Source organism: Ochotona princeps, chromosome 22 (assembly GCF_030435755.1).
Source record: "Ochotona princeps isolate mOchPri1 chromosome 22, mOchPri1.hap1, whole genome shotgun sequence".
NCBI lineage: Eukaryota > Metazoa > Chordata > Mammalia > Lagomorpha > Ochotonidae > Ochotona > Ochotona princeps.
In genome coordinates, this window is record NC_080853.1 from 40,120,085 (window position 1) to 40,192,173 (window position 72,089).

General features: G+C 43.7%; 1 protein-coding gene, 1 long non-coding RNA gene and 2 pseudogenes across 2 annotated transcripts; 1 reads left to right on the top strand and 3 right to left on the bottom strand.

Annotated features, from left to right (window-relative positions):
- Positions 1–6,705: 6,705 nt before the first annotated feature.
- LOC131483055 (mitochondrial import receptor subunit TOM40 homolog) lies at positions 6,706–7,729 on the bottom strand (annotated as a pseudogene).
- A 31,400-nt stretch (positions 7,730–39,129) lies between these two features.
- LOC131483004 (uncharacterized) lies at positions 39,130–46,499 on the bottom strand. Its single transcript, XR_009247480.1, has 3 exons — positions 46,306–46,499; positions 41,845–41,964; positions 39,130–39,189 (listed from the first exon to the last, which is right to left on the bottom strand). It is a non-coding gene; the product is annotated as an uncharacterized LOC131483004 (long non-coding RNA).
- A 10,798-nt stretch (positions 46,500–57,297) lies between these two features.
- Positions 57,298–70,041, bottom strand: LOC131483056 (ubl carboxyl-terminal hydrolase 18-like). The gene is given in 9 exon segments (XM_058679917.1): positions 57,298–57,351; positions 58,766–58,897; positions 64,252–64,328; positions 64,331–64,415; positions 64,794–64,883; positions 65,531–65,707; positions 65,980–66,086; positions 67,366–67,468; positions 69,931–70,041. Coding segments are annotated over 9 exon segments (936 nt in total).
- LOC101530717 (heterogeneous nuclear ribonucleoprotein A1-like) lies at positions 59,503–60,773 on the top strand (annotated as a pseudogene).
- Positions 70,042–72,089: the final 2,048 nt, after the last annotated feature.

The following is a 72,089-nucleotide window of genomic DNA, read 5'->3' on the forward strand; positions in this document are numbered from 1 at the left end:
TAGGCTTATAAGACAGAATATGCAGAAGGGCCTTCCTCTAAATTCCATGCTCACCTGTGTCTGCTATCACTGGTATTACCACTGAGAACTCCAAAAATGTCCAGGAAGGTGTGTAGTCACAGGCTTCTTCAGGTCTGTGACGCGGGGCTGCTGCCTGTTAAAACGGCGGCTGTTCACTGAGAAGGCTCTGAGGAAGTCTGCTTTTATAGTGTTCACCTTGCCTTGAGCCACACCCACCCAATCAGCGGAGCCTCTGATGTCAGCAGAAATCAGAGCGTATGATGGGGTTAGAGAGAAAGGTTTGAACAGGTGTTGGATTTAGAAGGTACAGTAAACACGAGTTGGGCTCACTGACTGACACATGTAGACTAGGTTTGTTGGGAACTATGGGGTTGTAGAGACACTGCAGATGTTTCCAGAGGAACTTTTCACTGAGATCTGGAAAGGGGACATCCGGAAAAGCAGCAGACAAGGATCCAACCAGTGCAGCCTTTGGCACTGTATTGGAAATCTGAGTGGATTGCCAGAATCCTGGTTTCAGCCTGACCTAGGCCCTAACGCTTCAGGTCATTTGAGAAGTGACCCCACATGGAAGATTCCTGTCTGTCTGTCTGTCTGTCTGTGAATTCCTTTCTGTGTGCCACTCGGCCTTGCAAATTGATGAAATCATTCTTTCCTAATGAAGAAATGATAAGGATTGATACTGTCCCTGCCATATTGCTAAGAGCTTCCTAGGTCATCTAGTTCTACACTGCATCCAGTTCTCAACCAGATTGCCCGGGTTGGTGTGATAGCCAATCGCTGTGTTTATTAATCCATAACATTAATTGCAGATTTAGTGACACCTTTTGATCATATCTATGCTTTTCTGGTTTTGGCTGGTTTTTCAGACACCAGTTTCACTGTCTTTCGTTGCACCAACGTCATGCCTCTCCCGTCTCCCAGGCTGTATATTACATTGAGAGATCAATTGGAGTGATTGCTTTAACATGCATCACATCAAATAAATCCCGGTTATATTCCCACTGACAAAAGTGCTGACCAGCCAATTTCAAATCACTATCCTTTCTTTTCCCTTCTCTGCATGACTCTGTGACTGAAATCAATTGATAAAGCTTGAACGCAATTTGATTTGATGTTTTTCTGCAACTTATTTTCAATGACCATTGCATTGAAAACAGAGTTAACAGTGTCTGAGTAAGAGTAAGACAAATAGATACAGGGAAGTTCAATTCCTCCCATGCTTTCACAGCCAGAGTTGGGGTAGGCTGAGACTTGGAGACCATTAACTGCTCTGATATCCAAAAAGACTGGGCAGAACCCTAGCTATTTGATTGTGAGTCACTGCATGCTGCTCAGTAGGAAGTTCAGCTGGAAGCTGAGCGGGATTAAATCCAGCTTTCCTGGGTTTTTTTTTTTTTCCTTTTTCTTTAATGAATTGGTTGATTCTTTAAAACATTTTTTGATCTACACAGAGAAAGAGAAAACTGCAATCATGTGTTGTCTACTAGTTGATCCCTAGGGGGCCACGATAGACAGGGTGAGAAGAGAACTGGCTTAAGGGAGGGGCCATTTGTTAACACCCTTCCAGAAGATGTCATTGAAAGCAATTGGATTAAACTGAATTTCTTATGCTGAACTTCATAAGAAATGACTTTAAGAAGACAATTTTCCCTTAGACTTGACAGGCACAGTAGATGATGTGCTTCAGTTTAAAGGACATTTTGAAAATTCCTTTCTTTCAATTACAAATGTGTGTATATCCATGACTATAAGAATCCTAACCTAGGCGATGCTGATGATGCATCTGGAGATACTTGATATGAAAGAGACACAGCCACATATTTCTGTGTTTTAGTTCCATGAATCTGTAGCTCAAGGATTTCAAGAGATGGGTTGCTTGATTTCTATGGCTGATGAGTGATGAATGGTGGGTCCAGTGAGGTGAGGAATCCTATCACCAGACAGGACAGAATTTCCAGAGCAGCAGGTCAAGGATAGCCTCTGCACAAAACCAGCTTGAATGAATCCCTGGTGTCTCACCCTGACAGCTGAATTGTGTCTAGTCAGTTTCTCCTCCACCTACCAGGATTGCATCCTTTTCATGCAAAGAAGAGAGACTGTGGGGATAAAGCCATTCTCCCACGGGCCTTGGAAGGTCACCCACACTCTTGCCCAAGACATATCATATCAAAAACAAGAAGAGAGTCTTAGCTCAAGAGATATGGGAACACAAATGGGACTTGGAGTGACAGAGATGGCAAAAATATAAGTGAAACATAGCTTCTACTTTTTTCACAGTTTCTCATTTCTTCTTTGAAAGAGTTAGAGACCTGTGATCACACACACACACACACACACACACACACACACACACACACACAGATTTTGTAGGTGAAGTGAGTGAGATCTGCTTGATATTACTGAGTACACTCCTAAGAAGCAATGTGGGGTCTGTCACTCTAGAGCTCGCTTTCCTGTGTTAGAAGGCTCTTAATCCTGAAGGCTGCCCTCTCTTTTCTGAGCCCACAACTTCACCTGTGGCCACCTCACCCAGCAGGGACTGTCTGGAAGGTGCTCAGTGGGAGCAGGTGGCTCACGGGCTGCAGAGGTGCAAAGAAAGGAGGACCAGGCTAGCGTGTTCAGGTCCTCTAAGCTGAACCCACTCAAAGTAATGAGAACACAGGTGCCTGAGATTCACATGCTCTTGACTGACCTCTTCAGTGGAGCGGGGCAGGATCATGGAGAGGGAAGTGGAGAGTGGGATCAGAGACAGGAGCCAGAGGCACAGGAGCTGGCATGGCGCCTCAGCTGACTAGTCCTCTGCCTTCTGATTCATGAACAATCCTCTCCACTTCCAATCCTGTGTTCTGCTGATGGCCTGGGAAAGAAGTGGACAATGGTTGAAAGTGTGGGGCACTGGTACGTACCCATGTGGAACATTCAGTATTGGAACCATTTGTGGAGTGAGCATGTGGATGGAAGATCACACTCTTTCTGTGCTTAATTTTGTCAATCAGATATTTTATTGAAAAGCAGTAAATTAAATCAATGATTAAAATAGAAATAGAACTGCGGAGGTCAGCACAAGAACTGTGATTGTTTGATATAGAGAATCAATGACAAAGAAATCTGGTAGCAAACCCCTAACACTCCAGGTTGAAGAATTTGTGAGGTCTAGCTTTCAGTATGTCGATGTGTCTCCTCCTCACGTATCAGCCTTTAGGTAGGACTTGATACAGGTGAGTACTGACTGAAAGCTAGTATCTTTTCTTTCTTCACTCACGGCATGCCCATCATAAATTCTGTATCTGGGCTTGGTGTTATGGCTCAGTGTCTAAATCCTTGCTTTGCCACACCAGGAGCCCATATGGGTATCTGTTTGTGGCCATGACGCAGCCAATGGAAGATCTTTTCTCCTTGTCTCTCCTTTCCTCTAAAATCTGCCTTTCTGATGGTTTGTTACTGAGTGAGATAATACATCATGAAATAAATATTGGATACATTCTCTCTCTCACTCTCTCTGTGTGCATTGATGTATACATGTATATAGGAATATATGCATGCACACTCACATATATATGTGTATATATGTGCATATATATGAAGCATACATTAGTTTGAAGGTGTGCATTTGAAGTATTTGTTAAGATAAAATGCAATATTCTAGAAAGAAGCTTAGCAGTTGCCTGTCTCAAGCAGGGAGTTTGGGATTTAAGACACAAGGTAAGATTCGAGGAACAGGATATGTCAGACTTCTCTATCAGTGGGTTGGGGCAGGGTTGGATTGGGCACTTCAGGAGGGACGAGAGAAGGTGCAAGTGCTACTCATCTGCCTTCCCTGGAAGGTTTCAGAAGCTAGGATGTAAGAGAATGTTCTGAGCAGTGGCAGACATTAAGACACACACACACACACCACACACAAACACTCAAAACACACACACACACACACTCTACTCTCACTCATGCAGGTTTTCTACAATGTCCCTTCCCTCTTGGAACGGTATGTCACTCTGATTTTTCAAGTTTAGAATTCTCCATCTCTCCTATATATCTGACTTTGCAATAAAAAGAAATAAATTTTAAGAAAAACAACAAATTTGCATACAGAAGTTTAAGACTAGAGTGGATGATAAATGTTGAGGTGGTTAAAGACTCATCTCTGTAGCCAGATAGGCCTAAACATAACACAAAATCAATGTTTCTTTCTAAATCACATGTCCACGACTTGGGCTCTAATTCTCTCTCTCTCTCTCTCTCTCTCTCTCTCTGTCTTTTTTCGTTTTAATTTGCCAATCTAAACAGTCACTTCCTGGACTCCTTTACTTTAACACACTAAAGGGACACTTGAAATCCATGATAAATAGCTAGCCTCTCTGCTTCAAACCCACAAAGCTAGCTTTCTCCAAACCTTGATTGAGTTTGATCTAAGACTATTGGCTGTGCTTGATGTTCAATTGAACGCTCAGCCTATAAAACAATCAGCTATTGGGTTTAGGTGCTACTTTGAGTTGAGACTCCTTATTCAAGAAAGAAAATACACATTTTTTGTTTCGTATTTGAGCAAATCTCATTTTCCCAGGTTGTGTTCCTGCCAACAGGTAGACGGTGGTTTCTGAGATTCTTCTCGACAGCAACGGGCAGCACAATGAATCTACTATCTGCCCTTACAATTAACTTTAAGAGATCATCTGTGGGCCTCGCACTCTGTGCAAGAATATCCACAGATGACAATGATGGTGGCTTGATAAATTACTTCAATGTGTCGCTCATGGATTGTTCCATTTCTCTGGTTGAATCTATTTCCAACATTTTCTCGTGTATTTTGTGCAAACTGAAGCTTTCAAAAGATACAAAGTAGGACCTTTGAATATGGGTTTTAAGCGATTTCAACATATTTAGCCTAATTTTGTTGGCCTAAGAAATATTAGCAGTTCCTCTGTGACTATGGGGAATTGATTGCATAATTCCTGGGCAGAATCAGAATTCCCAGATACCCACGTCTCTCCTATGAAGAGCAAAATCCTTTCCGGTGAGCTAGAAACCACTCCTGTGTATCATCATTGCATTATATGAAATGTGCAGAAAAAATGAAATATTCATTGATGTTTGTTTAGGTGCTATGTTTATGGCAGAGATGAGTTAAGTTTACATATTCAACACAATGGAAATGTTTTTAGGAATGGCTTCTACGTTTAGTTGAACCACTGATTCCAGAAGATTCTGGTATGCACAGAAGGCGTTTGGTGTTTTGTGTACTTCAGAAAAATTGAGAACAGACATCATAAGATGTTGAAAATCTAGAAATGTATAGAGTAGAAGGATGAATAGCGTCAGGGATCACATCACACAAACTAACGTATTCAAAGGTTCTAATCGTGGGTGCAGTGCCACCCTTCTGTTTTCCAATTCATTTATTTTTGTATTGAGTTTTAAAGATGTAGTGCATTTCATTGGAATGTCAGATTGACAGAGAAAAGCAGACACAGAAGGAAAGATCTTCCCACTGCTGGTTACCTCCCCCAGGAACCACAAGGGCTAGAGCTAAGCTAATTTGAGGCAAGGAGCCAGTAGTCTCTTCAGGTTCAACCATGCAGATGCAGGGTCCCAAGGTTTTGGACAGCCCTCAGTGGCTTTCCCTAACCACGGGAAGGGCGATGGAAGCGGAGTGCCAAAGCCGGGATACAAACTGGTGTCCACATGGAATCTCGGCACATGCAAAGCAAGGACTTGAACCACTGGGCTATCACACTGGGCCCATAACTCATTGAGTTTCAAGATTTCTTTGTTTATTTATATTTGTTACAGCGTTATCTCTACAGAGAGGAGGAGAAACAGAGAGGAAGATCTTTTGTCCTATGATTCACTCCCCAAGTGACCAGAACAGCTGGATCTGGGCCGATCCAAAGCCAGAAGCAAGGAGATTCTTCGCGATCTCCCTCACGCATGCAGGGTCCCAAGCATTGCACTGTCCTCAACTGCTTTCCCAGGCACCAGTCAGGCAGCAGGATGGGAAGCAGGGCCGCCAGAATTAGACCTGGCACCCATATGGGATCCCGGCACATTCCAGGCAAGGCCATTAGCCTCTAGGCCACCACGCTGAAATCACCATTTATTCACATTCATTGCAAAGGCTAGTCGCAGAGTGAAGGAGAGACAGACGAAAAGCTCCTCCATTATCTGTGTAACACGTAGGCACGCAGCCGTCCTCACCTCCCTTCTGGGAATAAGTAGGTAGCAGCACAGAACTACATCCCATGCAACCCAAAATCTGCACCACATGGGACCAAGGTGCCTGCAGGCAGAGGTTCAGCCAGCTGACCCAATACAAGTGGGAATGCCACTTGTTTTCTCAAATGACACCAGTAGGAACTGACCACTAAGCTTAAAATAGGCTTATAAGACAGAATGTGCAGAAGGGCCTTCCTCTAAATTCCATGCTCACCTGTGTCTGCTATCACTGGTATTACCACTGAGAACTCCAAAAGTGTCCAGGAAGATGAGTAGTCACAGCGGTTGCCTCCAGAATCCCCTCTGGGATCCCAGGCCCACTGGACATACTGCCCCATGGTCAGACCACCGACACAGCTCTCATTTACACAGTCCCCTCTTAAGCAGCCAGCCTGGGCCAAGGGCCCCTCCTGGCCAGGGCCTCTGACCCCAGGAGGGTGGGAAGATAGTGGGCAGATGTGGGGTCCTGGGCGCTCAGTCAGCGGTGAGGCCAAAACCGCACTGCAACTTCTTCTTGTGGTGTTTCAGGAAGGCGCTGAGGGCCAGCATCAGGGGCAGTGGCGGGAGCTTCTTCTGCGTGGCACCCACAATCCAGTTGCTGTCCACAGAGCCTTGGAAGAGCAGGCCTTGGGCAGGTCCAGCTGGTATCTGAAGGAGACACTGGTTTCCTGCAGCCGTGTGCTGGCCTCAAACTCCACGCCCACCTGCAGCAGCTCACTACCTTTGTGGTATTATGTTGCGTGCATGCCTGTCTGGCCCAGTGTGACTGTTGTCAACCATTTAGTCAGTGTGTATTTGCCGGTCAGGGAAATGATGGTGCCCTCCTCCCCAAGCTGCTGGTGGTAAACCAGTTCTCCACTCAGGGCCAAGCTCGGCGTGATGCTCTGCAGGTAGTGGGCCACGGGGATTCCTGAGCCCACCAACACATCAGGGTTACCCAAGGTCACGGCTGCAGTGGAGTCAGACCCCCAGTAGTCCCTGTCTAATTGCCAATTCAGAAACTTGGGCTGCTGGATGGCCAATTCACAAACTTGGGTCTGAATGGCTAACTTGGACCTGAGTCTGGGGCCCAGCTGATGGATGACCTGAGCGTTGAGGCTGCCACTGTTGTCCATGTCCCCCACCAGCATGGGGAATGCCTCCGTGGGGCTCAGCTGCTTCGTCCCCACATACCTGACCCTAAAGTGGTAGTTGGACTCCCTAATTGTGCTGAGAGCAACTGTGTGATTGACCTGGAAGTGCTTACTCTAACCTTTGTTGACTGTGAGCTTGACCCCTTCCATCTGAATTGGAAACAGCTCCTTGCACTTCCGGTGATACTCCACTGACATGCGGGGTTTAGGCAGGCAGCTGAAGGACCCGTCGTCCTCAGCCCCCGGGTAGCGAGCTAGCAGTCAACACATTGCCCATGGTGACCTGAGAGCGGTGAGAGCAGACATCAGGGCTCACCTGTCGGCCCCGTGCACACTGGCGGCTCAGCGCTCACCCCGTGCGCCATATTATACAGAGTCTTTAGAAGTTTAACAAAATACCATATGTCAATTTTCGGGACATGTACATTGGGCTAAATGTAAAGAGTAGCTTTATGAGTGGAGGCAGGAAGTTCATTAATTTCCTCTTCATGTTCGTTAGTTGTACATCCACCCACACACCGATTTAACCATCCAGTGTATTCTCTATCTTCTTTGGAAATGTGCAGTTTTGAAAACAAAATCTATAATCAGGGTTTTAACTTTAAATCACAACCTAGGGTCCTGGCACAATAGCCTAGCAGCTAATGTCCTTGCCTTGAATGCGCCAGGATCTCATATTGGCATTGGTTCTTTTAATTTTTCTTTACATTTTATTATTATTATTATTATCATTTTATGATACAGTTCCATATTCCCTTATCCCCTCCCTAATTCCCGCCCCCCCCATCTGGTTCCTCTATATCATTACTAACAAACAGTGCTTCCTATAGAGTCATATGTCCATCATTGCAGGCATGGACAATGGCAGAGAGTCCAGATTCCTATTGTCCATGTGTAGCTGAAGAAATGAAAATCAAGAACCTTCTTGAAGAAAATAATGCCACTGCATGGTCTATGAGTCATTGAATGATTTAATCAGAAGAAAGTGTTTTGAAGAGATGAAAACAACAGAAAACAACAAAACCCATGCGATAGAGTTTCTGCTGATCTTTGTTGGTGAAGTGTTTCTCCTCTAGACAATAAACAGGTGGATTTTGGTTTTTAATCCAGTCTACTAATCTATGACGTTTGGTTGAGCTTAAGCCATTTACATTCAGAGTTTAATATGTATGTGTGTCACTTTGGTCCTGTCATTTTAGGAATGGGTTGTTCATTGGTTTTATCTTCTGTTGTCATTTTACTGGGATGTTCTTCACATTTGCCTTTGATTTTGGTTGGTGCTATTCCTCTTCTATGTCAAGAGAACATCTTGAAGTATCATTTGTTTTTTTTTGTTTTTTTTTAATTATTTATTATTTAACTTCAGTAATTACATTGTATTATGTGACACAGTTACATAGATACTTGGGTTCTCCCCACCCCTCCCCAAGCCCTCCCACCATGGTGGATTCCTCCACCTTGTTGCATAACCACAGCTCAAGTTCAGTTGAGATTTCCCCATTGCAAGCGCATACCAAACATAGAGTCCAGCATCTTATTGTCCCGTCAAGTTCAACGGCTTCTAAGGTATACCCTCTCTGGTCTGAAGACAGAGCCAGCAGAGTATCTTCCCAGTCAATTGAAAGCTCCAACATACCATCAGCAAAAATTTACATCATTATGGAATTAATTGACATAGTAATGAGTAACCAATATGTTAAAAGTAAATGCGAGTTCCCAGCCACCTTCTGTGACCACCTCACCTATACTTCAATTTTAGTTTATACACAACATATAACATTCAAAACATAACATGTTATACATAACATCATATCATCTTAAATTAAGGCAAACATGTGGTATTTAACCTTTTGGGATTGGCTCATTTCCCTTAGCATTATGGTTTCCAGTTTGGCCCATTTGGCCACAAAGAACTGCATTTTGTTTTTTTTAATAGCTGAGTAGTATTCCATGGAGTAGATGAACCATAGCTTTCTTATCCAATCCTCTGTTGATGGGCATTTTGGTTGTTTCCATGTTTTTGCAATTACTGATTGTGCTGCTATGAACATAGGAGTGCATGTTGGTTTCTCATAGAACAAGTGTTCTGGATATATTCCTAGGAGTGCTATTGCTGGATCATACGGTGTGTTGAATTTGAGTTGTTTGAATATTCTCCATACTGATTTCCATAGAGGCTGTACCAGCCTGCAGCCCCACCAGCAGTGGAGTAGGGTTCCCTTTTCCCCGCAACCTCACCAACAAGTGTCATTGGTGCTTTTATTCATGTGGGCCAGTCTTACTGGCGTTAGGTGGTACCTCATTGATGTTTTAATTTGGATTTCCCTTATTGCCAGGGAACTTGAGCATTTTTTCATATGTTTATTTGCCATTTGGGTTTGTTCCTTTGTGAAGTGTTTGCCCATTTCCCATGCCCATTTCTTGAGTGGCTTGTTTGTTTTGACATTTTGGTTGTTTTGTAGCTCTTTGTATATTCTGGAGATCAGCCCTCTATCACCTATGTCGTGTGCGAAGATCTTCTCCCATTCTGTGGGTTGCCTTTTTACTTTGTTGATTGTTTCTCTAGCTGTACAGAAGCTTCTTAGTTTGATGAGGTCCCAATTGTTTATTTTGGTCTTGATTTCTACTGCATCTGGAGTCTCAAACAATAGAACAACTGGACTTGGTTGACATTTATAGAATTTTTTACCCTAAGGCCACAGATTATACATTTTTTTCAGCAGTGCATGGCACCTTCTCCAGGATCGACCACATGATAGGACACAAAGCAAACCTAAATAACTTCAAAAAGATAGGAATCATACCATGTACCCTCTCAGACCACCACGGAATGAAGCTGGAAATCAGCAATTCAAAATGCCCCAGGAAATACAGAAACTCTTGGAGGCTGAACAATATGCTACTAAACGAACAATGGATCAGAGAAGAAATTAAAGATGAGATCAAAAAATTTATGGAAACCAATGAAAACTCTGACACAACATTCCAAAATTTGTGGGACACTGCCAAAGCAGTGCTACGGGGTAAACTCATCGCAATTGGAGCTCATGTCAAGGCCCAAGAGAGGCGCCAAATACAGGAACTAAACACACACCTCCAGGAACTGGAAAAACAACAGCAGAAGAACCCCACACACAATAGGAAACAAGAAATCATCAAAACAAGGGAGGAAATCAACCAGATAGAAATAAAAAAAACCATACACAAAATCAATGAATCAAAAAGCTGGTTTTTTGAGAAGATAAACAAGATAGACACCCCACTGGCCCGAATGACAAAGAAAAAACAAGAGAAGGCAAGAATTAACAGCATCAAAGATGAAAAAGGCAACATAACAACAGACACCGCATCCATTAAGGCCATAATTAGAAATTACTACAAAGCACTGTACTCCAACAAATCAGAAGATCACCAAGAAATGGAAAAGTTCTTAGACTTCTACCACTTGCCAAAACTTAGCCCAGAGGCAACAAACGACCTGAACAAACCCATAACTGAAGTAGAGATTGAATCAGTGATTAAAGACCTCCCAACAAGGAAAAGCCCAGGCCCAGACGGCTTCACTCCAGAATTCTACAAAACATTCCAAACAGAGCTGACCCCAATCCTCTACAAACTCTTCAAAACAATAGAAAAAGAGGCAACCCTTCCAAACTCATTCTATGAAGCCAACATTACCTTGAAGTATCATTTGTATGGCAGGTTTGGAAGAGGCAAATTCTTTTAACTTTTCTTTAGTGTGGAAGAACTTTATTTCATTTTCAAAGACAAAAGAAAGCTTTGCTGGATATGTTATCCTAGGCTGACTTTTTTTTTTTTTTTTTTTAGAATCTGGAATGTATCACTCCATTCTCTTCTGGCCTGTAGAGTTTTCTGTGAGAGATCTCCTGTGAGTACAATTGGCATTCTTTTATATGTCAGTTGATTTTTTTCAGGATCTTTTCCTTATGTTCAATTGAAGAGAGCTTGATAATCATGTGTCTTAGTGAAGATCGCTTTTGATCAAGCCTGTTGGGAGTTCTGTGCCCCTCCTGGCTCTTATTTCCTGATTCTTTCTCCAGATTAGGGAAATTTTCCTTTATGATTTCATTAAATACATTTGCAAACTCAGCTTCTCTTTCTGCACCTTCTGGGAGTCCCATAACTCTTATATTTGCCCTCTTGATAGTGTCTTTGAATTCTTGAATATTTTTTTTGGCCAGATCCAACTCTGCTTCCAGCTTTTTGTTTTGCTTGCTTCCCCTTGATGACGGATATATCTTCCAGTTCGGAGATTTTTTTCTTCTGTTTGCTTCATTCTATTTTGGAGACTCTCCACTGTACTTTTAATTTGCTCTACTGTGTTCTTAGTTTCTGATATATCAGCCATGATTTGCTTTATTGCTTCCTTAAATTCTTTGAACTCTTGTATGAGCTTCTCATTGTTGATCAGAAGCTTTAAAATGAGTTTTATGGATTCTGTGTGCCCCATTTTCTCGATGTCTTCCTCAGTTAACTCTGAGGTTGGCATAGGGTTTTATTCCTTTGCAGGGGAGTTTTCGATAATATTCACTGTGTCTTTTTCTCTTCTTTTGCTCTTGGTCATTGTACTACTGGTTAGCAGAGTCTTCTAGGGGTAGGTTTCTAAGCTCTGTCACCCACAGGTCTACAATGCGATTTTACTTATTGCAGTTGGTACATAACATTTTGCTTGCAGCCACTTGTGCCACAACCTCCAGCAAGTTCCAGGTCTGGGTTCTTATGTCAGATTCCCACCGTGGTCTCCGCAGCCCCAGATCCTGGCTCACCACTCTCCACATCCTGTGATACTGTGCTGAGTCTGCACCGTTGTCTGTGCAACTTTTTTCCCACTTCTGGTTGGAGTAGGTCCCAGGATTAGAGAGATACCAGGTGTCCTAAATAATTAGATTGTTGGTGGCACTGATCTTGTTGGAACCTGTTGGACGTTAGGTCTAGGTGCCACATGGACCTATTTTGACTGGTACAATACCACAGTTGGTATTATTTTCCTGCGGGACCAGTGCAATCCATAGAACTCAGTGAGTTCTCGTGAGCTCAGCACATGTGCCATTCACTGTTGTCCCCTGCAGTCCCAAAGCTATTGCCACAGTGTGCAAAATGGTGCCTCTCACACCATTACTGTAGTTCTTGATCTGCTGGCCATCAGGTCTGAGGGCTACCATTCCTGACCTGGGTAGAACCTGTAGAATGCCACATTGATGCAGTTCACCGAATCAGAAATGAGTTCACTCCCCACTCAGCGTATACTCAGTCATTTCCCTTGCCTTTGTCTCCTTACACACAATGGCACCCAATTCAGCTCTAGGGGGCTGACTGGGCCATGAAATCCACCCCATTCTCATACTGTGAGTCTGGGATCTGCTGCTCTGTCTCTGCTCCTGGTCAAATCAAACGAACCAGCAGGAAGGACAGTTCTTTGTCTGGGTTCACCTCCCGAGCTCCCAGTGAAAGTCTCTTCCCACCTGGATGCTGGTGGAGTTCATATTGCCCCTTAGCTGAATGCTACTTTAGTATCAGTCACTGCAAAACCACACTGCTGTGTCCGCTGCTTTCCTGTGTCTGTCAGTCTCCAGGTAGCCCTCTGCTATTGTTCTGTTTTTCCTACTTCCTGAAATATGTCCTCTCTGCTTCATCCTGATTAAATGTTTTTCCATCCATTTAAATGTTTCCTTACCCTATTCTGCCATCTTGATTCTCCATGGGCATTGGTTCTAATCCCAGCATCCCCATTTCCTGTCTAGCTAACTGCTTGTGTTCTGGGAAAGCGGTCAAGGATGACGCAAAGTCTTGACCTTGCAACCACATGGGAGACCTGCAAGAAGCTCCTGGCTTCTGGCTTTGGATCAGTTTAGCTCTAGCCATTTGAAGTCACTTAGGGAGTGAACCATCAGATGAAAGACGTTACTCTCTGTTTCTCCTCCTCTCTGTATTGCTATCTGCTTTTCCAAAATAAAAAAAAAAAAATCAACCAATCAACAAATCCAACCATGTCACTCACACTGTTAACTAAAATCTCTCAATAATTCAATTTAATGATGTGGACTAAGAATAGCAGCACTTATTCAAATTAATAAAGTGTTTGGAGAGGGTAAAGGCAATAATGCTTAATTACATGCTTATTATCATGCCAATAGCTCAGAAACACTCAATAACTTCAAGCTATTTTTATTACTATTAACAAGTTAAAAGTTCACTTTGGAGATCTGTGCTAGTAATCCCTAGGAGATGAAGCCGTATGAGACCATTGTTTCCTCTCTCTCTCTCTCTTTTTAGTGAAAAGTGTAGTTTACTGAAAGATATGTATCTTCACATAGAGCAATAGCAAACAATCCAATCTAAAAGATTAAATAAATGTAGATACTCATCATAGCTTTATAAAGCTGAAGTCACTGACTTTTCCTACACTGCATCCAATATTTGACATAGGACATTCATTTTTAAGGCAGAAAAGGTAAATTTCACATGAAATGATTTGGCTTTACATCCAAGAGTCAAACTGGGAGTAGACTCATGCAGACAAATTCCTTGCTAATGAGGATTTATCTGTGATGACAACTTCAAGAATCTTAAAGTATGCTGTGTAAGAGACATACATTTGAGAGAACATAAAAGATGGAGTTTTTAAGACAATAGGATTTTCAAACAGAAGTCAATTAGAGTAGGCATTTTCTTATCAGGTCGAACTACTCCCATAATAAACTAATAGCCCTTGACAGATTCTTTCTGATACAGGACATAAAAGGTATGAAATACCAAATAATAATCCTTTTGGGATATGTTATTTTAGGCATCAAGGTCTAGTATAAAAGGTAACCTGGGGCCCAGCATGATAGCGTAGCAATTAAAGTCCTCACCTTGAACGCGCCAGGATGACCATATGCATGCCAGTTCTAATCCCTGCCGCTCTGCTTCCCATCCAGCTCCCTGCTTGTGGCCTGGCAATGTAGTTGAGGATGGCCCAAAGTTTGTGACTCTGAACCCAGGTGGGAGACTGGCAAGAAGCTCCTGGCTTCTGGCTTCAGATTGGGACAGCCATTGTGGCTGCTTGGGAAGTAAATTATCAGACAGAAGATCTTCCTCTCTACCTCTCCTCCTCTTTGTATATCTGCATTTCCAATAAAAATAAATAAATCTTAAAAAAAGAAAAGGTAGCCTGTACAGTTAAAAGCAGTTGAATGTCAACTCATACTGCTACTCAAAAGGCTATGCTTGGAATATTCTACCCCATCAACAAAACCCTGTGCAGGGAAGAAATAAGTGTGGATACAAATGAAGCTCCTCCCCGCAAACATGTGCAAGGGCTCAGTGCAGTAACCTAGTGGCTAAAATCCTTGCCCTGTATGTGTGAGATCGCATATGCACACCCGTTCATGTCCAGGCTGCCTCATTCCCATCCAGCTCCCTGCTTGTGGCATGGGAAAGATTTCGAGTTTGGCCCAAGGCCTTTGGGCCCTGTACCCATGTGGGGGACCTGGATGAAGCTCCTGGCCCTTGGATTCAGATCAGCTCAACTCCAGCCATTGCATACAACTGGGGAATAAGACAGTGGACAGAAGATGTTTTTCTCTGTCTCTCTCTTTATAAATCTGACTTTCCAGTAAAAAGTAAAATAATCTTTTAAAGCAGAGATGTGTTTGAGTAAAATAAGTGACTGATGTGTCTGTCTGTCCTGATCTAATTTTCTGTGTCTATTGAAAATTACAGGGTATTTGATATCTACTGATTGATTTTTAAAACTTTTTATTAATTAAGGGGTTGGCAGGGCTGAAGAACCTCCGTCTGGTGAGCATGCCCTCCTGGTAAAATGTAAACAGTGAGAAGTGAGAGGAGGAAGATGATGATGAAGTAATAGTTCCTGCTGTGATTTGAGCCACCCAGCCAGCACTAATGTAACTGCAGTGCTTTCAAGGTTTAAGGGTCTCTAGGTCTCCAGAAGGGCCATCAACACTGTAGGGCCTGAGGACACTGTCAGTGTCTGAGGGTTGCTTTGTCTTCAAGTAGTTTAGTTATCATTTACTTTTTGTTTCCAGCTGGGAATTTTGGGTCCCAATGAATGCCATTAAAACTGATTGTGCCTGTACCTTGCCTGGTGGCTCACGTCCTTGCCTTGAACGCACCGTGATCCCATATGGGCACTGGTTTTATCCAGGCAATCCTGCTTCCCATCCAGCTTGTGCTTGTAACCTGTGACAGCATTCAAGGATGGTCCAAAACCTTGGGACCCTGCATCCCCATGTCACACTGGGAAGAGGATCTGGGCACCTGGCTTTGGATTGGCAGAGTACCAGCCATTGCAGTTGCTTAGGGAAGGAATCACTGGATGGAAGATCATCCCCTCTGTCTCTCCTCTTCTCTGTATATCTGACTTTACAATAAAAATAAATACATCTTTGAAAAAAAAAACCAAAAAAATTGTGCCTCTTGTCAGCACATGATGCTGCAGTAAGCAATTCTCTTTATCTGACGAAGATTCCCACCAAAAGAATCATGTTTGGATGTACCAAGTCCCCTGGTGACTTAGAGACTCGTGGCTTTCAGGTTGCCTTGCTGTCTTGTGTGACTCCAGACTGCAGAATTTAGGGAAGTTTTAGTGGACAGCATTATAGTTAATTGCTCACAGCTTCCCAGTCCAGACTAACTGGCACTTTCTCTCCACCTCTTTGGCCACTAGAGCCTCACCACACAGAATATTGTTTGTTGTCAAAATAGCCTGTTGTTTCCAAACTCACTGCCTAAAGGTCCTCTGGCCTTAGTTAATGCTATGTATAGTATTAGGATAGAGATTTAACTGGCATGTTTTCAGTTGTTTATATTTCTTGGAAGGTGCACTAGAAGAAAAGACCAGAGGGTAAGAGGAACATTCTCTATGTACACTCCTTCAGTTATAAACCAGAATCTTTTTGTAGAAAGTGATTAGGCCGGGCCCAGCGGCGTGGCCTAGCGGCTTAAGTCCTCGCCTTGAACGCCCCGGAATCCCATATGGGCGCCGGTTCTAATCCCAGCAGCTCTACTTCCCATCCAGCTCCCTGCTTGTGGCCTGGGAAAGCAGTCGAGGATGGCCCAATGCATTGGGACACTGCACCCGTGTGGGAGACCTGGAAGAGGTTCCTGGTTCCCAGCTTCAGATCAGCACGGCACTGGCCGTTGCGGCTCACTTGGGGAGTGAATCATTGGATGGAAGATCTTCCTCCCTGTCTCTCCTCCTCTCTGTATATCTGACTTTGTCATAAAATAAATAAATCTAAAAAAAAAAGTGATTAGGCCATATCTCTAATCCTTGTCATCTCCATGATTTCTCTTACAATTGCCCTTGTATCCTCTTTTTTTTTTCCTTTTTACACATGTTTGATTGAAAGGCACAGTTACAGAGCAGGTGAGATATAATGAAAGAGAGCGAGGTATTCCATCCAGTGGTCTATTCCAAAAATTGTTGCATCAGCTGGGACTGAGCCAGGCAGAAAAGTCAGGAGCCAAAAACTTATTCTGGGTCTTCCATGCAGGTACAGGGATCCAAGTGTTTTCCCAGGTGCTGTAAAAGAGAGCTGAATAGCAAGATGAACAGCAAAGTTTTGAACTGGTGCCTGTGTGACAGAGGCACTTTAAGTGGAAATTTGATCCACTGTGTCACTGTGCTGAAACAGTATCTCCAATTTGATATTTTCTGTCAACCTTTATTCTACCAAGGGCCATTTGGACACTTACATCATTAAGAATCCATAGAAGATCTTGAACTTAAGAATTGCCTTGGTAGCAGTATGATAGCCTAGTGGCTATATTCTCAACTTGCATTCATGGGAATTCCATAAGGCAGCTAGTTCATACCTCTGATGTCCCACTTCCCTTTCAACTTCCTGCTTGAGGCCCGGGGAAGCAGTCCCCCAAGCCTTAGGACCCTGCACTCACATGGGATATCTGAAAGAAACGCCTGGCTTCAGATTTGCTCAGACCTGGCTTTTTTTTTTTTTTTGGCTACTTGTAGAGTGGATCAGTGGATGGACAAAAGTCTTTTCTCACTGTATCTCCTTCTCTCTGCATATCTGCTTTTCCAATAAATAATACTAATCCTACTAATAATAATGCAGCATTTTTGAAACAACCTGCTGGTAAGTTATTGCATTTCAAGTCCTCCCTGCTGTTACTCTAGGAAGGTCAGACCAACGGGCTTCACAGGCTCATACAACATTTGGAACACGCATTCTCCACCCCTCTTCTAAGCCAAATTCATAATTAGTTTAGCTAAAATAACAAAGAAGACATACTCAGGACATACTGCGTAGCAGTGGTCATCAGAACAATCTAGTACTGGTACAAAAACTGGGAAGATCAAAGGAACAGGACAGAAATATCAGAAGAGAGCCCACACATGTATAGCCAACTAATCTTTGACAAGAAAACTGGAAACACACCAGGGGAAAATCCTTTTTTTATTCAACAAATGCTATTGGGACCACTGGATAGCAACTTTCAGCATTAGGAAGCAAGACCTGCACCTGTCACAGTGTACAAAAATCAGCTCTAAATGGTTCAAGGACCTAAATCTACATCCAGAAACCATGAAAGTATTAAAGGAAAGCATTGGAAGCATCTTCCAATAACTAGTGTACTAGGAGACATCTTAGAAAAGATACCAAAAGCACAAATGGGACTACATCAAACTAAAAAGTTTTTGTACAGCAAAGAAAACAATTAACACAGTGAAGAAGCAGCCAACAGAAAGGGAGAAAAATTTGTGCACACTACACAAATGATATGGGACTAATATCCAGGATTTACAAAGAGCTTCAGAAACCCAGAGACCGTGAATAAAGAACCCTGCAAAAATGGGCAACGGAAATGAACAGACATTTTTCAAAAGAGCAAAGAGAAATGGCTAACAGACATAGGAAAAGATGCTCAGGCTCCCTTGCCTTCAGGGAGATACAAATGGAACCACATTGGGGTACCATCTAACTCCAGTGAGACTGGCCTACAATCAAAACTCCACTAACAATATCTGTTTGTGTGAATGTGGGGAAAAAGGTACCCTTATTCTAATTCATACCTTATTTCAAGGCGTTTCATTTGTGGGATGTATAGTGATGGAGTAATAGAGAGTACCATATCCAGATGTGGGGATGCAATGCAGTATGCATCCATACTTCCAGTTCAAAGATGGACACCCAGTGAAGCTTTTGGTAATTTGTAGATGATGGGATGTTGGACGATCTAACATTGTCTGTACTAGCAATTGAAGGGCACACTTAAATAGCAGACTGATTTAATCATGAATCCTTATAAAGGACTATACTGTTGTAGCAATGTGGGGAAACACTGTCCAGGATTGAGAGTGTTGGGGGATGGAAGAAATCCCAGTCTCTCAGAAATTGTACCATAAAATTCAAAATACGAATTAAAAAAATACTATGAAAAATAAATTTTGGGCCTAGTGTGGTAGCCTAGGAAATAATGACCTTGCCTTAAACATACCAGGATCTGATATGGGCATTGGTTCTAAACCCGGAAGCCCTGGTTGCCATTGAGGTCCCTACTTGTGGTCTGGAAAAACAGTCAAGGATTGCCCAAAGCCTTGGTAACCTGCACCCACGTGGGAGACCAGGAATAGGTTCATGGCGCCTGGCCTCGAATTGGCACAGTATCAACCATTATGGTCACCTGGGGATTAGATCATCGGATGGAAGGCCTTCCTCTCTGTTTCTACTCCTCTCCATATGTCTGGCTTTGCAATAAAAATAAGTAAATCTTTTAAAAATATAATAATTTTAACGGTCCTGTTCTGTTAGAAACAAAGCAAAATAAAGAGTCTCTTGAATGGAGAAACCAGGTCTGGGGACTGAGCCTCACAAAAAAATGCAAAAATGGAGCCAACATTTGCAAACAGTAAGTAATCAAATTATGTGGCTACCTTAGAATCCTCCCAAAGCTCCTTGGCCCTGGTAGCACTCCAACACAGCTGGAGACTCAACCTATTGTACCTCAAACAAGGAGGCCTTTGAATGACCCTGAGAAAAGCCTGCTGTTTCTATGCAAATTACCCTGGAATAACTGAGAATAGTCTTCCTCTAGTAAGAAACTTAAGGAAAGAGAAAAGTGAAGAGAAGATCAACAAAACAGATTTGAGAGTTTCTTCTCCTAGTCACCTTGCCCACCACATTGATTATGGTCTTATGCTTTTCCTGTTAGGGTTGCTGGTAGGCTGTATCATTATTAATTGATTGGTTACATATCCAAAAAAATTTATACTGCTAAATTTATGATCCCCAGGTCTCATTATAACTCCATTTCTGAAAGGCAATGAGTCAATGGTTTGACTCTAGTTACTAAGAAAGGGGGAGATGTGAAATCTGGCCACAAAATGGAGTCACTTTGGTTCAGGGCTGCACAAATGTGCTAACTTGCTGTTTATTCTTCTGTACAAATTGCATTTCCAGTTTCCTGCTTTGGGATGCGGATCACTAAGCTAAAATATCCTGAAACCTCAGTTCCAGAAATCTAGTTTGTATGATTGATTCACTCATTGTTTCTATGGCTGCCTCCTATGTCTGGCCAAGCCTACCCAGTATTCCCACGGCAACCTTCTGCAATTACTATCACCTACCCATTGTCTCTATGACAGTCTCCTGTAGCTGCCCAACTCACATGGATCCCATGGCTGTATAACTCATTCTTTTTATAAGAAATCATCTAAACCACACCTCAGGGTAACTCTGGGAAAAAAAGAAAGCTGGTTAATCCAATTGTTTTACCTGTCTCCTCAATACATTTTGCTGTGTAGCAGAGTAGTTTGGGTGTACTTCTTTGGCAGAGGCTTAGATCGGATGCAACAAAATAAGCCTAAAACATAGAACTCAAGTAACGCAGGATTATTGAGACTGTTTCCCCTGGGGTCAGATGCATATTGGGTTGAATCTTCTCATGTCCAGACTCCATATTACAGTGTAAATGTGAACATGGAGACAATCAACAAACAGAAAATACAAGGCCTGAGACTCCACCTTGTAGCAGTAGTCGATAAATCAACCAATACATAATTCATTCAAGCAGTAAAGGGAAAATTTCCCAACAAAACATAAACCCATCCTTCACAAGTTGGCACAAGAACCAGATCCAACAAATGAAAAACAACAGCCTAAGAATCTCTTTTGAAACAAAAACAAATAAATTAATAACTTCTTGAATACATCCCCATAACCACACAGAAAATACATTGAATAGGATAAACAATTTTAAACCTTCACTATGTTAATCTCATCCAGGTTGTCAGAAATAAGACTACAACATAAAACACAAGTAAGCAGCATTACTGAAAGTTTCCCCTGGGATTGGATGCAAACAAGGTTACCTCATCTCCTGAACAGAATCTGGGTATACAATGGGAATGCAGGTATGGAAACAATTAATAAGCAGAAAACACAAGTTCTAAGCATATTTTTTCAAGCATAAAAAAACAAACTGATTAAGTAATTAAACAAAGGATATCTTACATTATCCAAACTATAAATTCACCAATTCACATGATGCCTGGCTCCAAAGGAGTAAGAATTACAATTTGTGGAATAATGCAATGGCACCAAGTACAAACAAAATGGCAAGCATTCAAAAAAAACAAAAAAAGAATGTAGGGCAGGAGACACTAGGAAGGGAGACTTACTCAAATTGAAACATCAAAATAGGATGTATATATGTAAGATCTGTAAGCTTTCTTTGCAATAAGCATGTAAATAAAGCTCATGGCATAATGGGTGGAGAGTAGGAAGAATATGAAAAGAAGTTCCAAAACAAGGGTGTGGGGGATGGTTGTGGAAGTTTGATATTCATAGGACTGTCTCTCAGTTGCCACAGGTTGTGTCAAGCTCCAGATCACAGTGACATCATAGACACTTACACGGATGAGTTGAAGCAACAAAAAGCTGACAGCACACCAACATTGGTGGGTCATGGCCAAGTGAAATGTCAAAGCTCTGAACTTGAGCTGCAGTCTGGGTCCTCGCTCTTGCTTCAAGCAGATGCAAGACCTCTCTAGCTCTGCCTTTCAAATAAATAAAGTAAATCTTAGGGAAAAAATGAAATTAAAAAGCTCTGAATAAATAAAACATCCCACAGATAGGCAGACTTAAGATGGCACTATGCCCTAAGCTAATGTACAAATTCAAAAAACAATTATTATAAAAGTCTCCAGTTTGTAGAGATTAACGGTCTGATCTTAAAGGTACCCATGATATGGTCTAGCCAGACAGCCTGTTTAGGGTCAGTTGAAGCCACACATCCCCCACCTGTATGATACCATTTGCCCCCTTGAGCGTCAAACAATCTGTACCATCATTAAGTAGGACCTGGAGGGTGGTATCCTGTTGTCACCACTCCCCTCTCAACCCCCATCCAAGCCACACTGGGAAGGGCTCAGTCTCTTGGCGGTGCGCTTCTTGACCGACACTTTGGCTCTCTTCACCTCTAACACTCTCAGCCTCTCAGATACCCACTGCTCTCTCACTTCACATGGATGAACCCCGAGAAGCAATCTCTCCCTGACCCTTCACGTTCTGGCTCACTCACCCTGAACATGACACTCATTTGTCTGTGTTCCTCACCATCTGAATAAATGCTACCACTTATCCAAGCCATGCTGGTACCTGTGCTTAAAATGCTCTTAAAGTAAGGGGCAAGAACTTAGAAAATAAATATTTGGCAGAAACCTAGACCACAACATCCAGAATAGCCTCTTCCCACATCCTGAAAAATAGCAACATAGGAGAAGAACTCACAATTCTCCATTTCAAAACTCACTGCAGAGCAATGTGACTCACACTGTGCAGTACTGGCACAAGGACAGACTAGCTTCAGATCAGCTCAGCTCCAGCCAGTACAGCCTCTTGTGAACAGGTGACCCAGCAGATAGAAAATTCTCACTTTTTCTCTCTGCTTTTCAAATCAAAACATTTTTTAAAAACTACACAAATGGAAGCAGTATTCATAACAAACTGCAAACACCTAATGATTTTATCAATAAATAAAATATAATATTCAACATTATTGGCTATAAGAAGGAATAACTTCCTGTATTTACACAACATAGATGAACTTTATAATATGCTGCTGAGCATATTTCTCCATTCTTGAGAAAAGTCCAGAGTAGAGAAATTTAAAAAAGAAGAAAAAAAGAAGGGCTTGGGTTGTAAAAGAACAACTGGTCCTGGCACAGTGGCTCAACTGGTTAATCCTTCCCTGACAAGCACTACGATACCATACGTGCTGTGACTGTGCCCTGGCTGCTTCACTTCCCATCCAGCTCCCTGCTTGCGACCTGGGAAAGCAGCAGAGGGTGGTCCAAAGCCTTGGGACCCTGCACCCACCTGGGAGACGGGGCTCCTGACAGGCTCTGCTCTGGCAGTTGTGGTCATTTGGGAAGTGAATCAGTGGATGGAAGATCTTGCCTCTCTGTAAATCTGATCTGCCATTTAAAAAAAGGAGAAGCGGCGGCAAATGTGTTAACTTTGCTAAATGTGCACATACTACCATGGTCATACTGCAGTGGTCATTTACTTTTGGTGCATGTCAAAGTACTAAGGGATAAAGTGTTACGTCACCAACTTACTTTCAAATGTGTCAACAAAAAAAAAGAAAACTAAGCTAATGTGACAGACACTAATTAATAATTAGTGAATTAAAAGGATACTAGGTCAGCTTTGTGGCTTAGCAGGTGAAGCCTGCCTATTAGGCCTGTATCCCATGTGGGTGCCAGCTGATGTCCCAACTGCTCTACTTCCCATCCAATTCCCCATAAGTGGCTTGAGGAAAACAGCAGAGGATGCCTCAGGCGTTTCAGTCCCCCCCCCCCATGTGGGCAACCTGGAAGAGGCTCCTGACCTGAGACCAGCCCACCTCTGGATGCTGTGGCCGCATGGGGAGCAAACCAAGAGATGGAAGATTTCTCTCCCTACCCACCTCATTTTCAAATAAACAAGTAAATAAATAACTAAACTTTAAAAATAGGCTTTCTGAATATAGTTTTACCACATTCATATGTTTCAAATGAGTTTTCCAAAAATGTTTATAAATGCACTTAGGGGATAGAAAAACAGCTTTTAATTAAACACTAAAAATCTCTGACTGAAAAATGAATGCAAACTAATAAAAGGAATTATAGGATTTGAAAACACCTACCTAGGGGCCAGCATTGCGGTGCACTGGGTTAAGCTGTCATCTGCAGGGCTGGCATCTTACAGGCTCCGGTTCAAATCCCACTTGCCTCGCTTGTAATCTAGCTCCCTTGCCATTATGAAGGCAGCTCACTGTCCAGGAAAGCACCCATGGAGAGCACCCAGCTAGAGGTCCTGGCCTGGGGTCCAACTATCCAGGCCATTTGGGGAGTAAACCATCAAACCAAAGACTTCTTTCTCTTCATTCTTTTTCTGTAAGTCTTTACAAAATAAAACATCACTTGTCATTTCCTATGTATTTAGGCAAAGTATATACTTACAAATACGTGAATCCAAATGAAAAATAGAATTTTTACACAGTAACCCCAAGCATAATTTCTTTTAAGTGAAAAACAGTAAACTTACAATGGAAGAGTTGTGGTAGATAGCACCTTAACCAAGAAATTGAAGTTACTAACAACCAGCAATAAGCGGTCCAATCAGTACCAGATAATTTCTGACATGATGCACCAAAATGTTCTTGTAGAACCAATAAGATGAGACAAACTAGGTAGTGATGACTCAACTGACTAATCTTCCCCTTGCAAGCGCTAGTATCTCCATACTGCACAGGTCTGTGTCCTGGCTGCTCTACTTCCCATCCAGCTCCCTGCTTGTGGCCTGGGAAAGCAGTAGGATGGCCCAAAGCCTTAGAACCCTGCACCCATATGTGGGAGACATGGAAGAAGCTCAGCTCTGGCCATTGCAGCCACTTCTGGAGTGACCCAGTGGGTGGAAGATCTTTCTCTCTGTCTCTCCTCTCTGTAAATCTGCCTTCCAATAAAAATAAATCTTAACAGCAACAAAAAGGTGGAAGAGGCGGAGGAAGACAACAAGGAGGAGGAAGAAGCAGGAGGCAGGAGAGCCAGATATTAAATTTAAATAACCTCATCTGTGGCATGACACCTAAATTAGCCAACAGTTGGAGCTACTTTGTCCAGTTTGCCCGGCCCACAGCCCTGGACCATGTGACCATCAGTGAGAGTTACGACCCACTAGGAGAGTTTCCCAGGTTCTCCCACTCAGCCCACTTCAGAATTCATACAGCCTTCTAAATCAGATTAGAAGGATTTTCACAATTTCTTCTCCAACTCATCTCAAAGAAAAGATATTATCGCTTCAAGTTTCAAACAATACACGAATGGCCTCCCCTAACTAGTCAACTCTTCTCCAAGAGTTAATGAAATCAAAACTCACAGGAAAAATGGCTTATGGGCATTGATACCTGAGATTTTAGGCATCTTGTTCTCTTCGACCAATGATTCATCCTGGCGCCAGCATCTGGGGAAGTTTGGGTATCAAGGAGAAGAACGTCAGGCTCCACTTTTTGCTTAAGATCTAAATTAGGCATCGGCACACCCTAAAAGACCAGAGCAAAGAAAGTTTCCTGAGAAAAATCAGGTTTGACAAACAGTGGAGAAAAACACATTCCCAATAAAGCTCCTAAAATTTCATGAAACCAGATGACAATTCCACTACAAATTCATCTACAGAAAAAAGGCAATCCCTATCAAAATTTCAGAATTTTTCATTTGGTAGACATTCAAGCATCATTCTAAACTTCACGTGGAAACATAAATGGCTGGGAAATTTGGAAGAAAAAAAAGAGGGGAATTTCCACTACCAGATACCGTAGTTACTTTAAAGCTACAGAACTCAAAGTAGTGTGCTCCTGAGATTTGCACAGACACATACAGTAGAACCACAACACACACAGAGTAGGTATTCCAAGACCGCCAATGGATGTTTGAAACAAAAGATACAGCTTTTTTCTACAAAAGTTTGATTTATACATTAGGCAGAGTATGAGATCACAAATAATGAAATAGAATACTCACAATAACATACTATGATAAGAGTTAGGTGAATATAGCCATTGATCTAAAAAAATCTTATTTTAATTTCACTTTTCCTATGAGAGAAAACACTTTATGACTTCTCTTGAGCATATCCAAATTGCCAACACCAGTACTGTTGTATTTTGGGGTCTGATGCGATGGTTCAGTGGCTAAATCCTCGCTCTGCATGTGTCGGGAGCCCATGTGGGCACCGGTTTGTGTCCCATTTGCTTCACTTCCCATCCACCTCCCTGTTTGCAACCTGACAAAGCCTTGGGACCTGCACCCATGTGGGAGACCCAGAAGAGGCTCCTGCCTCTGGGCTTTGGATCAGTTCAGCTGCAGCCATTGTGGCCACTTAGGAAGTGAACCGCAAGCAACAGACATTTCTCTGTGTCTCTACTACTCTGCCTTTCCTATAAAAATAAAAATCTTAAAAAAAAAAAAAAGAAAAGCATATCTGGTCACCAGCATTGGAATGCCGTGAGAGCCAGTCCGATAATTAAGATGGGTATTAAACAGGGGCAAAAGAATAAATCCCATTCCACACAGGACGGAGGGCCACACAAGTAAGATTTCATCACACGAATCAGAATATCACAAAACTAAAAACTTACAAACCGCTTAATATTGGAATTTTACATGCAATATTTTAATGCAATTGGCTGTAGGCAATCAAAACCACAGGAAAATCTATGAAACCATGGACTGACTTAGGATTGGCGTTAGGGGAAGACTACTGCAATCCAATTCAACAAAACAGTTCAGAAATAACACTGTAAATTTATGCTCAACTGATTCTCAATACAGGTAGCCTAGCTAAATCAACTGAACAATACTGTTTTAAACAAACAGTGCTCATCACAATTGAATATTCATAAGCCCTCCACCACAAATAACCTGCATATGTACCTCATATGTTATACACTCACAAAAATAAACACTTCAAGATGCACCATGAACCTCAATGTAAAAGCCAATAGTAGCAACCCCACTTGTGAGACCCATATCCCACACAGGAGTGCCTGAGTTCAAGTCCCAGCACCATTCCTAACTCAGCTTCCTGCCTGGCACACAACAGATGACTATGTAAGTACTTGAATCCCTGCCACCCACAAGAGAAATCTGGATTGAGTTCCTGGCTTTACCCCGGCTGGGAGTGAACCTGCAGATGGAACCTTTCTCTCCTCTCTTTCAAATAAAATTAAAATAAGGGAATAAGGGAACTCAAAAGGAAATGCTCTGTAACAAAAGCTAAAACCACAGAACTTCTACATGGAGAAAAAAATGACTACAGCCACGGGTAAGGAAAATACTTCCTAAATGATGCGAAAACTAAAATCCATCAAAGGGAAACAGGAATCTGCAAACCACTCTTTAAGCAGATACCATCAGAAAAATGAAAACATAAATTACAGACAAGAATAAAGTTTTTGTAAATCATGTGCCTGATTAAGGACTTGCATTTAGTATAACAAACTCTTACAAGTATACAAAGCCAACCCAACACACACTTCATTGAGGAAGATACACAAACGGCTAACATGAACATAAAACAATGCAAATCATCAGTAGCTTTTAGGAAAATGCAAATGAAAACTACAAGGAAATATCAGTACATACCTAATAAAATGGCCATAACCAAAACAAGAGACAACACGTGTTTGCCGGGACATGGAAAAACCGGAAGCCTCCACATTAGTGGGGGGAATGCAAAATGGTTCAACCACTTCAAAAAACATTCCGACAGTTTTTTTTAAGTAAATATAAATGCAATACAACACCTAGCAATTCTACTCTCTTAGGAGAAATGAACACATATGTCCACACAAAGCGTTATACCTAAACAGGCATATTATTATTCCTAACAGCCAAAAACTGCAACAATCCACTGTTCAACTAGTAAACAAGTAAAAAGGTACATAAATACACTGGAGTATTTTCAATAATAAAACAAATGAAGAGGGGCCCAGCACAGCAGTCTAGTGGTTAAATCCTCAACTGGCATGCTCCAGGATCCCATATGGGCACCATTCAGGCCCTAGCTGCTCCAGCTTCCCATCCAGCTCCCTTCTTGTAGCCTGGGAAAGCAGTCAAGGATGGCCCAAAGCCTTGGGACCCCACACTCACGTGCGAGTCCCAGAAGCTGCTCCTGGCTTCTGGCTTCAGACTGCCTCAGCTCTGGACATTGCAGCCACTTGAGGAGTGAACTAGTAGACATAAGATCTTTTTCTCTCTAAACTTGCCTTTCCAATTAAAAAAAAATTTTTTTAAATATTCTCCCCCAAAAGTTTTATTTTTACTGGAAAGGCAGATTTACAGAGAGAAAGATTTTTTCATCCACTACTTCACCCCTCAATTCGCCACAACAGCTGCAGCTGAGCTGCCAGGAAGCAGGAGTTACTTCCTGGTCTCCCGTGGTTACAGTATCCCAAGGCTTTGAGCCGTCCTTGACTGCTTTCCCAGGCCACAAGCAGGGAGCTGCAAAGGAAGTGGAGCAGCTGGGATACAAACCAGACCCCAAATGGGATCCTGGCACATGCAAAGTGGGGATTTTGGCTAATAGGCTACTACCCCAGGCCCAATTTATCCACTTCTAAGAAAAAGGTTGCAACTCACCATAATACTGACATCAGACTGGAACAGCTCACATGGGTAGAGAATTCTTTCATAGTGAGACTTTGAAGAGAGACCCAGTTTCTTTTCCTGGCAGATATCCCGGTGGCTATCCGCTTTAGACCACTTCTTTTCTTTTATGAACATTTCAAAACCTCCTTTGCTGGCAACAATCTGAATTTTTAAAAAGTGAAAATTATTAGTTAAGTAGAGGCAAGTATTTTCTGCTAAACACATAAATTACTCTGGGCTGGTATTTAGATTTCAACAAATAAATGGCAACAGTGACATCTGTAATATTTACAGGCAAACAAAAAAATCAAAAATTTAAAAAAAATCAGAAATTTAAAGCTTCTTTGTTGTTGTTCTTAAGATTTATTTATCAGACTAGGCAGGGCTGCAACACCTGTGGACCTCAAGAGGACTAGATCAGAGAAAACCCAGGCTGGGCTGATTGATCCTACTGGTGCAATCTACAATTAGAGTGGGTGAGGGTTGTTTGGGCTTAGCCACAGCATCAGCTGGCAGAAGCTGGCACTGGGGGCTAGTTCTGTCAAGTTCAACCACAGAACCACCTGGAGAGTGCATAATGTGGGAGTGGCCTGGGAGGGCAATGGTGGGCTCCTCCCTCTTGGGTTACCACCCCCAGGGAAGGGCACAAAAACTAGGACAGGGGCTGGGGTGGCTAGACAGACATCCAGCAACATCCGTGAAGGCTGTATAGTTGAGCCGGTTAGACTGAACAAGGTTGTAATATCCATTGACAAGTATGAGAGCAGAAGGATGTGGGACAGACTGGACTAGTCTGCTACACATACTGGCAAACCCTCCGACTAGCCTGCAGCCCACACTGGTTTGTTTGAGGGCCGAGTATGCGCTGGGCTGAACCAGGCTGGACTGCAGCACCCATTGGTTTCAGTGGAAGACAGGGCTGGAAACAGAACCAACCCAGCAATTGCAACCACCAGCTGATTTGGGTGATGAACTGCGCCAGACCCTGTACTTGCTAGTGCATACAGGAATCTGGTCTAGAAACACCTCAGACAAAGTCTCTTTGGGGATCTCCCCAATGGAACTGCCGGACTCGGAACCCTAACCATAAAAAGACAGAGGACAGAACAAGTCAATCAACCACCTCAGCTATATTTTGGCAGTGAAACACCGGGCAAATGGAGACTCTATGATGGACTATGTCAATCAGTGGATTCTTCAACGACCTCATCGTGCTTGGAGCGGCGAGACTGGCAGCGATTCAGAACTGTTGAACTATCAAGACCACTTGAGCAAGACCCTCGGAGCATGCCCCACATCTGGGAGCTGGGGTGGGTGGGAGACTGCATAGGGTTTCTCCCTTAAAATCCCCTTTTACATCAAATATATGAAGGAAACAATAAAAAAAATTGTTTAAAAAAAAAAGATTTATTTATTGGGCCCAGCACAGTGGCCTAGTGGCTAAAGAGCTACCTTGAACCAGCTGTAATGCCACAGGGGTGCATTTTCATATCCCAGCAGCCCCAGCTCCCTGATTGTGGCCTGGGAAAGCAACTGGGGATGGCCCAAAGCCTTGGAATCTTGCACCCACGTGGGAGACCTGGAAGAGGCTCAAGGCTCCTGGCTCCTGGCTTCAGATCGCGCAGTACCATGCCCTGCAAGTGACTTGGGGAGTGAATCATCAGACAGAGATATTCTCTCTGTCTCTTCTCCTCTGCGTATATCTGACTTTACAATAAAAATAAAGAAATCTTTAAAAAGAGATTACTTTATTTTTGGGCCCTGCTCAATAGCCTAGTCGCTAAAGTGCTAGACTTGCATATGCCAGGATTCTATATGAGCACTGGTTCATGTCCTGGCTGCTCCACATCCCATCCAGCTCCCTGCTTGTGGCCTGGGAAAGCAGTCAAAGATGGCCCACACCCTTGGGACCCTGCACCCATGTGAGAGATCTTTAAGAAGCTCCCTCCTGGCTTCAGAATGGCTCATTTCTGGCCATTTTAGCCACTTGGGGAGTGAACCAGCAGACAAAAGATCTTTCTCTCTGTCTCTCCTTGCCTCTGTATATCTGACTTTCCAAAAGAATAAATTAATTAAAAAATTATTTTTTGTTGGAAAGGCAGATCAGACTTACCGAGAAAAAGAGGCAAAAAAGAGATGTTCATCCACTGCTTCATTACCCAAATGGCCATAATGGCCACAGCTGAGATGATCCAGAAGTTTCTCTGACTCTCCCACAGGGGGATAAGGTCCCAAAGTTTTGAGCCACCTTCTTCCTCTTTCTCAGACCACAAGCGGGGAGCTGTATGGGAAGTGGAGCCGCCAGGACACACACTCAACCACAGGGGATCCCGGCACTTTCAGGTGAGTATTTAGTCACTGAGCCACCACACTGGTCCCTCTCACAGGGGTTTTTGTTGTTGCTTGTTTGTTTAAGGCTTATATATTTTTATTGCAAAGTCAGACATACAAAGAGAAGTGACAGGGAAGATCTTCTGCCAATTGATTCACTCCCTGTCACTGTGCTGCAGCGATGGACTTTGTGCACAGAGATGATAATAACACGCGTGGACTGCTGACTGATGGTCAACAGCCAAAGCTTATTAACAGGACCAGACTTTTCAAGGAAGGTTGTCACATAGGCATCCAGGGAGGAGGGGCTGAGCCATCTACATCTTAACAGCTAAGTGCCCTTCCCCAAATCTAGCAGGTTCTTTATCTAAACCTGTGAGCCAGGATGTGTCCTACTCATTCATCTCCATATCAATTGTTCCTGGTGCCTTCAGGGGAGACTGACCTGGCTATTGTCTCCCACAACACCAAAGATTCTGAATGTCCTAGAACTCCCCAAGTGACCCCCAGTGGCCAGTGCTGCACAGATCCAAAGCCAGGAGCCAGGAACTTCCTCCAGGTATCCCACATGGGGGCAGGGTCCCAAGGCTTTGGGCCTTCCTTGATTGCTTTCCCAGGTCACAAGCGGGGAACTAGATTGGAAGAGGGTCTGCCAGGATTGGAACTAGTGCGCATATGGGATCCTGGTGCATGCAAGGCGAGGACTTTAGCCACTATGGTATGCTACTGTGACCTCTCCAGTAGTTTTTATACCACACTGGGGAACCATCTCAAAATGTGGCAGATTGGGGGAAAAACAGCAACACTTAAATAGACTTCAGTTGGGCCTGGCAGGATGGCTCAGTGGCTAAATCCTCACCTCACAAGCATTGGGAAAACATATGGGCATCAGTTAATATCCCTGCTGCTCCACTTCTCATCCAGCTCCCTGCTTGTGGCCTGGGGAAGCAACCCTGGGACCGTGCACCTGTGTGGGACACCTGGAAGAAGCTCCTGCTCCTGACTTGGGCTTGGCTCAGCTCCAGCAGTTGTGGCCATTTGGAGAGTGAACCAGCAGATGAAAGATCTTTCTCTTTCTGTAAATCTGCCTTTTGGTAAAAATAAATAAATCTTTAAAAAATAATAAACACTGACAAGGTGAAATTTAATTCTCTGTTACTGAATCTTTCAACCATGAAAAAAAGAGCTATACAGTTGTTATAACATGCTAAGTGGAAACAACATAGTAACCACTTTAAATAACTTGCAAAAACTCAGATACTTCCTCTGAACCTTGAGTAACTAATCCTACAATCTCAATTCACACAAATTCTGGGACCTGCGATATGAGGTGCTCCAGGTTGTCAGCCTACAGTCCTAACACCCAGAATAAATTTAGGCAAGAAGGAGGAAGTAACACTCACCTCTAGTTCATTTAGGTGCTGGACTCTTGGGGTGAAGTGAAAGCTTATAACTTCATATGCAAATGGAGGCTGCCAATCCTAAATAAAAATAGTTTAAAACATAGTGGTGTTGTCATTCCCTTAGAATGAGTTCCCACAAGTCAGGGTGCCAACAAATTAACTTAGAAATGTTTATTTTGGCAAGACAAATAGTAGTATTTCAGAATTCTTTTACTTAAAAATATTAGAAACAATTCTGCATAAACCTCTCCAGTCCCACTATTTGCACCCCGCAATTATGCTTTTCCAAGTTCCTCAGCTGGGATGCCACGAGTCCTTGTACCACAGAACAATCTCTGGTCACATGCTAAGTATATCAAATGTAAAAGGGAAAACGGGTGAGGAGTGGGAACAGACAAAAGGATAAAATTAAAGATCAAAAATTTAGGGAATTATAAGCAATGTGTTCATTTGTGTGTTGTATAGGGTACTTCATGGTCTATATTAACTAATGTTCAAATTCCAGCTTCTAAGCATCCACATCTTAAAAAAATCCACAAAACAATTTCCAGATTGTGGTATAAAGATGAAGTATATTTCAAATAGAGTTCTACAGAACAGTTCTGTTACAGGGTGCGAGCAAGATCACACCAGACATGTCTAAGGTTTTATTAAGGAGTCTTTATTAACCAATGTTGGTGATAACACAGCATATTAAAACAGCAGATCACAAGTCCAATCAAAGCAATATACAGGGACCCATGCTAACAGAACATACTAAAATAACAGATCACATGCCCAATCAAAGAAGTATACAGGGACCATGCTCGGGGGATTACCTGTCCTGGGTCAGCCGAGTTGAGGTGTCAGAGTAATGAAAGCATCTGACCAAAAAGGGAGGGAGCCCCTGCTTCATGGGCCTCTGAAAGGGGCTTGTGAGGGGAGTGGTTATACAACCATGCAATACTGTCCCCTCTCAGTTGATACATGAGTCATAGGTGGGCAGGGGCTAATACCTACTGTGGTGGGCTAAGGAGTTAATTGGCACTCATTGGGATGGAACAGAACCTGGGCTTGTAGCTAGAAAGACTAATTGGACTCATCTGCGCCCAACATCCTGGCTGAATTAGGACGTGGGGGGAAGAGCATACAAGGAGAGTGAAGGAGCAATCACTGGCTGCAACTCCACAACAGTTTGATGTGGCCTACATTTAATGGCAGATGTAGCAGCCAGAAACTGCATCCCACCTTGGATATTGAAGAAACAGCCAGTATTAAAGTTCACTTATTTTCAATAATGTAACAAAGAGCGTACCACTTGTCTTTTCAAAACAATAAAGACATAATTAGCAAAGAACACTGAAGTGAATCTCTAACTGGATAAATGCAACACTGCAGATGAAACTACAGTTTAGGAAAAACCTCAATGCTTCACACCTGGTCACAGCAGCTGATTTGGGGAGGAAGAGTCAAGGATGGCTCCTAAGAGCATGCTAACCAGGTCCTCACAGACTTGCTCATCCTTTCCAACTCAAACTCAGCAAACAGGAAATGAAATCCTACAGAGGTGCTGAACTAGCTCCTCCTTGTCCTCTCTGCCTGTCCTGGAGTCTACATTAAGGCTCCTGGCTAGAAAAAAAAAAAAAAGATTCCAAATTCCCACAGCCAGAAGTTGATTCCACTCCTTTACAGAGGCCTAGGGGTTCTGAACTTGAATGAGCCTTCCCTGGCACAGCAGCATCATTTGAAAGCACTGGTACAGGGGACAAGAAAAACACTATGGACCTTGAGCAAGTCACTCAACCTTGTTGACCATTATCACCACCCTGACCTTCCTCCACAACAAGGAGTAAAAGAATCTAATTCCCTTACCTGAAGATTTAGGGACATGTGTGTGTAAAAAGATTACAACTACAATTACCTTTGAAAAACCCAGTTACTCTGCAATCATCCCGATTCTGAAACCTGCCATGCTCTGTTTTTTACACAAGTAATTCAATGGTATGTTTTTTCATTTCATTATTGAATAACACTTCCTAAACTATAATAAACACATAGATAGATAGACAAAATTTTAAAACTAGGGCTTCTTTTCTCATCCACAGGGAAGAATTCCTCAGGGTGGCAGTGGTTAGTACAGACACCATCCTGAGGGGAAAAGCTGCAGCTCAACCTTCCACCGAAGCTTGGCCTGGGGGGAGCTTGCGCTGCATGCAAACACCACCCTGTACCCCACCAACACTTAACAGCATTACGAGAGGAACGAAGGACGGATGAACAGAAGGAAGGAAGGAAGGAAGCAAGGAAGGCAGACAGACCACCAGCCCGGAGGACAGAATGGAGCAGGCCTTGCAGGACAGCGTGAATCCGAGGCACCTCTGCCCACCATACTCAGAGACCACACTGAGTGCCAAGCCCCAGCCTTCCCTCTCGTCCCTGCACCAAAGGACTCCAACCCTTCCAGACAACAACACACAAAGGGCCAAGACACTGCCTGCCCTCAAGGCCCCCACGCCAAGGCCAAAGCCACCACCTGTGCGTCCCCACCCTGAAGGGAGCACCAAGCCCCCGCCTGCCTTCCTGGAACCCACACCTAGGGCCAAGCCACCTCATGCCTTTCATGAACCAAGCCAATGTCCAAGCTACCACCAGCCCTCCCAGACAACACAAAAAGAGCCAAGACACGGCCTGCCCTCCAGGAACACTCACCAACTACCAAGCCACCACCTGTCCCTGGACCCTGCACCTAGGGACAAGCCACCTCCTAGACCCCACGCAGATGGCCAAGCTGCAACCTCGCCTCCTATAACCCGCACTGAGTGCTAAGCCATGGCCCACCCTAGTAAACAAACTCCGCACGAAGGCAAGTGGTCACCTCCCCTCCTGCACCTGTGCGATGACCAAGCTACCCTTGTCCTCGGAGACCTAAAGAAGATGGCCAAGCCACCAGCTGCCCTTAACGATCCCAATGGAGGCCCAAGGTAAAGCCTGTGCACACAGACATACCAATAACCAAGACACCACCTGCCGGCGCCAAAGACCAAGCCAAGACCAGCCCTCTGGGACCCAGTGCCAAGGGCCAACCTGAGACCAGCCCTCCTGGACCACGCACCAAAAGCAAGCCATCGCCTCCCTACCCGGACCCCGTGCTGACGGCTAAGCAGCTGCCTACACTTCTGACCCCGCCCCACACTGAGGACCAAACCTTCACCTGGCCTCCAGGAACCCACACTTAGGGCTAAGCTGCCGCCTACCCTAGTGAGCCCCGAATGAAGGCAAGCCCCACCTCCCCTACTACACCCCTTCTGATGGCCAAGCTGCCCCCTCCCCAGCTGGACCCCGCACCCAAGGACAAGCCGCCACCTGCACTCCTGGACATGTGCTAGGGCCAAGCCACCGCCTCCCCTTCCCGGACCCCTGTACTTTGGGGGTTCTTATCTTGCAGATGTCCTTTTGCGTCTGTGGACTCCTCCCAGCAGGCTCAAATACCAGGCACTTTGGGGTCGGCACCAACTCCACCTTGTGCACCACGGGCCCCACGTCCACCATGGCAGCCACCTTGAGGCCCTCCCCAGGCGGGGTACAGGTGGACAGCAGGTCGGACGAGGGCTAGCTGGAGTCCACGAGCCCTGTCACGTCCACTCACGGGGCCCGCAGCACATCTTCTGGCAGCAGAACCGTTCCATTCAGGAGAGTCCAGCAGCGCGTCCTCTTCCTCTGCTGCTGCTTTGCTGACTGAGGGTGCGTGACCGCAGCACCTCGCAGGAAGTGACTGTGCGGCCAATCCCTCCTCGTCAGCACCACGCAGGATTCCTCTGCCGACGCCCTGCCCTCAGGGACCCTTTTCTTCTTCCTCCCTGACCCTACGGCACCCTGCTGTGCTTCCTCTGCATGGCCCAGGGAAGCTCTGTGCAGCAGGATGGGGCCTGGGGCTCCTCCTTGCACTGGGCTCTGGCGGCACTAGGGGAGAGATGCACAGGCTATTCTGTCAAGGAATGAAAGTACCTACACTACCACAGGCTTCATCAGACACTAGGAGCCAGGAGCTCAATTCACTTCTCCCATGTGGCTGGCATGGAATAAACTGTGTGAGCTATCACCTTTAGGCTTCCAGGTTGAGCATGATCAGAAAGCCAGGTTTGGGAATAGAGCCAGGCACTCCACCATGGTATGAAGGTGTGAAAGGCAGTATCTCCACCATTTGACTAATGTCTACCTCCCTGAAAGAATTACTATCACACGAAAAAAATGGCAGGTCTCACTTAAAACCAAAAGAAATTCCTTGAGAATTTAGAGTGAGAGGAAGAAGTATTAATAGTGAATGAATTTTGACAAAAGAACTAGCGTAGACTTGAAAGTGGTTTTGGGAAGATGGCAGAAACTAAAGTTGATGACAACAGCTGTCCAAACTAGCATCACTGCAGAAATAATTAAGGGAAAATAGTTGGAAATACTTAATATGTAGAAATGCATAGATATATGCATTGGTGCATCAAGGCAAGGAAAAAAATTTAAAACACTTTTATTTCATATCAGGTTACACACTGATGCAGAATTTCATTATAGTTCATAGAAAAAACCAAGAACATGTTTATTATTGTGTGTGTGACGGGGTGTTAGCAATGGTGAAGTGTGACATTCTGTGGCATAATAGTGGAGATTATGATAGGATTAAATGGGGCCAAGAGAGATATCCAGATTACAAACTTGTATTGCGGAGGCATCAACTGCTATTACAACTAAATTTGAAAAATAATAGAGGGAGCAGATGCTAAGTCAAGAAAAATCCTTACCAAACTAATGATCAGTCTGGCAATCAAGACGATATTTGGAGGAAAAAAAAATGTTCTTTCAAATAGGTGAGATTTCAGTACACAGTGAAAAAAATTGTTTCGAGTAGAAAATTATGGAGAATACCACAACAATATAGCATTATGGAGAACAGGCTAAAAACACTCAATGCTTTCAACTGTTATGTAAAATCAAATAATACAGTGGCCAAACATTTGCCTGTCAATATGGAATGAGAGAGGAAAGTAACTTTGACTCCGGGAATAGATTCAGTGGAGTCATGCACATGGTCAAAGGCAATTTATAATAGATAGAACTGGGCCTAGATGATAGCGTAATGGTTAAAGTCCTCACCTTGAACCCACCTGGATCCCATATGGGTGCCGGTTCTAATCCTGGCAGCTCCACTTCCCATCCAGCTTCCTGCTTCTGGCCTGGGAAAGCAGTCAAGGATGACTCAAAACCTTGGGACCCTGCAACCCATGTGGGAGACCCAGAAAGAGGTTCCTGCACCAGAAATTGCAGCCATTTAGGGACTGACTTACCGGACAGAAGATCTTCCTCTCTGTCTCTCCTCCTCTCTGTACATCTGCCTTTCCAATAAAAATCAATCTTTTAAAACCAGATAGAACTTATGGGAAAATTAAAAGTAGAAAGCATGAATATAAGTATGTGTTTTAAAAATACAGAGAGAAAAATAGAGACAGAAAACAAAAGATGACTTCTCTTCACTCCTGACTCATTCACTGTCCAAATGAGCCAGGCGTTTTTTCTGGGTTACCCACACAGGTGCAAGGGATTCAGGCTCCCCAGCTGGGAGCCTGAAAGGAAGTGAGGCAGCTGGGACTCAAACTGGCACTCAAATGAATGCTGGTGGTGTGAGCCAGGGTCTCACCCATTGCACCACAGCAGCATTCCCATGCTGCACATATTCAAAGCACCACACAAACCAAAGGAAATGTTTAGGTACAACCATGCACATCTAAAGCAATCTTCATAGCAGTGCAGATGATAGTAACAAATATCTCAAAACGATCCAACTTTAAATTAATAAATGAAAAAAACCAAACAAAAAAATACAATAAATGACATTTCTGTGATGAATCATACTGGTTTCAAACATTTGTGGAATGTGGAATAATGTGTGAAAACTGCTTGGCTTAAAAATTTCCTATGTTCATAGCAGCACAATCAGTAATTGCAAAAACATGGAAACAACCAAAATGCCCATCAACAGAGGATTGGATAAGAAAGCTATGGTTCATCTACTCCATGGAATACTACTCAGCTATTAAAAAAAACAAAATGCAGTTCTTTGTGGCCAAATGGGCCAAACTGGAAACCATAATGCTAAGGGAAATGAGCCAATCCCAAAAGGTTAAATACCACATGTTTGCCTTAATTTAAGATGATATGATGTTATGTATAACATGTTATGTTATGAATGTTATATGTTGTGTATAAACTAAAATTGAAGTATAGGTGAGGTGGTCACAGAAGGTGGCTGGGAACTCGCATTTACTTTTAACATATTGGTTACTCATTACTATGTCAATTAATTCCATAATGATGTAAATTTTTGCTGATGGTATGTTGGAGCTTTCAATTGACTGGGATGATACTCTGCTGGCTCTGTCTTCAGACCAGAGAGGGTATACCTAAGAAGCCGTTGAACTTGACGGGACAATAAGATACTGGACTCTATGTTTGGTATACGCTTGCAATGGGGAAATCTCAACTGAACTTGAGCTGCGGTTATGCAACAAGGTGGAGGAATCCACCATGGCGGGAGGGTTTGGGGAGGGGTGGGGAGAACCCAAGTATCTATGTAACTGTGTCACATAATACAATGTAATTACTGAAGTTAAATAATAAATAATTAAAAAAAAAAGAATGTTTAAGTTATGATGTACTTTGACCTAGTCGTTTTATTAAGAAAATGTAAACTTCATCTTTATGACTCTGCTATAATTCTTAACTTGCTTATTGCTATACCCAATGGACAGTAGGGACTCAGTAAATAATTAGAAATTAAACAAAAAATAATCTATAAAACATAAAAAAAAAAAAATCACATTTCCATGAACTTACTGCAGACTTCTCATACACATTGACTTTAGTTTTTTTGGACAAAATTGTAGTTATTTTTCAAATCATTTTATTCATGAACTTTTAAAAAAGATTTATTTATTTTTTGAAAAGGCAGATATATAGAGAGAGGAGGACAGACAGAGAGGAACATCTTCGATTCACTCCCTAAGCAGCCGCAACGGCCAGAGTTGCACCAATCCAAACCTGGGGCCTCTTCTGGGTCACCCACACAGGTTAAAATTTGAAGGCTTTGGGCCGTCCTTGACTGTTTTCCCAGGCCACAAGCAGGGAGCTGGATGGGAAGAGGGGCCACCAAGATTAGAAATGGCACCCATATGGGATCCAGGTGGGTTTAAGGTGAGGGCCTTAACTGCTAAACCCCAAAATAAATCAATCTCAACAAAAAGCTTCTGCCCTTCCCTTCAAAGACATGCAAATAAAAGGAATAAACTGAATCAACAATTCATTGCCCACTGTTCATACATACTTAAGAGATGTGTCCAGATGTTGCCTGTCTCTGTGTGTATTCTGAAGCGCTCTTTAAACAGGCCTGGAAGCAAGGCAAGACAAGGAATTTAGACACTAGACTACCACGGTGGGTCCATGGTTTACTTTTTAAAAAACTTTTCAGAATAGTGGAGGGGGTTATCTTCGCCATTTGAGGGTTCATACTGCAAATGCTCATAAAAGTTCCCAGGTCACAAGCTGGAAGCTATATGGGAAGCAGGGCCGTCGGGACATCAGGATTAGAACCGGCACCCATACGGGATCCTTGTATGTGCAAGGGGAGAACTTTAGCCACTAGGCTACTGTGCCGCGTCCCAAATTTGATTTTTGAAGTATGGAACTATTCATTGTCTGTTTTTTGTGCTAATCCTCCTGAAATAGTGATCAACAGAATGGACTGACTCATTATTTTACCTTGCGTGTTATAAATTGTCAGACATTAATAATAATCGAGACTCGACTTGGATCCATGAATGCTAACCTTGGAAAGTGTATCCATGTTCAGATTCTTTTTCATCCCTTGGTCCAATGCAGAGTAGTCTAAATCAATTATAACTTAACTACAAGGACTAAAACATAATAGCCATGGGCTGGCATGGTGATGTGCCATCCCCTTTGGGCACCAGTTCACATCCCAGCTGCTCCACTTTTGAGCCAGTCCTGACTAAAAGGTTAGAGAGAGAAAAATCTTATCCATTTGCTGCCTCACTCCCAAAATGGCTGCCAATACCAGTTTCTGCTCAGATCAAAACCAGGAACTATGAACTCCATCGTGGCCTCCCACGTGTGTGGCCGCCATGTGAGCACTTGGGCCACATGCTGATGCTTTCCCCGATGCATTAGCACAGAGTTGAGTTAGAAATGAAGCAGCTGGGCGCTGTGGCGTGGCCTAGTGACTAAAGTCCTACCTTGAACGCCCCAGGATCCCATATGGGTGCCAGTTCTAATCCCAGCAGCTCCACTTCCCATCCAGCTCCCTGCTTGTGGCCTGGGGAAGCAGTCGAGGACGGCCCAATGCTTTGGGACCCTGCACCCGTGTGGGAGACCCGGAAGAGGTTCCTGGTTCCCGGCTTCGGATTGGCACAGCACCAGCCGTTGTGTTCACTTGGGGAGTGTAACATCAGACAGATGATCTTCCTCTTTGTCTCTCCTCCTCTCTGTATATCTGACTTTGTAATAAAAATAAGTAAATCTTAAAAGAAAAGAAATGAAGCAGCTGGGACTTGGGTTTTGTCTGTAACACCATAACACCAGATCTACATTGCTTATAACCAGGGAGATGAAATCAAAACCTCAATCAGGTATCACGTTACTTCAGTAAAACTGGCCATTATCAAAACCAAAGATGAGGGGTTGGCACTGTAGCACTACCGGTAAGCCACCATCAATATCTTATACCACTTGAGTTCACTTTTCGTCCAACGTTCTGCTAATATATCTGGGAGTGTAGTGGAAAATGACCCCAAGCACGAGGACCCCTGTTACACATGTGGGGATGAGGATGCAGTTCTAGACCACTGACTTCTGTGTAGACACGGATGCTGCAGCTATTTGAAGTATGAACCAGCAGATGGAAGAAATACTCCCTGGAACCCTTGCCCTCCTTTTTAACAAAGATTTATCTAGCTAGCTAGCTGAAAGAGCTACATGAGTGGGGGAGGGAGACACAGAGTTCATGCTGGTTCATTCCCCAAATAGCCCCAATGGCCAGGTCTGGACCAGGCCTAAGCCAAAAGAGTCTGGGTCTCCCATTTGAGTACAAGAGCCCAAAAATAGGGCCATCCTCTCCTGCTCCCCCAGGCTATCAGAACAGAGCTGGATCCAAAGTGGAACTGCCAGGATACACACCACACCCATATGGGACGCAAGCTGTTCCGGGCAACGGCATCACTTAGTGCCAGTCCCCTACTCTGTCTTTACATACTTTTTTTTTAGACAAAAGGGAATACTTGCAGACTGTTCATGAGATACTACATAAAACAGTACAGAGGTTCCTCAAAAACTGGAAACTAGAATTACCATATGATCTAGCAATTCCACTACTGGGAAAATTCCAAAGGGAAATGAAATTCATCCATCAAGCTACCTGCACTCCACAAGAGCCAAGAAATGGAAACAACCTAAGGATCCCTGTACTGATGAATGTCTAAAGAAAATGGGGATGTCAACACGGAAATGTAAGTCAGTCAGAAAAGGATGAGATTTTGTCATTTACAACACATTGACTAAACCATAGGTGATAACATCAAGCAAAGCATGGTAAGATAAACATCACATGATCTCACTCACATGTTGACTTAAAAAAATAGAAATCTCATAAAAGCTAAAAACATAATTGTGCTCACCAAAAGCAGTGGGCCAAGTCAGGAGGGAAGGATGGGCAAAGGTTGGTTCATAGACACTGGAGCATTGCTAGGTGGCAGGAGGTTTTGGGTTCTACCGCACAATAAGGTGACTATAAAATCCTTCTCTCTCACTTGCTCTTTCTCCCTGTAACTCTCCCTTCTAAATAAAATTTTTTCTTTACTAATTACTTGTAAAACTTTACTAAGACAATTCAGAAGACTTCCCCTGCCCTCATTTTACCACAGATTTTTCCCACAGGAAACTGAATGCTAAAGAACTCACTCTGTTTAGGGTCTCTGGTTGGTAATGACTAAACACACAGCATGGAAATGAGAGGACACCGCCATCTTACCTTACAAACAAACTCTTCCATTCTTTCCATAGCATGATGGGCTGGCAGGAGAGGGGACATGCCCAGAAACCCCTCATCTTCATGGGAAACTTCTTCACTGCACTCATGTTCCTCAGAGCTCTGTAAGGAAACCAGAGAAACGGTGACAGAATGAGAATCAAATGATACAATAAACTTTTTTTCCTTTCTGAAGATCATAATTAAACTCTTTTTTTAAAGATTTATTTTTATTGGAAAAACAGGTAGAGCAGAGGAGAGACAAGAAGAAGATTTTCTGTCTGCTGGTTCACTCCCCAAGCAGCTGCAACAGACTAATGGAACACTACAGTACCCAACAATGACCCAAGCATGCCTTTCATAAACTTGCAAACGCAATGCAACTGGGAAAGGACAGCCTTTTTTTGATAAATGATACTGCAGGACCTGAACATAAACAAAAAATGAAAAATCCATAAACAGTTTAAACTCCCACACCAATACTTTGTAAGAAAATTAAAATGGCTCATTCACTTAAAATGTCAAATGAAAAATCATGAAACTTTTACTCAGGGAAAAAAATGAAAAAACCTTCCAGAGGAAACACAAGTGAAATCTTTAGGACCGAGAGGGAGGGTCTGACAAGTGGTCTGACATGACACCAAAAGACCAATAAATGACAAGACAAACTGGTGAAATAGACTTCATGAATATGAGCTCTTCCCACAGACACTGCTAAGTTGAAAAAAGTAAGTTACAGGCTGTGAGACGAATATATGCATGTCACTACGCAACCAGAAATAGAATTTAGACTACACCAAACAAATGGAACAGCACCAAACAACCCAACTAAAAATAGAAAATGGTATGTACAAACACTTTACCAAAGAGGAAAGAATGACAGAAACAACAAAAACAGAAAAGATTACTCAGCTTGGAAATGCACATTAAAACTACAACAGCACAGCACTGCAAACCTCAAAATCACCAAAACAAACGACAAAATGGAAAATGACTTCTGGCATGACAGAATGAAGCAATCCACTTGCTTATCACAAGATAAAATGGTGAAAACTATATTTTAAAAATACATATTTTAATATATATGCGATTAAAAGGGTTTATATAGTTTTCATGTGATATATTATATATATATATATATAAACCCTTTTTAATCACTTAGGGGCTGGCATGGTGTTGTGGCATCCTAATCCTCATCTATCATGCCGGCATCCCATATGGGTATTGGTTCGTGTCCCACCTGCATCAATTCCAAACCAGTTCCCTGCCTGGGAAAGCACCAGAGGATGGCTTAAATCCTTGGGCCTCTGTATCCACTTGGGAGACCAGGAAAAAGCTCTAGGCTCCAGGCTTCAGATCAGCTCAGCTCTGGCATTGCAGCCATTTGGGGAGTGAACCAGCAGACTGAATATCCCTCTTTCTAATCTTCTCTCTACAAAATCTGTCTTTCAAATAAATCAATCTCAGGGTGAGGGGAGAATTTTGGAAAATGATCCTAAGACCCAACAGCAAAACAAGAAACCTCCATTCAAGAATGTTACCACGAAGAGAAGTGCAGGTTCCATGGTCTGACCATGGAGTGCAAGTGTCAAAGCTGAGCCTCCTCAGAGGCTCAGACGGAGCAGTGGACAGCATATCCAGGTGCCCATGGAGGATATGGCAGTCCACCGGAACCTGCAGAGGACACCTTGTACCACTACAGAGGACGGAGGACAGAACACCTCAATCAACTATCCCTCCTCAGGTCTGAGGCATGTGCAATGTTTGGACAGTGTGCTCCAATGCACATGGGGGACAGGGCAGCCAGCTCATCTGGGCCAGATGGGGAATGTCAGAAAATGGAAAGCAGAACAGAACAGACCATTCTCCTGGCCAAGCTTGCAGCAAGTGTCTGGGTCTGTGGATGCACTAAGGTGGACTTGGTCAGGCAGCATATCTGAAAAAGATCTTCTCAACCCTGCTGCAATAAAGCTAACCATGTGTCAGAACTGCCCAAACCACTCAAGCAACACCTTGGGAAGATTCTTCCTCACATCCGGGTCTCTAAGGGTCATCAAAAGGCCATCTCCTATCCCCGGGAGCTGATGTAGTTTGACAGCAAGGAGTGGACCCCTCCCCTCTGACACCTCATTTCCATCAGTGGACAGATAAACAAAACAGAAAATCAGCCAAGAAACAACAAAGCTAATCTACATTATGAACTAAAATAACCTAACTGCTATCTTACAGAACTCATTCCATACCTCCAGAAAACATTCTTTTCATCAGTACATGGAACTTTCTTTAGCTTGGTTCACTGCTAAGCCATAAAGCAAAAGTCTCAATAAATTTTTAAAAGATGAAACCAATCACTTCTCTTTTTTGATCACAATCTAATTCAGTTAGAAATTAACAACTTACAAATCTCTAAAAGATATGTAATCTCACACATGACTTAGCAACATGCTCCTAAGCAAAGAGCCACAGAAGAAATCAAGGAGAATCAAAAGCTTCCTGTAAACAAATGGAGATCACACAATGCATCAGAATTGAAGGGACGCAACAACAGCAGTGCTAACAGGGACATTTACCAGAGTCAGTGCTTATACTAAGAAACTGAAAGACATCAGATAAACGGCATCAAGGTAAAAGATAAACAACACAAACCACAAAATTAGTAGGAGAAAAAAATTAGAATAAACAAAATGGAAAAAATGTAAAAGATCAATGAAGAGCACATTTATTGAAAAATAAGTAACACTGATACACCACTAACCCAAATAAGAAAAAAAAAAAAAAAGAAACAGAGAGAGAGAAGAAGGAAGGAAGGGAGGGATGGATGGAGGGAGGGAGGGAGATGGTCTGAGTTAAAGATGAAAAGATCTAACAGTGGAAACCACAGAAGCAAGAAGAATTATCAGGAATTACAACAGCTAATCAACAATGGAAAAAATGTTGAAGAACCGAGTCATGAAGCTGCAGAAAACCTGAACAGACCCACAAACAAATCACATTACTAAGCAAAAGACTGAATCATGAACAGCTGAAAGACCAGGAAGCGAATATTTCAAGGAATGCAAATTAGAGAAAGGAGAATGCTGGTTTTCATTTGAAGTAGTAAGTGTTGTTAAAGTAACAAAAATTCAAGTTAAAACCAAGGAAGTGGGCAAACATTGTGGCACAGCACATGAAGCTGCCAAATGCTGTACTGGCATCCCATATGAGCACCAGTTCAAATACTTGCTGCTCCATTTTTAAAATAAAAGATTTATTTATTTATTTATTTATTTTTATTGTAAAGTCAGATATATATATATATATATATATATATATATATATATATATAGAGAGAGAGAGAGAGAGAGAGAGAGAGAGAGAGAGAGAGAGAGAGAGAGGAGCAGAGACAGAAAGGAAGATCTTCTGTCCAATGATTTACTCCCTAATTCACTGCAACCACCAGAACTGCGCCAATCCAAAGCAAGGAGCCTGAGGTACTTGCATGTGGATACAGGATTCCAAGGCCTTGGGCCATCCTCGACTACTTTCCCAGGTCACAACCAGGGAGGTGGATGGGAAGCAGGGCTGCTGGGACTAGAACTGGCACTCATATGGGATCCCCGCGTGGTCAAGGGAAGACTTTAGACACTAGGCCACCACGCCATGCCCTCTTGCTCCACTTCTGATCCATCTTCCTGCTACATGTGCCTGGGAAAGCAGTGGAGGATGGCCCCAGTGCCTGACCTCCTGCACTCCTGTGGGAGAACTGTAAGAAGGGGAGCCTCATGGCTTCAGACTGGCCCAGCCCTGCTCCACCTGGAGAGTGAAACGGTGGACAGAACACCTCACTTGGTCTCTCTCATTCTCTTTGTGTAACTGTGCCTCTAAAATCAACAATTTTTTTTTTTTTTTATTTTAAGGGAAGGACGTCGAGAGAGGGAGACCAGCACCATGGCTCAATAGCTAAATCCTCACCTTGAATATGCCAGGATCACATAAGTGGTTCCATTCACAATGTGGCTGCTCAGCGTTCCAGTGCCTTGCTTATGGCCTTGGAAAGCAGTCAATCAATTTATTTTAATCCTGCACCAACATGAGAGACCTGGAAGAGGCTACTAGCCTTGGATCAGCTCAGCTCCAGCTGCTGCAGGCACCTGGGGACTAAAGAAGCTGATGAAAACTGCTCTGGTTGTCTGTCCCTCTCTCTCTAGAACTCTCAATTTTTGAAAAAAAAAAAAACTTGTCTGTATCTTCATCTGGGTAGTGGTTACACAGGCAATGCGTGAAGCATTAATGAACTGTGCATTTAAAATGTGCTTAATGTGCCTCAATTCCACATCACAGTGAAAGGAAAGCAGCAATCTCACAACTACATTTAGGGAACCAGTTCCTTTACAGTACAAACTAAGCTAACGCAACACACTGACCTGCCTTTTATCTGTATTGGAAATGTTCTCAGAAGGAAAAATAAACCATGTTCATGGGGACTCTCAAAACATGCAGAAGATCCCATAAGGGCCAGCACTGCGGTGAAGCAGGTTAAGCCAACTACAAGCGACAGTGGCATTCCAAATGGACACCTGTTGAAATCCCAGCTGCTCAACTTCCAATCCAGCTCCTTGCTAACACACCTGAAAGAGCAATGGAGGATGGCTGAGTGCGTGGGCCCTGCCACCCACAGGGAAATAACAGATGGGAGTTCCTGGCTGCTGGCTTCCATATGGCCCAGCCATAGCCATTGTAGCTACCTGGGAAGTAACTGAGCAACTGAAAAATACCCCCTCCCTCTTTTCTCTGAAACTCTCTCAAACACATAAACAATGTTTAACAACAAAAATACTCCACAAACCCTCAAAGAGAGTTAACTTTTAGCCAGTGCATTTTTTACTCCCCTATGTACCTAAATGAGAGATACTTCTTCTGTAGTCTTCCCTTTTTAACAAAAGGAACCAGGTTTCTCAAGATGGACTGAAAGGTTTCTCAAGATGGACAGTTTGGGCCAAGCGGCGTGGCCTAGCGGCTAAAGTCCTCGCCTTCAATGCGCCGGGATCCCATATGGGCGCTGGTTCTACTCCTAGCAGCTCCACTTCCATCCAGCTCCCTGCTTGTGGCCTGGGAAAGCATTCGAGGACGACCCAAGGATTTGGGACACTGCACCTGCATGGGAAACCTGGAAGAGGTTCCTGGTTCCTGGCTTTGGTTCGGTGCTCATCGGCCCGTTGCGGCTTACTTGGGGAGTGAATCATCGGACAGAAGATCTTCCACTCTGTCTCTCCTCCTCTCTGTATATCTGACTTTGTAATAAAAATAAATCTTTAAAAAAAAAAGATGGACAGTTTGAATGACAATGTTATAAACAGCTGTAAAAGTAGTCTGATCAGGTGATCTCAAAAAGTATCTTCCAAGAGTGTAAACTAACTTACCAACAGATTATACCTAACGCTCATCTGCTCAGAAGGAAACTGCTAGAAGGTCAGAGTTTGCAGATTTCCTTCTTACATTCCGGAGATCAGCAAACTTCAGTAAGAAATGTGAAAAACAAAAGAGGGTCCAGCACTGTGGTATGTTAAGCTAAGCCTCCCACTGCAGTGCCAGCATCTGCTATAGATGCCCACTTGTGTTCTAGCTGCTCCACTTCAAATCCAGCTCCCTGCTTATACACTGGGAAAGCAACAGAGGATGGCCCAAAGCCTTGGACCCCTGCACCCATGTGGGAAACCCTGAAGAAGTTTCTGGCTCCTAGCTTCTGATCAGCTCAGCCTGAACTGCTGCAGCTCTTTGGGGAGTGAACCAGCAAAGCAAGATATCCTTCTCTAACTCTGATTTTCAAATAAAAACAAAATAAATATTTAAAGATATATATTATGTGTTGTATTCACTCTATGTAAGTCAAAACAAACACATTCAGAACAATGACATCTTATAGCAAAATCTAGGATGAAAAGTTGATTTACTGAAATGTCAATATTGAATTCTTAAATATTTATTTTAATGGATTTCTGAAGGAAGACCTATACCTGCCCTTCTAAGTCAACTTTCTCTGCTTCTTAGTATCACAGGTTTTCACCAACTGCTGTAGGTAACTGCAGACACAATGCTTCATTACGGACATCACCATCCAAATGATGGGAAAAAATCCAGAACCACATTTTAGCCTAAGACCACATTTCTGAGAGTTTTTAAATGAAGATTCTGACCTTACACTCATTTTAAATTGTGTTATGCAACGGGCATTTGATATAGTGCTTATCAGAGAGGACATCCACTTTGTGATGCTGTACACGGCTAAAGCCCTGGCTCAATCTCCCAACTATGGCTTCCTGCTAGTGGGAGGTAGCAGCAATGGCTTCCCAAGTAGGCTCCTGGCACCTATTTGGGAGACCTGGACTGAATTCTGGGCTCCCAGCTTGCGGGCACTTGGTGAGTAAACCAATGGATGAGAGGTCCCTCTCTTCAACCCTCCTGAATATTCTCTTAAACTTAAAAATGTATCATTAGACTCCGGGGCAGTGGCCGAATGGCTAAAGTCTCACCTTGAACATGCCTGGATCCCACATGGGCAATGGTTCTAATCCCGTCAGACCTGTTTCACATCCAGCTCCCTGCTTGTGGCCTGGGAAAGCAGTCTAGGATGGCCCAAGGCCTTGGGACCCTGCAGCCACATGGGTTACCTGGAAAAATTTCCTGGCTCCTGGCTTCTGATCAGCTCAGCTCCAGCCATTGTGATCACTTGGGGAGTGAATCATTGGACAGAAGATCCCTCTGTCTCTCTCCTCTGTATATGTGACTTTGCAATAAAAATAAATACATATTTTTTTTAAAAAAAGCATGTATCATTAGGGGCCAGGATTGTGGCATAGCCTATTAAGCTGCTACCTCCAAGACCAGATTCCCATGTCCGCATCAGGTCAAGTAATGGTTGGTCTACTTTCAACCCAACTCTATCTTAGTTCAACTGGGAAAACATAAGAAGATAACACAAGTACTCGAGTCATACACATCAGAGACCAAGATAAATCTCCTGGCTTTGGCAGGGCCCAGTCCTGGCCCTTGAAGCCATATATACAGTGAACCATGGGAATGGAAGGTCTCTCTGCCCATTCTCTCTAACTCTACTTGTTGAATAAAGTCAATCAATCTGTCGGGGGCCAGTGCTGTGGTATAGAGCAGATAAAGATGCCATTTACAATGCTGGCATCCCATCAGTCCCAGCTTCTCTGTGTCCCATCTAGCTCCCTGATAATGTTCCAGGGAAAGCCATGGAGGATGCCCTCGGGCATGGGAAATCCCAATGAAGCTCTTGGCTCCTTGTTTTGGCCTGGACCACTCTTGCCACTGCAACCATTTGGGGAGTGAACCAGCACAAGGAATACCTGTCATTCCCTCAATCTCTGAAAACACTGCCTTTCAAACAAACAAAAAACCAAATATTTAAATAAATTCACAAATCATACAAGTATAATTAAAAATGATTTCCGGTCTCTGAGCGGTAGCCTAGAGGCTAATATCCTCCCCTTGCTTCAGCCGGAATCACATACACACACTAGTTCTACTCCTGGCCACCCCACATCCTATTCAATTCCCTCCTCATGGCCTGAGAAAGCAGTCAAGCACATCCCAAAGTCTTGGGAACCTGTACCTGCATGGGAGACTGGGAAGAATCTCTAGATTTTGGATCAGTGTAGCTCCGGTCTTTGAAGGCACTTACGGAGTGAACCAGTGGATGGAAGATCTTCCTCTCTGTTACTTCTCCTGCTGTATGTCTGACTTTCCAAAAAAATAAATATTAAACCATGTAACACACTAATGTTGACACAAATTTTGGCAAATACCAGTCTAAATTCTCCTCCCTTAGTTGCTGAGCTATTACTCACCCTAAGAGATAATGCTTGCCACAGCCACTAACCTGACTTACAACCACAAGTAAAACTGATTTAAGCCACATAAGACTGCAGAGTAAAGGACTCCTCAAATACATTCCATCTTAAGAAACAGAATAAAAATCACAAGCTCAACACAGAATACTACTCAAAGGTACATTAGAAGATTCATGGGAAATGGAATCAAATCAATTTTTAAATTAATACACTCCTTAAAACTTACTTATTTTTATTGGAAAGAGATCTACAGAGGAGAGACAGAAAATATTCCACTGAGTGGCTCACTCCCCAAACACCAACAACAACTGGATCTGACAATCCGAAGCCAAGAGCCAGGAATTTCTTGCTGGTCTCCAAGGTAAGTGCAGAGTCCCAAGCCTTTGGGCTATCCTCCAGTGCTTTCCCAGGACACAAGCAGGGAGCTGGACTGAAAGTGGAGCAGCCTGAACATGAACCAGTGCCTAAATGGGAGGATTACCCTGTTGAGCCATTGCACCAGGCCCTGAAGTTATTGTTGGGAGACAAACACTGAGCCACAGCAGGCCAAGCAGACTGGCATCCACAGGGTACTGCTATGGCAGCTCTGTTTCCAATCCGGCTCAGTGCTAACATCCCTGGGAAGGCAACAGATAACATCCCGATTTCTTGGACCCTCTACTACCCATGTGGGAGACTGAACCTAGGATTTCATCACGCTGGCTTGATGATGGTCTTGCTTTAGCAACTTGTAGCCATTTAGGGAGTGAATCAGCAGAGAGATCTCTCCACCTCCCTGCCATCCAAATAAATAAGTCAGTCGCATAGAATTTTATTTTGAGATGAAAAAACAGGAAGGTCCATGCAGATTTAACATTTGCATTTTAGTCAACTTTATCGACACGTCATGTATAAATTCAAAATTGTCTGTACCAAAATAAATGTGCTAAAATACAAACTTCCTCAAAATATGGCATTTGCAGGATGATGTTTCTTTTACACATTGTCTATCACAAGATCTAAGGAGCACTAATCACATTAATCTCACAGCAGAGCAAAAGATAACCTCTAACGAGAACTGGAATTCATCCATTCTGTCTCTTCATGCATGCATGCATGTCACTGTCAGACCCTCCTTCAGAAGCAATGCTGCCCAACAACTTAGTGAAGTGCCTAGTTTCATAAATGTACAGCGCTCTGGACCAATTTCTAAACCAAGTTCAAGCCTCACCTTGCTCAAAGCACACAGATCCCGGATTTCCTCTCTACCATGGCGATTTTCAAAGCAGATCCTTGAAGTTCCCAAAATTTTGCTAATCAGTCCAAGAAGTCCAGTCACACGCTAGTCCTGACCTAAGATCACTAAAACAGGAATCAGAAGAATTGAGTAATGGGTGAAAATAAATAAATCTTACAGGGTAAAAGTACTTTTTATCTCTGAAAGCATCCAGACTTACCATTTTTTAGCTCAAAAATACTTCTAATAAGCATTTTTTTTACTAATGCAAAAAAGGTTTCTCTACTGTGTAAAAAGCATTCATATTAGTAAACAAAAAATTTCAAATTGGTTTAGCTTTAGGATTCAAATGGTAATTAAGCACATCAGATTATTCTGTTACTATGCAATTCAGCATTTCATAAACAGAAGAAAAATATATTTTAGATTCATCGACCCACTACCTCACTGATATTAAGACATTTTTCCTCAGTTATCTAATTACAAGAGACTAAGGAATGTCTAAACGTTATGACTCATTGGCTAAATCCTTGCCTTGCACTTGCAGGATCCCATATGGGATTCATGTCCTCACCGCCCCATTTCCCATCCCTCTCCCTACTTGCAGCCTGAGAAATCAATAGAGTATGGGCAAACGCCACTGGACTCTGCACCAACATGGGAGACACTGAAGAAGCTCCAGGCTCCTGAGTTCAGATTGGCTCAGCTCCAGCTATTATGAACATTTAGGGAGTTAACCAAGAGTTTGAAGATCTTTCTCTCTACCTCTGTGTAAATCTGCCTTTTCAATAAAATAAATACATTTTTAAAAGCATTCTTTTTAAAATTGTTACTGCAAAGGCAGATATACAGAGAGGAAGAGAGACAAAGAAGAACATCTTCCATCTGATGATTCACTCCCCAAGCGGCCGCAACACCTGTAGCTAAGCCAACCCAAAGCCAGGAGCCAGGAGCTCTTCCAGGTCTCCCACATGGGTGCAGGATGCCAAGGCTTTGGGCCGTCCTCAACTGCTTTCCCAGGTCACAAGAAGGGAGCTGGATGGGAAGCGGGGCCGCCGGGATTAGAAACGGTACCCAAATGGAATCCTGGCACGTGCAAGGCAAGGACTTAAACCACTAGGCTATCCTGCCGGGCCCAAAATAAATAAATCTTAAACAGAGAGAGAGACTAAAGAAAGAAATATCCATTAAATTCTTCAAAAAATATTTTAGAAAGATATGGAAGCCAAAACCCTTCATCAAACAATAAATCTTGTCTATCAAAAATTTCCATTTTGCAGCTACAATGATGCTGCAACAAACTCATCTTCAGCCCTGTGGTGGCGATGCCAGGTGCTCCCCTTCTGATCCACCTCTCTACTTATGGCTGGAGAGAGCAACTGAAGATGCCTTGGGACCCTGGACACAGGAGATTCCAAAGAAGCTTGTGCGTCCCACCTTCAGACCGGCTCAGCTCCCTCCTTGCAGGCCATTTGGTGGCCAAGACCTTCCCTATCTGCCCTTGGCTCTCTGTAAAGTCTGCCTTTCATATAAAAGCAAAATTTTTAAAAATGTATTTTGTATTCTTCAGGAGGTTTTTCTTAAGATTTACTTATTTTTATATTGGAAAGTCAGATATACAGAGATGAGGACAGATACAAAGGAAAATCTTTCACCAGATGATTCACTCCCCAAGTGGCCACAATGGCCAGAACTGAGCCGGTCAGAAGCCAGGAGACAGGAGCCTCTTCCAGGTCTCCCACACAGGCACAGGGTCCCAAGGCTTTGGGATGTCCTCTACTGCTTTCCTAGGCCACAATCAGAAAGCTGGATGGGAAGAGGGTCTGCCAGGATTGGAACTGGCACCCAAATGGGATCAAAGCACATTCAAGGCGAGGACTTTAGCCGCTAGGGTATAGCACTGGGCCCCCTCCAGTAATTTTTATACCACACTGAAGAACCATCTGACAATGTGGCAGATGGGGGTGCGGCACAGATATACTTAAATTTCAGTTGGGCCTGGCAGGATGGCTCAGTGGCTAAATCCTCGCCTCACAAACACTGGGAACCCATTTGGGCATCAGTTTATAACCTGTCTGCTCCACTTCCCATCCAACTCCCTGTCTGTGGTCTGGGAAAGCAACCCTGGGACCCTGCATCTGCATGGGACACCTAGAAGCTCCTGGTTCCTGACATAGGTTTGGCTCAGCTCCAGCAGCTGCAGCCATCAGGAGAATGAACCAGCAGATGGAAGATCTTTCTCTCTCTGTAAATCTGCCTTTCAAGTAAAAATAAACAAATCTTTTGAAAAAATAAACACTGACAAGTTGTAACTTCCTAATTCTCTTTGAGTTAGTATTGAGTATTTCAAGCATGAAAAACAAAGCAGAGCTATACAGTTGTTAGAACATGCTGAGTAGAAAAACCTTAGTGATCACTAAATAACTTACAAAAAACTCAGAAACTGCCTCAGAACATTGAGCAACGATTCCTACAACCTCAATTCATACAAATTCTGGGACCTGCGATATGAGCTCCTCCAGGTTGTCAGCCTACAGTCCCAACACCCAGAATAAATCTATGGGCAAGAAGGAGGAAGTAACACTCACCTCAAGTTCATTCAGGTACTGGACTCTTGGAGTAAAGTCAAAGCTTTTAACTTCACATGCACATGGAGGCTGCCAATCCTAAATAAAAACAATTGTTTTCAAACATACTGGTGTTGTCATTCCTTTAAAATGAGTTTCCACAAGTCATGGCGCCAACAAACTAACTTAGACAAAGAGCAGTATTTCAGAATTATTTTATGTAAAAATATTAAAGAAACAAATCTCCATAAACTTCTCCAGTCCCATTATTCACATGCCACAATTAGCCTTCTCCAACTTCCTCAAGTAGAATGCCGAGAGTCCATGTATCACAGAACAATCTCTAGACACTTACTATGTATATCCAATTTAAAAGCATTGAAGTTCACTTATTTTCAGTAATGTAATAAAGGTGTATCATTGGTCTTATCAAAAACAGTAGACATATTAACCGAAGAACACTGAAGTGAATCTCCAACTGGATAAATGCAACACTGCAGATGAAACTACAGTTTAGGAAAAAGCTCAACATTTCACACCTGGTCACAGGAGCTGATCTGGGGAGGAAGAGTCAAGGGATGGCTCCTAAGAGCATGCTAACCAGGTCCTCACAAACCTGCTCATCCTTTCCAACTCAAACTCAGCAAACAGGAAACGAAATCCTACAAAGGTGCTGAACTAGCTCCTCCTTGTCCTCTCTCCTCCTGTCCTGGAGTCTACATTAAGGCTCCTGGCTAGAAAAAAAAAAAGATTCCAAATTCCCACAGCCAGAAGTTGATTCCACTCCTTTACAGAGGCCTAGGGGTCTGAACTTGAATGAGCCTTCCCTGGCACAGCAGCATCATTTGAAAGCACTGGTACAGGGGGCAAGAAAAACACTATGGACCTTGAGCAAGTCACTCAACCTTGTTGACCTTTAACCTCCACCCAGACCTTCCTCCACAGCAAGCACTCGAATTCCCTTACCTTAAGGATTTAGGGACGTGTATGTAAAAAAAGATTACAATTAGAATTAACTTTGAGAAACCCAGTTACTCTGCAACATTCCAATTCTGAAACCTTTCACCCCTCTGTTGCTTATACAAGGAATTCAATGGTTTGTTTTTTTCACCTCCAATATTGAATAAAGCTTCCTAAAGTACAATAAACATACACATAGATAAAATGAAAAAAAAAAAAACCTAAGGCTTATTTCTCGTCCCTAGGGAAGAATTCTTCAGGGTGGCAGTGGTTAGTACAGACACCATCCTGAGGGGAAAAGCTGCAGCTCAGCCTTCCACCAAAGCCTGTCCTGGGGGAGAGGCCAGTGCATACAAACACCACTGTGTGCCCCTCCAAGCATTACAGGACAGACAGACAGACAGGGGATGGAGGGAGGACGGACATACATGCACATAATACATCTCCAAAAGCAGAAGCAGAAAGAGCCGCATGTCTCAGAACCTGAGCCCCAAGCTCATGGGCAGGGGTTGACCACCAACCCCGAGGACAGAAGTGGAGCAGGCCTTGCTGTGTGAACCCGAGGCACCTCTGTACACTATACCCAGAGAACACACTGAGTGCCAAGCCCCAGCCTTCCCTCTCATCCCTGCACCAAGGACTCCAGCCCTCCCAGACAACACACAAAGGGTCAAGACATGGCATGCACTCTGGGAACACTCACCAAGTACCAAGCACCACCTGCCTCCTGGACCCTGCACCTAGGGACAAGCCACAGTCTGCCCTCCTAGGCCCCGTGCAGATGGCCAAGCCACAACCTCGCATACTGAGTGCTAAGCTACGGCCTGCCCTCGTAAACCCCACATGAAGGCAAGCGGCCACCTCCCCTCCTGCACCCCTGCTGATGGCCAAGCTACCCTTGCCTTCGGGGACCTCAAGAAGACGGCAAGCCGCCAGTTGCCCTTACTGACCCCAATGGACGCCCAAGGCGAGGCCTGTGCTCACAGACACCACAATGACCAAGTCACACCACTTGACCTCAAGGACCCTGTGCCAAAGACCAAGCCATTGCATGCCTTCTAGGACCCTGCACCCAGCGAAGCCAAGGCCAGCCCTCCTGCACCATGCACCAAAAGCAAGCCACTGCCTCCCCAGCTGATGGTTGAGCCACTGCCTACCCTTCCTACCCTGCACTGAGCACCAAGCCACCACCTGGCCTGCAGCAACCCACACTCAGGGCTAAGCCGCAGCCCACCCTCCTAAACCCTGCAGGAGTGCAAGTGGCCACCTCCCCTGCTGAACCCCTGCTGATGGCCAAGCCACCACATCCCCAGCTGGACCTGCACCCAAGGACAAGCCTGCCCCTGTGCTCCCAGACACTCGCTAGGGCCAATCCGCCGTCTCCCCTAACCCAGGTCCCTGTACCTTGCGGGGGTCTTACTTTGTAGATATCCGTGTTCTTGGTCAGAAGATCAGCAGTTTCACACCTAGAAAAGAGACAATGCATCAGCATTGTAAAATGAAACATCCACAGTAAGATGACACATGATTAACTCATATTGGGAGGAATATCAGAAGAACAAAATGATTACCTTGGAAACAACACTAGGTTGCACCTGGTTAACACCTAAATCCAAGCTTGATGAATGGTGGGCCCAGGAAGAAAGTCCAACTCTGCTTCTGCATGTCAATTTAATTAGAACACAACTGTTCTCGTTTACTCATGTCCTGGTTACACATGCTTTGGGGATAAGAGCAGAGAACTGAGTAATTTTAACAGAGACACAGAGCACACAATGCCTAAAATATTTCTCTGTCCCTTTACAAAGTTTCCCTACCTCTGGCCAAAATCACAGGAGAAAGAATGATACAAATAATTGACAAAACTTTGAACATCTAGGAGGGAAGCTTAAGACAAACAGAAGAGGAAGATGGAAAGTAGAAGGTTGGGAAATTCCATTTAATTCACTCTTTTTCAAATGATCCTATCTGCCTCAGCAGCTGACAATGTTCTCAAATACTGCCTGTGACACAGACATCACTCCCAATACAGTAACTCAACAGAAAAGCTAACAGAGTCCCTCTGTTTTAACTTCATCCAGCTTTTTTTAATTAAATTTTTGAATTTTGAATTTTATGATACAATTATGTAGGGTCTGAGATCACCCCCAATTTCCACCCTCTGGATTGATTTTTCCCACATTGTTACAATAATATAGTTCTTTATAACAACTTATAGTTCCATTACTTATTTATGTGTGCACCGACATTGTACCCAGCTCTTTTTACTCTCCAGTTCCCATGCCACTTATCGATTTGTAAAAGATTTTTGAACATTTAACTCAATGGAAGTCACTGTGCCAGAAGCCAATGAAACTGGTTGTACTTCCCCATATCAAATTCATGATCAAATGTGAACGAAAGTTATATTAGTGAACAAATAACTAAACACAGCATGAACCTTGCTGGGAGAGTACGCTTAAAAAGCAATGGAATTTCACAAAAAGTTTCTGCAGAGCTGCTTGGGTGGGGTACGTCTATATTCTCCCTCCAATGGGAAAGCGCCATGCCTATGACACTTTGCATACACAGCCAATTAGCAGAGGGGTGAAAGATGTGATGCTTATAACACTCTCTCTCTCTCTCGCTCTAATTTTATGGTACAATTCCATAGGATCTGAGATTTCCCCTCCTGCAATTTCCTTCGATTGTAGCACTGCTAGTATCTACACTGTAAGATGATCACTAACGAGATTTTTGAAAGACAAGGCTCTACAGTCACCAGGAGATCATCAGCATGTGAGTTACACCAGTGTTTCACCCAGTTCCAAGAACCCTGACCCTGTAAAGTTCAAAAGGTTTCCATCACCTTACACTCCTCTTACCAATGCTCATCATGATTTCCAAAGGTACACTGGATGTCTTCCCAGGATACCTAAAGTGTGAATAAACAGATTGGAGTCAAACATCCCTCTGAATATGTGGTACTGTAATTTGCCCTAACCTTACCAACTCACAACCTTGGAGCATCTAGTCACATACACAAAAGCACTTTAATATCTTCATAGCTTTGTGGAAACTTGATTATGTTTGGGACACATGTTCAGCCTATGTTGCTTTAAATGCCTGTGTCCTGTGTTGCAGTGCCTGGGTTTGAGTACCAATTTCAGCTCCTGACTCCAGCTTCTTGTTAATAAACACACTGCTGATGGCTCCAGGGACTGGGTCCCTAACACCAATGTGAGAGGATTTTTTTAATTCTAAGTCAGAATGACATGGAGAGACACAGACATTCCATCCTCTACTTCAGCCTCCAAATGTCCATGGCACCTGTGGCTAGACCACACCAAAGCTAGGAACCCAGTACTCTATCAAGTTCTCCCATAATGGTGGCAGGAACCCAAGTACTTGTGCCATCACACATTGGATCCTAGGATACTGGGCTGGAAGCAGAGTCACCAAGGTGCAAACCAGGCTCTCTGCTATGGGATAAGTGTATCGGTCTAAGAGGTGACTTAATCCAGTATGCCAAAATGCTAGCCCAAAAACATGGACTGAATTCCCAGCTCCCAGCATGGCAGGCAGTTGAGTTGTAAACAAGCAGATGGGTGCTCTCTCAATCTGACTCTTTCAAATAAACAAAACACACAAATACACTTGATAATCCCTTTCCAAGAGTTCTTTTTAAAAAGATTTCATTTCTGTATTGAAAAGTAGACAGTGAGAGATGGTGGAAGGAAAGATGGAGGGGAAAGAGAGGGAGTGGGAAAGGGAGAATGGGAGAAAGAAAAAGGAGAGAGAGAGAGAGAAAAACTTCATCTTCTATCTGCTGGCTCATTCTCCAAGTGTTTACAATAGCTGGGACTGGGCAAGGCTGGAGGCAGGAACTACATCCTGCTCTTCCATGTAGATGGCAGGAACTCAAAGCCATGAGCTGTCATCCACTGCTTTCCCAGAAGCGTCAGCATGAACCGGACCAGAAGTGTGGAATCCAGGACTCAAACCAGGGCACTCTAATAGGTTGGTGTGTCCTAAGCTGTGGCTTGACCTGTTGTGCTATGCCAGCTCTATCCCACAGTTTTGATGTACATATTTTTAACTATTTTTCTTTACAGAGGTTTCTACCGAGCATAAAGCCTCAGGACACTAAGCCTGTAGCACCATAAAATGCAGCAAACAAGGTAAGTGGACCACGCACAGAGCTGCCAACCAGATAGGGCTCTCATGAGGAAAAAACCACACAGAAAGAACAGCGAGTCTTGACCTGCAGGACTCTTGCCATCCTGGGCTCAGAATTGGTTCCATACGACTAATCCAAGTAAAGAAGCAATTTAGACAATATTTCTCACCCTGCAAACATTGGAGTCATTGAAGCAGAACCATTTTCCATCCATCGAGTTCCAAATATAGGCACAGTTTTGACCAAAGTTCGCCATTCCCATGTGTGCAATCACGGCAAAGAATTCATACTGTCCTCTAACCTGGAAGGGGAGAAGACATGGAATGATTAACCTGCCATCCTCCTTGTCATCACACATTTAGTCACAGCCTCCTCTCTGCCAGGCATTGCTACTGCAAAAGCAATAAAACACAGTCCTTGGCCTCAGGAATCTTCCTTCCTAACTGAGGAACAATGGAAAACCCACAATTACAATGGTGTGTTTTGTACCAGATTCTGCAGAGGTTCTCTGAGAAGTGTACATTTTTGCCCAGAAAAGAAAAAGGACAAGAAGGCAAGGAAGGGCTGAGGGGCTGGAGAGATCTCCCCAGAGAAGACAAAGTTGGGCTGCTCTAAACAGATAAATAAGACTGCAGACAGGTTATAGGAAGATGTATCATTTTTAATGTAGACTCCGAAATTGAAAGATTTAGTGGTGGAAAAGAACATAGCATACTGAAGACATAGAAGGCTGTGAGGGTGCTCAGAAGTCACAAGAAATCAAAATACAGAGGCCAAGTTAAAAATTCAAACTTTATTCCTTGAGTAATGGGTCAAGGAGACAGAGTGTTTAGAGGAGTAACATCATTATGATGTCTGTGTAAGAGAAACACAAAGAAAATGTAGCTTGGACACTGGGTGCTGGGAATGGTGTCAGCATTCCACGTGGGTACTGATTTGAGTACCTGCTGCTCTGTTTCTGATCTAGCCCCCTACATATGCACCTGGGAAAAAAAGCAGATGAGAGCTTCCATCCATTGCAGCCATTTGGGGAGTGAACCTGCAATTGGAAGATTTCTCTCTCTCACTCTCACTCTCACTCTTTCAAATAAATAAATACCTCTTGGCTTTCTGTTTGTGGACACTACCAAGGAAGCATCGCCCTCTCTTCTCTTCACACTGATGTTAGGTGAGAGCTTCCCAAAGAGCCCGAACAGCCACGGAATCTCTCCATCAAAGGGCTGAGCTTCCAAATAAGTCCTGAGAGTTTATGGAGCCATTTTAAGCAGTGAGGAATGCTCACGGACTGTGTGGGATGAGATCTGAACACCAAGCACTCCAGTGGCTGAAGGGTTGTTACCTACGCCACCATGGAGGCGTGGACACAGCCATGAATGCAAGGCCATACTAGTGGATGGAAAAGTGCTGGAACCAAAGAGGGCTGACCCCAGAGAAAATTCTCCAAGATCCAGTGCCAATCTAACTGTGAAAAAGAGCTTTACTGGGGGCATTTCTTTAATTTGCCTAGACACTGAAGAGCATTACCTCCCACGTTATTTTAAGCAATACAGGAAAATCAAAATGAGATCATGACTGATAGAAGCAATGGCAAGAAGAGGGGTTTTGCTTTTGGTACTTCTGATGACTGTGACTCCGTGGATAAGACTGCCACTCAGAAATACCGTACTGTGAATGGTCACAACTGTGGAGTAAGAAAGGCCCTGTTCAAGCAAGGGGATGGATTGTTTCATCTATCCCAAGAGATCAAAGTGGTTCTGGAAACGTTGGTGGTGGGCGTAGAGGTAGTTTCGGTGGCAATGAAGCTTGAGTGGCTGTGGCAGCTTTGATGGCAGCCAAGGTGGTGGTGGTTATGGTGGTAGTAGGGACGGTTGCAATGGATTTGGTAATACTGGTGGTTGTGGAGGAGGCAGCCCTACTTGCGCTGGAGGAAGCAGAGACTGGGAAAGTGGTGGAGAGGGTTATGGAAAGCAGGGCAGTAGCTACAGAGAGAATGGCGGCTGTACCAATGGCGGAGATGGCTTGGGCAGTGATGGGGGAGCAATTTCAGAGGCCGTGGAAGCAACAATGATTTTGGCAATTACAACAAACAATCCTCACGTTTCGGACCCATGAAGGGAGGAAACTTTGGAGGCAAGGGCTGCAGCCCCTATGGTGGTGCCAGTCTATATTTTGCCTAACCAGAAGAGTCAATGTGGCTGTCACTTGCAGCAGCATTAGCTGTGGCAAGGGGAAGAAAGCTTGAACGAGTGCCGGGAAACAAAGCTTAGCAGGAGAGGAGACCCAGAGAAGTGACAGGGAAGCTCCAGGTTTCAGCACACCTGTGAACTCAGCCAAGCAGAGTGGAGGCGAGACCCAGCAGCTACAAAGACGACACTTTAGTCAACACTCATGAGTATTTGGGACAAAAAAAGCCTCAAAGACCTTATTGTAAGTAATTGCATAACAGGTTATTCTAATTTCTGCTCTGTGGAAAGTGGAAAGCATTCCAACAAGGGGTTGTCATGCAGTTTTTCTTTCTTTTCTTTATTCATACCCATGCTATTGATTGCTAATTTGATCATGACCCTGAATAAATGTGTCTTTTTAAAAACGTGCTGTGTAAAGTTAGTCTACTCCGAAGCCGTCTCGGTAACCTTTCCCAAAAGTATACAGGCGGAATTCATCAGGGCAATGCCAGGTCCCATTTGGAATTTCCTCACAAACGACGTGGGTGCAGAAGCCATTGTCATCATCCTGACAATTTCTGTTGTGACGTGACACTCACCATTAAACGCCACCCAAGCAGATTCTCAGGATTATTTGGTTATAAAAGTGACTGCTGGTACATCCTTTGCAATACCAAAATTGAATAATGGTACCAGATAAATTACCGATGAGGATGAAGCTGTGTATCATCCAGTCTCATGTGTAATCAATCCATGATTTAATTATCTTGAAAAATAAACTTACAGTACATCTTGTTTAAGAATTAAAAAAAAAACTTATAAAGAGGCAAGATTTCAATCATGTCTAATTCTAAATTCATACTGAGGAACAACTTCCGGCCTAGCAGTTAAACAGTCCCATCCACATCCGAGCGCCTTGCACATCACTGCCACTTCCTGCTAGTGTAGACGCTGAGAACTGAACTACAACTTGTGAGGACTGGGTTGTGTTCACAAAGCGAATAAGCAGATGGGAGTTCTCTAAACACTTCTCTCACATAATTTTTTTTAGAAAAAATAATAATTAATCCCAAACAGAGGAAAGTGAGAATAAAAGTTCAAAGCAAATAAATAAATAAATCTATATTTAAAACATGAAGATGAGGGGACAGGTTTGTATAAATTTTGATTTAAAAACAACCACCTGAAAACTGGCTTGAAAACTAGGAGAGTGTTGACTGTTTAAACACAGGGCTTGGCTGAGGCCTTGCATGTGCTGGGATCCCATATGGGCGCCAGTTCATGTCTCAGCTTCATGTTCCACTTCCTATCCAGCTCCCTGCTTTTGGCCTGGGAAAGAAGTCAAGGACAGCCCAAAGTCTTGGGACTCTGTACCTGCGTGGGAAACCTGGAAGAAGCTACTGGCTCTAGATCGGCTGAGCTGTGGCCATTATAGCCACTTGGGGAATGAACCAGGAGATGGAAAATCTTTTTCTCTGTTTCTCCCTCTCTGCCTTTCCCGTAAAAATAAATATATATATTTTTAAAAGCAAATATACAGGATAGGAGTTGTGGCATAGGCACCTGTGATGCCAGCCTTCCATACGGGCACTGGTTCATGTCCTGATTGCTCTACTTCAGATCCAGATTCTGCTAATGGCCTAAAAACATCAGGTGTGTTGGGACCCCTGCCACTCACACAGGACACCTGATGGGTCTCCTGACTCCTGGCTTCAGCATGGTCCAGCCCTGGCAGTCTGAGTCATCTAGGGAGTGAACCAAAGAATAGAAGATCTCTGCTTCACTCCCTGGAACTCTTTCAAATAAATAACTCCTTTTTAAAAAGCAAATATAAAACAGCACCATATGCAGATAAAGATAATGAGTTAAAGGCTTATGCTATTCACACACAAGAACATTTACCCTTACAAGGTGAAAATACATGCAGGGAACTCAAGGACAGAAGGAACAGAAGGTGGAGACAGAAATCTTGAGTTTCAGATGATCCCTGAGAGCGTGGGAGTCACTGGCATGACATCCAACACTGAGAAGGAACGTAATTTAAACCAAACACCAAGGAAATACTGGATGAAAGAAGCGCTATTCACAGATTGTTAAAAAGCACTAGGAAACAAACACTGAGTAGATAGAATTTTAAGGAGAGCAGTCATTAACATAGAAATCAGAGATATCAAGAAGACAAAATACATATATATATACATATATATTATATATGTATGATTTGTCAATAAATCATTACACTATCTTAAAATCTCAGGCAGTCAAGACAAAAGATGTTTTGCTTAAAAGAACATAATGACAGAACAGAAATGACTGTTAAGTAGGATCACAGATGAACCAAGAACTCTAGCCTCTCATTAAAAAAAAAAAAAAAAGTTGAACTCAAAGAAGCCCATGGTGACTGCCAGGGGCTGGGGTTGGACAGGGGGTGGGATGGGAAGATGTTGGCCAAAGAACAAAGAAACAAAGTCTTAGAGTAAGTTTCCAGAGATCTACTCTATGGCACTGTAATTTAGTTAATGCCAAAGAACTGCATACCTGAAAATTGCTTAACAATGAAGTATTTTACATTTTCGCACCACAAAAGATATATGTGATGTTATTCTGTACTCCATAAATATGTATAAGCATTACATGTTAATTTTTAAATCATTTTTCTTTTTTTTTTAAAGACTTATTCATTTTATTACAGCCAGATATACAGAGAGGAGGAGAGACAGAGAGGAAGATCTTCCATCTGATGAATCACTCCCCAAGTGAGCTGCAATGGGCCGGTGCGCGCCGATCCAAAGCCGGGAACCTAGAACCTCTTGCGGGTCTCCCACGCGGGTACAGGGTCCCAATGCATTGGGCCGTCCTCAACTGCTTTCCCAGGCCACAAGCAGGGAGCTGAATGGGAAGTGGAGCCGCCGGGATTAGAACCAGCGCCCATATGGGATCCCGGGGCATCAAGGCGAGGACTTTAGCCGCTAGGCCACGGTGCTGGGCCCTTAAATCATTTTTCAAAAGAATTAATGTGTGAGGTGACAGATAATGTTGATTAGCTTGAGCTAATTGCCCCACAACATACACATGTTAAAATAGCACATTACACATGATAAATACCTGCAAATTCGTGCATTACATTTTTTTGGGAGGAATAAGAAAGATAAAAGGAATATGAGTAAAAGAAAAATCAGGGAAGCTGGGTGTGGCTCATTCTTGCAGGAATCCCATCCGGCTGTGATTATTGCCCTCCCATGGCCAGCAGGGGGTAGGATTTACTAGCAGACAAGGTGGCAGAAAACACAGAACTCAGCAACTGGGCTGGTATTTTCAACTAGTGTTCACCCACCATGATGCCGTTTAACTCATAGCTTAGGTCTGGGATCCTGTGGCCTGGGAAGGAACTTCCAAGCTAAGCATTGATGCGTGCGTGGAGGGATGCTTGGGGAAACAGGAAATATGGCATCTTACCAGACAGAGGGCGAGGGCAAGGCGAGCTTCTCACCTGTTCCTCAACGTTGCTGAGGTCTAGTTCACTCAGAAGCACCTGACGCAAATCCAAGCTCTGGGGGAAAAGGAGGAGTGGCAGACCTTCTGTGTCTGTGAATTCCTGCTGGAGAAGCGCATGAGGTTGGTCAAAGCTGAGGGCAGACAGGTCAGCTTCAAGGCCTGGGGAGAGCAAAGTTAAGGCAGCAATGAAGCTCTCTGACATCGACTCGGGGTCACTGACTCGTGTACTCCTCCATGAGTCGCACAACACGTGGCCTCCAACTTTGCTACTACACCACTATCCATCTTCCACGGGCACCTGGACCCAGCAGATCTTTGATGTTTTCCCCAGGGAACTGGTCCAACTCCGATGGAGCTGCTCTTTCTCTTTTTCCCCTTAAACGGCTCAGTCCCTGTCAGGGGTGTGATCTGAGAAGCCCTATCCACAGCCCTGGAAATCAGAAGCCACAGGACCCCAGGTGCTCGCCTGATCCTGACTCTTTGTCATGCACCACAAGGTGCCCTCTGCTGGTTCAGCGTGCCTGGGTCCCCTGAGACGTGGGAGGCGCTGTATTTTAGGTAGGTGTTCTTCCCACAGTTCTGACAGAAGCACTTGCTTTTTCTTGATAGCTCCTTGGGTTGCAAGTATTACTGTGGGCGTCCTCCTGTGACATGCAGGAAAACAAAGACAAAGCACGTTGCTATTTCCTGTTCGAAGTACAGCCTGTCACCCAGCTGGGGGAGGTATAAGCAAGTTCTCCCAATACCCTCTGTGCCACGCAGTGCCTTTTTTCAGTTGTTATTTTATTTTGATAATCTTTACATACTTGTTTAGGGCACAAAGGATCAAGGGTTATGGGAAAATTGGTAATACCATCATTTCCACTTTCTCTCTCTCTCTTTTTTCCTGTATCTGGGCTAGAGAGGGGAGGATAAGGGAGAAGTCCCATCCAGCCTCCTACCCATGCCAGGGTCCCCGACATGGGGCATGCTCCAAGGGCACTGCTCAAGTGGTTTGGTAGTTCAACAGTTCTGAATTGCCTATGCAGTGTCTTTAATGTCTGACCCACTGCGGGACACTTGTCTGGTCTCAGAAACAGCTCCATGCTTGGGGGAACCAAACAGGTGCAGCATCTATTAAGGGAGCAGCAGGAAAGTAGAAATAAGAGTTAAATATACCTTTTGCCAAATCAAGGTAGCCCTTAGCCACATCTTGGCAAATGAAATAAAGTGACACTTAACAGCCAAGGGCAGGTGAAAGCAATAAGGGGACCAGATCACTGAGTCCTGTGGGAACAGTGAATCCACCAAGAAAACTCTCTTACCAGCATTCCCAGGGGCTTTAAGTTCAGGTCAGAAAGGCTGAGAGGGAGAGTCAGCAAGCTACTGTTTCTGCTTCTCTCTGTGGTGCAGTCAAGACAGACCAAGCACTGCTTTATCCGAATTGTATTGAGGTCCTGAAGCCGCTGCACCTGCGTGAGAGATGAGGCGAGACATCAATGGGCAAGAAGCAGGTACCAGCCCAGGCCAACTCACAGACACCGGAGCCACCAGCTAGGAGCTGCACAGTGACAGCCATTCATAGGACCTACTCACAAAAGTGAAAAAAAAATCACAGGGACTATATGAGGAATGGCAATAGGCATTTTGTATGGAGTAACATTCATTCCTCTCTGTGTAACATACAAATCACAGCTGATGAGTTCCATCAGTAACCCCGGTGTGCCCCAGTTCCAGGTCTTACCAAGTCCACATCAGTGATCTGAGCCTTAATGAGATTCCAAATCATGAGGGAGAGCTGTGCAGCATCATGCTGAACAAACACTGACCAGAGAGAAAAACAATCGCCCACTTAGTAAGGTCCTTGGAGAGCCTCTCATGCCATTGCGCCCTAGCCACCTTGAGGCCCACGGATCCCTTGTCCTTTTGTGGCCCCCCTCTCCCCCAAAAAGCCCAAGTTGGCACTACCTATGGGATGTTCAATGAATGAAAATCCAGCGCTATGCCTATTTTTTGAGAACTCATCTTGAACTGAAGAGCCAAGAGCCAGCACTGGGAAGCAGAAGGTGAATCAGCTCAGACTATGAGCACCAGTTCCAGTCCTGGATGCTCTGCTTCTGAGCCTGCTCCGTGCTAGCGTGCTTGGGAAAGCGGCAGAAAATGGCCCAAATAATTAGAGTCATGCATCGATGTGGAAGACCTGGAAGGAACTCCTGGCTGCTGGCTCCCAGCTTCTAAGCAGCCCAGGTGTCACTACTGTGGTCATTTTGGGAGTAAACCATAAGATTGAAGACATTTCTTTCTTTCTTTCTTTCTTTCTTTCTTTCTTTCTCTCTCTCTCTCTCTCTCTCTCTCCACTTTCACCACCAGCCACCCCACAGCTCTGCCTTTCAAATAAATAATCACTCTCTTTTATTTTTTTTTAAAGAGAAACAAGTGGGACCAGCACTGTAGCCTAGCAGCTAAAGTCCTCGCTTTGCACACCCAGGATGCCATATGGGCACTGCTTCTAATCCTGGCAGCCTCACTTCCCATCCAGCTACCTGCTTGTGAAAGCAATTGAGGACGGCCAAAATCCTGCATGGGAGATCCGGAAGAGGCTCCTGGCTTCAGATCATCTCAGCACCGGCCATTGAGGCCACTTGGGGAGTGAATCAACAGACGGAAGATCTTCCTCTCTGCCTCTCCTCCTCTCTGTATATCTGCCTTTCTAATAATAAATAGATAAATAAAATACATAAATAAATAGAAACAAGTACCACTTTGGACACGAGCATCACATGAGAGGGTGATGGCTCAAGGAACTGAGTCCCGGCCATCCACATGACAGATTTGATTCCAAACTCCAGACTCCAGCCTTGCCCATCGACAGCTGATGTTCGCATCTGGGCAGTGATGTCTATTTCTCTATCTAGACAGATCTTCCCAACTGTTAAGGAGGGCTAAAGGAAAGTGAAAATACGACGGGAATGGTGAAATGGGGCATCCATAATTCCCAAAAGCAGTGCGAACACTGACAAAAGCACAGTGAAGGCCACATAGGACAAACCCAGAGCTAACATCATACTGCACGTTGGAAGTTAAACTCTGTCTTCAGTAAGTTGTGTGCAAACATCAGTAGTATTTTTACATGTCAATAATAAACTTGCCGAGAAAAAGATGCGAAGAAATCCATTCACAATAGCTACAAAAAAGCATAAACAACTAAGTTTAACCAACAAAGTAAATGACCTCTACAAAGACAATTACACAGTATTATTCAGAGAAACCTAAGAGGACACAGAAGATGGATAGTTCTCTCAAGTTCACATAGTGGAAGTTAATACTGTTTAAATGTCCATACTGCCCAACGGGATTTATAGACTCAATGCTATCTCCATCTATTGAATGATATTCTTCAGGAAAAAAAAACCCTGAGAACCAGCATTGTGATATAGAGAGTTAAGTCGGTGTTTTGCTATATTAGAATCCTGGCCACTCTGTCAGTGTGCTGGACAAAGCAGACAATGGCCCAAGTGCTTGACTCCTTGCCACCTAAACAGGAGACCCAGATAAATCTGCGGCCTCCTGGACTTGGACTGGCCCAGCCCCAGCTGTTGGAGCTATTTTGGGGTTAAACAGCAGCTAGAACATCTCTCTGACCCTCTCTGTGGCTCTGCTTTCCACTAAATAATTCTTTATAAAAACACACTCCTAAAATTCATACAGCACCTCAGGATATCCCAAGTAACAAAGAAACCCTGAGCAAAAAGCTAAAGGTATCACAGGACCAATGAGACAGAACAAAGAATCAAAGGCTAAATCCTTGGGTCCCCAGTCTGGTAACCTTATGGAAAGATGCCAACAATATACACCTGCAAAGAACAACCTCTGCTTGGCGCTGGGAAAACTAGATATTCATATACAGAAAAATATACCACTAAACTACTTTCACCTTGCACAAAAAGTCAACTCAGGATGGGTCCAAAACCTCAACCTAAGATCTGAAACTATGAAAAGACTAAAAGAAAACAGGGGCAAGACTTTAGGACACTGCTATGGGCAGTGATCCCAAAGGCAAGGCAAGGCAATCAGAAGTAGTAAGTGGAATTTCATTAAATTGTTTCCACATAGCCAAGGAAATAATGTAATACAAAGACAGCCTAGAGAGTGGGAAAAAATTATTGCAAATATTCATTCAACAAGGGATTCAAGTCCAGACTACATAAGGGCCTCAACTCAACAACAAAAAAAATTACAACAAAAATCTGCTTTTTAAAAATGGGCAGATAATCCAAATAGACACGTCTTCAATTAATGCAAATTGCTGCCAAATATATAATTTTTTAAAAAATGATGTTGACCCTTAACCTCTACCCTGACCTTCCTCCTCAAAAGGGTTTGAAAAAATCTAATTCCCTTACCTAAAGGATTTAGGGAGCTGTGTGTGTAAAAAAAGATTACAATTACAATTAACTTTGAGAAACCTGGTTACTCTTCAATCATTGCGATTCTAAAACCTTTCATCCTTCTGTTTCTCATACAAGGAACTCAATGGTTTGTTTGTTCACCTCCAATATTGAATAACATTTCCTAAAGTATAATAAATATATACACTGACAGATAAAATAAAAAACCTGAGGCTCGTTTTCTCGTCCCCAGGGAAGAATTCTTCAGGGTGGCAGTGGTTAGTACAGACACCATCCTGACGGGAAAAGCTGCAACTCAGCCTTCTACCAAAGCCTGGCCTGGGGGGAGAGTCCAATGTGTGCATCAACTTGCGCTGCATACAAACAGCACTGTGTACCGCAACAAACATGTGCCAGTATTACGAGACAGACAGGAAAGGACAGGACAGGACAGGGGAGGGGAGGGGACGAAGGAAGAAAGAGGGGTACGGAGGGAGGACAGACATATATATATACATAATACATCTCCAAAAACAGAAGCAGAAGGAGCCGCATGCCTCATAACCAGAGGCCAAAGCTCAGGGGCAGGGGTTGGCCACCAACCCCGAGGACAGAAGCCACAGTCTGCCCTCCTAGACCCCGTGCAGATGGCCATGCCACAACCTCGCCACCTGGAAGCCATACTGAGTGCTAAGCTACGGCCTGCCCTGGTAAACCCCGCATGAAAGCAAACAGCAACCTCCCCTCCTGCACCTGTGCTAATGGTCAAGCTACCTTTGCCTTCGGGAACCTCAAGACCATGGTCAAGTCACCACCTGCCTTTAACAACTCCAATGGGCGCCCAAGGAGAGGCCTGTGCTCACAGATACCACCAATGACCAAGACACCACCTGCCCTCATGGACCCTGCGCTAATGACCAAGCCATTGGATGCCTTCCTGGACTCCGCACCCAGGGCCAAGCTGAGGCCAGCCCTCCTGGACCACACACCAAAAGCAAGCACCGCCTCCGCACCGGACCCTGTGCTGATTGCTAAGCTGCTGCCTACGTTTCCAACCCCGTGCTGAGGACAAAGCCACCACCTGGCCTCCTGGAACCCACACTCAAGGCTAAGCCGTGGCCAGCGTTGTAAACCCAACAAGTTGCAAGTGGACACCTCGCCTCCTGCACCCCTGCTAATGGCCAAGCAACCGCCTCCCCGGCTGGACCCGCACCCAAGGACAAGCCGCCTCCTGTGCTCCCAGATACGCACTAGGGCCAAGCCGCTACCTCCTCTTCCCGGACTCCTGTACCCTGGGGGGATCTTACCTTGTAGATGTCCTTTTCGGTCTGTGAAGTTCTCCAGCCAAACTCAAAGGCCAGGCACTCTGGGGGAGGCGCCAATTCCACCTCGCACGCTGCCGGCTCCACGTCCACCATGGCGGCCACCGCGAGGCCCTCCCCTGGGGGGGTGCAGGTGGACAGCAGGTGCGACGAGGGTCAGCCGCAGTCCAGGAGCCCTTCGTGTCCTCTCCCGAGGGCCTTACTGCATCTTCGGGCAGAAAATCGGCTCCCCACGGAGAGCCAAGAAGTGCGTCCTCTTCCTCCGCTTGTTCTCCGCAGACTGAGGGTGCGGGGCCGCAGCTCCTCGCAGGAAGTGACCGTGGGGCCAATCCCTCCGCGGAAGCACCACGCAGGATTCCTCCGCCAGACGCCCCGCCGTCGGGGACCCTTTTCTTCTTCCTCCCCGACCCCAGGGCGCCCGTCTGTGTTTCCTCTCCTAATTGGGGGAAGTTCTGCGCGGCCGGACGGGGCCTGGGTAGACACACGTAGAGTTTTAAAAAGTATGGATGCCTGGTCCCATCTGCAATGCACATGGCAATTAGATGCAAAGCATTGATTTCATTTTTTCCATCATGGAAAGGGTGGGTGTATAGAGACTACCTGACTCCTTTCCACAAACACTTATAAATCAGCGTTCTCATTAACAACGTTGCAGCAAGTAACCTTGCACATTTAACATGTCAGCCATGGACCGGTAGGCATTGTTTCAAATTCTTACTTCCTCCTCATAATAGGATTAGATATCCAAGCCTATATATCTGTGATTATGTAATGCTTCCCAACAGTCTACATCAATGCTCTGATGACTGTGGTGGTAGACACACAGCTTCTTTGCTTAATGGAAACTGGGCAGAAGTAAACTATCATATTTCCAAGAAGGGACAGTAAGAAGCTTTCTCTTTCCTCTGATACTTCCCCTTGCCAGAAAAGCCGTATACCCCAGGGAGCAGGAATTTCTGCCCTAGTCTAGGAATGAGAAGATATGTACCAAGCCAGAAGTTGCTCTTCACTAACCGCACACTGCAGACAATCAGTACTCACACTTGTGAGACACAGACTTTGCTTTGAACTGCTAGTTCAAAAGATAAATGTACTGCCTAGTTTGATAGATATTGCCAAACATCACCACATAGGAATAGCATCATCTTACACTGTAAAAATGTGCAGCTTGTCTGTCCCATCACCCGGATTCTGCTACAGGCCATGTTAAACTTTCAGCTCTTTGCCTGTCACATTGTCAAGAGTTATATTTCGATGTTGTTTGAATTGGAATTTTGAAGACTGACAATAATTCTCATTATAATTTAACAGCTTTGTGTTTCCTAAAATTCTGTGTAAATATATTCAACGCTTTTGGTGTGTCTGGAGAGCATTTTCTTCTCAATTATCATGCTCGTGCTAAGATGGTGACTCCTCAGAGAATCATTGGATACTATATATATTTTTCTCTCTTCTTTAAAAGACTTTTTCCTTTGTTGTACATTTTTCTACCAAATTCATTGAGGCTTTGTTTTACTTTAAATACTCAAATATGTGTATATTTTTTCCAGGTAGAAATAAAACTGAAATCATCGAGAGCTTCCCAAGAAGTTGCTAAGTGATGAAGATGATTACAAATGAGGTCAGTCTGCTTTATGAATAAATTTATTGGTTGTATTCAGTCAAATTGAGTATATTTAATAGGCATGTTATATTCTTCATAACAGAGATATATGGGTTGGGTTAGTCTTTTGATTAGTAAATCAAGATTCTTTATTTCATGATTCAAAAATTTATTGTAGGTATCAGTGGAAAAGTATAAGCCTGCATGACTCTACAAATAGCCAAACAAAACATGAGTCATTCTTTATGTCTAAATGAGAATTATCAAAAACAGAATCAAGAAGTCAAAGCAGTTCTCCGATAATGGATTGTAATGAATAACCTGATTGATAAAGCCACTTATATCCAATTCACCACGAAACAAGTATCTCAAACAATTTCCTGTAGCCCCTTCCTGTTTCACGCTCATGCACATAAAACAATAACACAGGCCCTCTTCCACAAAGGCTTTTAAAATATTTTTAGATTTTTTTTTGCTAAAAACTAAATGATTGGAAAGCCCTTCATCATTAGTTCAAATAGCTGTAATACACTTTTAGTTT